Genomic DNA, 72,089 nt, shown 5'->3' on the forward strand with positions numbered 1-72,089 from the left:
TTGCCATGGTTACCGATTGGAGCCCCAGCGATTAAACTGGGACTCCGATCGGAACTCTCCGCTGCCACCAATGATCGTAGGGGGGGGGGGGAGAGGGGAGGCCGCACACTGTGCCACCAATGAAAATAATACAATAGAGGGAGGGAGGGGGGGCCGCACACTGTGCCACCAATGAAAATAATACAATAGAGGGAGGGGGGCCGCACACTGTGCCACCAATGAAAATAATACAATAGAGGGAGGGAGGGGGGCCGGGGGGGCCGCACACTGTGCCACCAATGAAATTAATACAATAGAGGGAGGGGGGTCTGCCCCCTGCTGCCTGGCAGCCCCTGATCTCTTACAGGGGACTATGATACGCACAATTAACCCCCCTCAGGTGCAGCACCTGAGGGGTTAATTGTGTGGATCACAGCCCCCTGTCAGAGATCGGGTGCTGCCAGGCAGCAGGGGGCAGTCATGTACACAGTTCTTAGTATATTCTAACTTGAAGCGTCCCCATCACCATGGGAACGCCTCTGTGTTAGAATATACTGTCGGATCTGAGTTTCACGATCTAACTCATATCCGACAGTATATTCTAACATAGAGGTGTTCCCATGGTGATGGGGACGCTTCAAGTTAAAATATACCATCGGATTGGAGAAAACTTCGATCCGATAATATATTAACTCCTGACTTTAGATTGAAAGTCAATGGGGGACGGATCCGTTTGCAATTGCACCATATTGTGTCAACGTCAAACGGATCCGTCCACATTGACTTACAATGCAAGTCAGGACGGATCCGTTTGGCTGCGCACGGCCAGGCGGACACCAAAACGACTTTTTTTTCCATGTCCGTGGATCCTCCAAAAATCAAGGAAGACCCACGGACGAAAAAACGGTCACGGATCACCACCAAAACCCCGTTTTGCGGACCATGAAAAAATACTGTCGTGTGCATGAGGCCTAATTCTGCACTTAGGGAACTGTTCTCTTATGAAGGTAGCTATATCTTAAAAGGATTATCCTTTTTTTTCCCCCCACAGTGCCCAAACGTACAAGAAGAAGTGACTTAGGCCTCATGCACACGACCGTATGTATTTTGCGGCCGACAAAAATGTCTGTGTGCATTCCCTATTTTACAGAACAGCTGGCCCCTAATAGAAGAGTACTATCCTTGTCTGTAATGCGGACAATAATAGGACATGTTCTATTTTTTTGCGGAACTGAAATACAGACATACGGAAAAGGAATGCACACGGAGTAACTTCCGTTTTTTTTGAGGACCCATTGAAATGAATGGTTCCGTATACGGTCCGCAAAAATAAACGGAACGGACACGGAAAGAAAATACGTTCGTGTGCATGAGGCCTTATGATGATGTATATTCCCTTACTGTGCTCCCCAATCTAACTCCGTTGCAGGCACTTCCGGGATACTAGCCCTATGTATGGGGGTTGCGCCTGCGCAGTCAGGCAGCCTTGGGCGCTGTGAGTTGTCTGTGCCTGAGGCTTCCTGACTGCGCAGGCACAACCCCCATACATTGTAGGTTGAAACTGGGATAGGATCCCGGAAGCGCACGTAACGGAATTAGCCAAGGGAGCGCAGTAAGGGACCATACATCATCGTAAGTCACCTCTTGTAAGTCTGGGCACTGTGGTTATGTGGAGATTAAAAAAAAAAAAAAAAAGATAATTTACGTACATTTTTAATAATATATTTTTGTTATTTTTATTTGTATCTCCCATCAATAAAAAAAAATTCTGAGGGATTAGTGGTCCTTTGAAGGCCCTGGGAGAAGCCTGCACGATGTCAAATAAGGGCGGGCTCGTCATCGGCAACAGCAAGGCGTGAGCGTGGGTGATGAGAGGTCTGCAATGCGCTCGTTTGGCATAAATCCCTTCCTGGGAGGTGCAGGCTGCACTCTATTTACTTCTTTAATCTGCATTGTATGGTCTGGCTAAAGAAATAGAAGCCCTGATCTGGTTTTCTGGAGACATATCAGTGCCTGGAACCTGGGTGACCTATTTCTACATTGTTCCTGGGTCTTCCTGTCAACAGGAGAGAAATTTCACAGGGAATCCTATCTTGTGCACAACGAGGCAGCTTCAAAGGACGCTGAATAGCGGATTAAGCGATTAATTAAATCGTCCCAATGACAAGTCAGTGAAAGTCAACCCACCATTTTGGGACGTGTAGGAGTTTTTGGAGAGAGGGGGCTACCGAAACAGACTGCATAAAGAACAAAAAGATAAAATAAAAAAAAAGAAGGCTGTGCGGCTCGAGCCTTCCGGGGCGCGGCGGAGAAACCGATCGGGGAAAGCGTTGGATTCCCAGACGAGAAGCTGTGAGCGCCTCCCTCAGCAGGTTGGACCTTTTTGGCGAGCTGAAGAGGATGGGACCTTTAATCTGTCCCATTTAACAGACAAATTCCACTACAGTACAATGATAGCTGAAAAAGAACACACTTGCCACAAGAAGCCTAACGTCTTGGAAGATCGTCATTTCTAGGCCGGCAGACTGGCGAGTAACAAAACCGTATCTGCTCGACCGGTCAAAGGCCCACAGGGTAGTAGGACTGTACTGCCAATTCTCTGGGTAATTAAAGGATTAAAAAAGAAAAAAAAAAAAAAAAACACACCACTATAACCGTGTCATTGGTTTCAAGTAAAAATGATGGAGTGGTTTAATCAGCGGTGGACTGGTGCCCCTCTCGCCCTCGTTCTGCCCAGTACTGGAGATATGTACTATCAAAGAGGTCTTTACAAGAGATGATTGCATTAAGCTTGGCACAGATGAGAAAAGAGCCTGCCATTTTCCGATGCAGGGAGTAGGTCTCTTCAGGTGGAGGTGTAAGTCTGTGTTTTAGCATGACCGGGATCAGGTCGTGGATCCTTTTGGTTGTGTTTTGGGTCCCAAAATTGAACGGCTCTTCAGAGGCAAAAGCCTCTCCTAGAATCATCACAGCATCTATGTGAGCCTCTTCAAAAACCTGAGCAAAAAACAAAAACACCCATTAATAAAAAAAAATAACTGCCTAGTGTAAAACATAGCAAAGCAGAACTCCCCAATAATATAATGTCATAGGCCAAGCCAACCACCAGTGGTCCCCATGTTTATACCCTACGATGCCAGGAAAGAACACTTACCAAAAAGAGCTAAAAGGTCTGGCATTGGATTTGCTGAACCAAAACCCATACAACAGTCCATAAAGCAGTGGTGGCAAAATCATAGATCGTGATTACCAGTGGATTTCCGAGTTGGGATGAGCAGATCTTGATGTTAGGTCCAGCAGGTTGTTCCACAGAAGTGGGACATCTGCCTCCATGTAGAGATGTTTCAGACACCTTTCCAAGAAAAGATAATGATAACCTATCCTCAGCTGCTTTAGGGGCTCAAGCGCACACGATTGTATGTATTTTGCGGTCTGCAAAAACAGATCCGCAAAAAAATACGGATGACATCCATATCCGATCAGCTGAATGTTAGTTTGGCTGACTGCTACTCCTCAAATTAATGCTCAGCTCGGCCAAGTGTGCATGTGTTCACAATGCGAAAAGCAAGAAATAAACTGTTGACAGACACTTCTGGCGGCAGCACATCTCCTGTGGGAACCAAAGATCGGGCATGCTAAAATCCAACTACCTGATCCTTTTTTACCCCGATATCTGTCACGTCAGAACACCCCCATACACATTAGACAGTCGTCTGGTAAAAGCCCCTCTGAATTTGGCAGGTTCAGCCTGCTTGTATCTAATATTTGACACCTTTAGGATGAAGCAGTATTACGTATGTTACAACCACGTCTGCCCTCACAGGAATCCAGGTCGGTGTGTAAGGTGGGGGGGTCCGCACTGGAACAATACTCTGGTCCCAGCCAGAAAAGTGAGGTATTCTGAAGCGCAGACATTGCCAAAAAGAAAAGATGGAAAATGCTGCTATAAAGGAAGCGATTAAGCTGTAAAAAAGCTGCATTGGTTTGGCTGAAGTGTTCTTAGCGGCTTCCTGCACCGTAGGCACGACCGTGGAGATGGTCTGCACGGCTTCACGCCATCTGGAAAACCAGATCTCCAAAAAATTTTTAAAAAAAATAAATATAGAAAAAACATCAGAGGCTGTAACCTATAAGAACTAGATGGGTAGATTGCACGTCAACTGGTAAAGCCTCATGCACACGACCGTTGTGTGTTTTGCGGTCCGCAAATTGCGGATCCGCAAAACACGGATGAAGATAAATCTTCTATCTTCATTCAGCAGGACCTGTGCTGACGTCACCGCGTGGTGAGCGCGATTACGTCATCAAAAAGGTCCTTTTGCAGGTCCTGAAAGAAGAAGAAAGAAGACTATGCCGGCTGCGCGAACAACAGGATGAGGGGAGTTAATTTTTTATTTATTTATTAACCCCTAAAGCCACATTTTAGTAAGCATTCTGTATTAGGAATGCTATTATTTTCCTTTATAACCATGTTATAAGGGAAAATAATAAAATCTACAGATACAGAACACCTAACCCAAACCCGAACTTCAGTTAAGAAGTCCAGGTTTGGGTCTGGGTACCACATTCAGTTTTTTTATCACGCGCGTGCAAAACACATTGCACCCGCACGATAAAAACTGAACACAATGCAAATCGCAGTCAAAACTGACTGAAATTGCGTGCGCACTTGCGCGGGTTTCCTGCAATGCACACGCGACGCATCCGGAGAAAATCTTGGCGTTTCCAACTTTGACCAAACCAGGTGTATTCTTTTCACTACAGAAAAAGTATAGAATAGCTTTACCGTGTATTCAGACTGATGCGTTTTAGGAAAAACTTATAAAAAGAAGAGGAGTTCTACAGGAAGAAGATCTCAAACAGCTCCAAATATCTCAGCGTCCTGAGAAAATACTACGGCCACTTGTGGTTTCTGTAAGGAGCAGGTCGTTACCAGTGATGTCTGGGGCTCAATATCTCCCCATATGAGCAGCCCGATTCTGTTAATTGTCACACGGGGCTGTCAAACTGGATCACAAAAGGGCCACTTCTCCTAAGTAGAGTAGTTATTCTATCTGGCACCTGGATTGTTTGGAGAAAGCCCTCCACAACGCTTCCCATAATCCTCTACTTCTAATAAAGCTTTAAATGGCACTTGTCAGGAGGATCAAGCCTATTAAAATCAGACATGCTGCTTGGGAGAGTTGATCCAGCTGACTAAAAGGATACCTGTTTTGTGAAAATCAGTTGTGGAACTCCGGAGGAAAAATAAATAAATCTTTAGGCAAATGAGAGCTTCAGTGCACTGAGGGTGGGGCCTAGCACCTTGATGCACCTAAACCTTCCAGCACTGTCCATGCCCCTTTATATACCGAAGCCCTCATCTGCATAAAGAAATAAAAGACTTTCGTTCTCAGGAACGCTGCAAAAGATTTTCACAAGACAGTCATCATTTTAATCAGCAGGATCAACCCTACCAGGTAAGCGTGTCTGTTTTGATCGGATTGATTCTACTGAGAGGTGCTCTTTAACTTTTGCACTCCCTGCCTTCCCAGAGCCATAACTTTTTTATTTGTCTGTTCACATAGCTATATGAAGGCTTGTTTTCTGCGGGACAAGTTGTACTTTCCAACGCCACCATTCAATATTGCATATGATGTAGTGGAAAGCGGGAAAAAGATTCCAAATGGAGTAATATTGGCAAAAAAAAAAAAAGCTATACCACCACAGTTTTTCAGTTTTTTTTTTATTTACGACGTTCAATGTACACTGCTCAAAAAAATTAAAGGGAACACTTAAACAACACAATGTAACTCCAAGTCAATCACACTTCTGTGAAATCAAACTGTCCACTTAGGAAGCAACACTGAGTGACAATCAATTTCACATGCTGTTGTGCAAATGGGATAGACAACAGGTGGAAATTATAGGCAATTAGCAAGACACCCCCAATAAAGGAGTGGTTCTGCAGGTGGTGACCACAGACCACTTCTCAGTTCCTATGCTTCCTGGCTGATGTTTTGGTCACTTTTGAATGCTGGCGGTGCTTTCACTCTAGTGGTAGCAGGTGACGGAGTCTACAACACACACAAGTGGCTCAGGTAGTGCAGCTTATCCAGGATGGCACATCAATGCGAGCTGTGGCAAGAAGGTTTGCTGTGTCTGTCAGCGTAGTGTCCAGAGCATGGAGGCGCTACCAGGAGACAGGCCAGTACATCAGGAGATGTGGAGGAGGCCGTAGGAGGGCAACAACCCAGCAGCAGGACCGCTACCTCCGCCTTTGTGCAAGGAGGAACAGGAGGAGCACTGCCAGAGCCCTGCAAAATGACCTCCAGCAGGCCACAAATGTGCATGTGTCTGCTCAAACGGTCAGAAACAGACTCCATGAGGGTGATATGAGGGCCCGAAGTCCACAGGTGGGGGTTGTGCTTACAGCCCAACACCGTGCAGGACGTTTGGCATTTGCCAGAGAACACCAAGACTGGCAAATTCGCCACTGGCGCCCTGTGCTCTTCACAGATGAAAGCAGGTTCACACTGAGCACATGTGACAGACGTGACAGAGTCTGGAGACGCCGTGGAGAGCGTTCTGCTGCCTGCAACATCCTCCAGCATGACTGGTTTGGCATTGGGTCAGTAATGGTGTGGGGTGGCATTTCTTTGGAGGGCCACACAGCCATCCATGTGCTCGCCAGAGGTAGCCTGACTGCCATTAGGTACCGAGATGACCGAGATGAGATCCTCAGACACCTTGTGAGACCATATGCTGGTGCGGTTGGCCCTGGGTTCCTCCTAATGCAAGACAATGCTAGACCTCATGTGGCTGGAGTGTGTCAGCAGTTCCTGCAAGACGAAGGCATTGATGCTATGGACTGGCCCGCCCGTTCCCCAGACCTGAATCCAATTGAGCACATCTGGGACATCATGTCTCGCTCTATCCACCAACGTCATGTTGCACCACAGCCTGTCCAGGAGTTGGCAGATGCTTTAGTCCAGGTCTGGGAGGAGATCCCTCAGGAGACCGTCCGCCATCTCATCAGGAGCATGCACAGGCGTTGTAGGGAGGTCATACAGGCACGTGGAGGCCACACACACTACTGAGCCTCATTTTGACTTGTTTTAAGGACATTACATCAAAGTTGGATCAACCTGTAGTGTGTTTTTCCACTTTAATTTTGAGTGTGACTCCAAATCCAGACCTCCATGGGTTGAAAAATGTGATTTCCATTCTTTTATTTTTGTGTGATTTTGTTGTCAGCACATTCAACTATGTAAAGAACAAAGTATTTCAGAAGAATATTGAATTAATTCAGATCTAGGATGTGTTATTTTTGTGTTCCCTTTATTTTTTTGAGCAGTGTACGATAAAACTGACCGGTTACTTTTATTCTACAGGCCAGTACGAATCCGGCGATGCCTTATATGTATAGTTTTTCTTGCGTTTTGATGTCACCTTTTGAACCCAATAACTTGTTTGTATTTATGTGTACAGAGCTGTCCAGGGGCTCATTTTTTTGCGAGGCAATCTGAACTTTTCATGGATACCATTCTGGGGTGTGTATGACTTTTTGATCACTTTTTATTAAATTTTTTGTAGAAAATGAAGTGACCAAAAACAGCGAATTGGCTATTTGGATGCTTTTTACCGTTTCGCTGTTTGCCGTATTGGGAATATATTTTTATACTATGGGTATTTTCGCACATCGCAACACCCATGATGTGTATTTTTTTGTTTTTTTTAGTCCTTTTATTTTTATTTTGTGAAAAGGGGGGGGATTTTAATTATGTTTTTTTTTTTTTTAAAGCATTTTTTTACACTTTTTTTTATAGTTCCTATAGGGAACTAAAACATGCAATCATTAGATTGCTATTCTCATAGACTCCAATGCACTAGCATTGGAGTCTATGAGGAAATTGCTTGTTTCCTATGGAGCCCTATTACAGGCAAGGGCTTCATAGGAAATACTCATTCACAAAGACAGGGGCTGCTGCACACAAGCTCCGGCTCCTTGATCGCCACACGAGGGAGCCGGAGCACCACCGGAAGTGCGCACTTCGGTTTTCAGTGCGCTAAGATGCGGTGGTCAGGGGTTAAATGTCCGTGATCGGCATTACTGCCGGTAGCGGACATGAGCAGCGGGTGTCTGCTATAAGAAGCAGGCAGCCACCCGCGGCTATGGCGGCTGGAGCGCTCAGGAGCGGGCGCCATCTTTAAAGACCCGGCCAGCGCCGTACTACGGTATTACAGTGCTGTGGTGAAGGGGTTAAAGAGATTTTTTTCAGACTCTACAGAGAGGCCAGACCCGCAGCAGTGGTCATACTTACTTGGTCCCAGACGCTGGGTTCTAGATCCATCTCTCCAAGGCCGGTTCTCCAGCTCCTAGGTGTACTTGCATCAACACCCTGTTGAGGCGACACACGTGGCTGCTGCAGCCAGAGGCTGGCCGCTTTGGTGACCTGCTCCCCTTGCATCACATGACAATTTGTCATGAAGCGAGGGCGGCAGGTTACCGCTGCAGCGACCACGTGCCTCGCATCAACACCCTGGGAGATGCAGCTAAGGCTACTTTCGTCACAGTCATGAAAAAAAACTGATCTGTCACTGAAAACAATGTAAGTCAATGTTGACGGAGCCTAAAAAAACGGATCCATCACCCATTGACTTTGAATGTATTTAGTGACGGATCAGTTATTTTCAGTTTTGAATTCACACAACCGTCTCCTAACGGAACGGATGCATCCTGATGTGCAAAATCAAAATGGATCCGTTTCATTCCGGTATTGAGATCCTCTGCCGGATCACAATACCGGAATTAACAACGCAAGTGTGAAAGTAGTTCAAGTTTGATCACTACCGCAGGCCCGGCCATGCTGAGGAGTCTGAAAAAAAAAGTTGCACAACCCCTTTAAGGTCCGAGCTGCAATCCCCTCCTTCGTTTTTTTGAAAAGGAGTAGGGGACGGCAGCTGATAAAACGTACTCCCTATAATACATAAGCAGGAATAAATCTGGAGGCTCGGCAGGGATGTGATATCTGAAGACTGAGCTTTCCGAGGCTGAATAGACGGAACAGATTGGACGGGAATGATACGCTGATGATCTGCACCATTTGTCAGGATGACGACGCTCGGCTCTGTATCTGCTGTGCTATAATCTGCAATGTACCAGGTCATCACTTTAAAGAGATGTTCCAGCCGCTTCTGCCCATCAAATCCCCAAAACTCACAATGGTCCTCGAGAACGAGACTGGATCTAATGAAAAGATAACACAGCAATGTCCTGTACGTTGTCTGAACGCTCTCCTGTGTGGACGGCGTGTACCGAGCCGCACGGACATCAACCGCTGGGACTGAATGTACAACCGCCATACACAGTGTCACAGGCCCTGGACAATACTTCTGGCCATTCAGCACGGGAGCCTAGCTGTCCCTCAGCTGCTACCTTACCTTAAAGGGGTTGGACACGTTCTGATGTTTGTAAGAGGACTATATGGCACTTACTAATATAGGCTTTGATATTCTGCGCCATTCTCTATATTTCATAAGGTATGCCGCCCCCCGCCCCCGAAGAGTGGTCACAATACAACAATTTTGAGTTCGATTTTGATACCAAGAAAAGTATTGCAATATTCGATATCAATTAGATACCATGCAAAAAAATTAAATTTTATATATATATATATATATATATATATATATACCAAGGAAAAAAGGCGGCACTGGTACAAAATCAGTTGAGGTTAGGGTGCACGTCCCAAGGGGAATAGTAGTAGTGTACTAGAAGTGTAGAGCCGAAACGTTGCACCACCTGGGTGAATAAAGGTTCACTTTCTTTCTTTTACCTCTTGGAGTGCCGCCCGTTTTTCTGGACCTATATATATATATATATATATATATATATATAAAAAAATACCCACCCATTAACCATATGTTGCTGGCATGTTTACCAAAGTATCCATTGTCTATTATGTGAGGAGGTCCTTAATGGGGTCACTTACTAATAATGCGAGGCACATAGCAGTCTAAACTGAAAATACCACATTAATATTAACCCCATCAAGCACCTCGCCACATAATGGACAACATGGGGTTAATGCGTAAGGTACATGATGGCGTTACTTACTATTAACGTGAGGCACATCATTAAGTCGGACCTCCATGAGCCTCATAGTAATAGTAAATAACCCCATCATGTGTCTCGCATTAACCCCATGTTGCCCATTATGTGAGGAGGCACAGGAATGAATTACTTACTATGAAAAGGGGTTGCTCCCATGAAAAATATTCTACGGTGTTCGAACCAGCACCTGGATCTGAATACCCGGGTAATTTGCATGTCATTAAAAATTTAGTGTAGCCATTTATCAAAATGCGCCTGTATAGCGCCACCTGCTGTTTGTCGTTCTTCTTATTTCTTTGTCCTGCTCACCGAGGTGGTCGCACATGCTCAGTTTCATCCTTCAGCTGCCTCCTGAGCCAGGAAGAGAGCTGCAGCAGACAGGCCATGCCCCATGAGTTACAGTACAAAGGACACACCTTCTGAGCTCCCAACTTGATATAAGTCAAGCAGAGCAATTGGAGCAGTGAATGTGGAGATCTCTGGATCCATGTGAGGTCCAGGGCTGGTTCTGGCTTTGTATGAAAGGGATTATCATGTCCTATATGATGTCTAGACTCCATGAAGCACATACCCGTCACCTGCTTGTACATAAAAAACTGAGAAATTCTCCTGCAGGAAGACCTCCTGGATAGTGTTGGGCGAACTTCTGTTTTAAGTTCGGCTTCCGGTTAGCGGAGAATCCCGATATGGATTCCGAATTCCGTTGTGGTCCGTGGTAGCGGAATCAATAATGCCCAATTATTGATTCCGCTACCACGGACCACAACAGAATTCGGAATCCATATCGGGATTCTCCGCTAACCGGAAGCCGAACTTTAGACGCCGAACTTAAAACAGAAGTTCGCTCAACACTACTCCTGGATGCTCGTAGGTCCTTTATCCCACCAGCATCCAGCACCGCGAGGAGTATGGACGCCTCCTGTTATGTTTTGTGCTGTCCACACCGAGGTCCATAAAATGGCTGCTGATGGAGGGTTGTGTGACTAGGCCAATCACCCAGTCTCCTCCATTCATATACACTGCACCTGCCATCGGTACTGTTGGGAGTCTAGTGAAGGTTAGAGGCTCAATCACATGACCACAGCTGTTTCTACGGATACTGACCGTATGCTGTATCGCCTTTTGCAGAGCAGAATGTCCTGCCCTCTATAGAACGGTCCTATCCTGGTCCATAAAACAGCCAAAAATAGGACATGTAAATATAATTTTTTTTTTGCAGGACCGCGGAACGGCCGTCGGAATATCAGATCACCAGCATGCCATTGTGCAGCTGGAGTTTACGGTCCTAAACCTGCCCATAGCAAACTCAATGGTCCCTACAAGAGAAAGTAAATGAAATCCAAACCCACTGAGAAAAGAGTCCAGGACTGTTCTCCAGCAGCATCAGGCACATGCACACTGTGCTGATGAGGCAGCGGGTGGAATACCACGCTCTACTGTGCATGTGCTCAATGGGCAGTACATGAGCACTGAAGAGAGATAGAGCACCTTCAGCTACAGCCGCACACAGCGCATGCGCCTAATGCCGCTGGAGAAGAGTCCAGGACTTTTCTCCCTCCCCCAATGGCTTTGCTATAGGCCGATTTGGGACCCTAAAACCCAACTGCATCACTGGCTGCAGAAGTAACCCGATCCCCTTTCTTCATGTGACCATTTATCACGATGTGAGGGGAGCCGGTCACCACCACGGTCAGCAATTGGCTTCTGGTACATTACAGGTCTCGCCAAGTGGTGAACAACCCCTTTTACGTTTGCTTCACATTACCTTTTCCAATTAACCCTTTCAGGACAAAGACAATTTTGATGCCAACATTTTTGTTTTTTTCTCCCCATCAAAAGGGCATGTTTTTTTTTGCAGGACGATTTTTTATTTCATTCTGCAGGACAGTACGGTTCCTGCGATACCAAATTTATATAGCTGAACTAGTTTAAAGGGGTTATCAAACCCCCCATAATGCGCCCCAAATACACATACGGGTTAAACTTACAGTGCTCCCCGACACCTACGTCGCTCCTGATGCCCGCATGGACGCCACTGGGGGGGAGGCAGCAGCCAATAGCAGGACGCGACGGTGACCAGCCTCCCTATTATCCGCGTGACAGGGAGATGCAGCGGCGGCCATCAGGAGTGACGAGTGTGCCGGGGTAAGTATAACCAGTATGAGTGACCCGGGCATTTTGGGGGGTATTATAGGGGTTGGATAAACCCTTTAACTACTTTGAAAAAATTACCTTTCCATCGAAGGAGCTGTACAAGGGAATGTTCTACAGGGTGAGCTGCAGTTTCTATTGGTGCCATTCTGGGCTGTAGTGTGCATGACTTTTTAACAATTTTTAATTCCACAAGGGTGAGGGAGGTGATGGTATAGTAGGAATTCTAACACGGCAGGACCGAGGGGGATTCAGTAGGCACAAGACAACTGCTGGGCATGCCACAACTGTGCTAGTGGGGGAAGGGGTCGATCGTGAGACAGTGGAAGAACCTCCTCTTTTATTCCTCCTGGAAACCATGAATAAAATGTCACCTGGGTGTGACAATTCCCCTTGTCTATGTGACCTGTGCCTAAATATTTTTACCCTGTCCAATGAGTACTGACAGTGAGACTGTGTAGTGACATGCCCTATTAAAGGGGTTGTGTCATCTGAGACATCAGTGGCATATTACCAGAATATGTCACCAATGTCCGATGGGTGCAGGTCCGACCCGTCTCTAAATTGGGGTCCCCAAAGTGAATAAGAACGCACCACACATGCACAGCGTGCGTCCCATTCCCTTCTAACACAGAGCTCCGACGTCCTGTAGAAGTGAATGGAGGGCACACTGCGCATGCACAGCCCCCGCTCTATCACTCCTATGGGAACGCAGGGCCAGCTCTTAGCTATTTTCGCAACTCCCATAAAAGTGAATGGAGGGTGGCCAAGCTTCCATGGTGCTCTCGTTCACTTTGGGGGGCCCCGTTCTAGAAACAGGTGTGCACCTATATGACATTGGTGGCATATATCTTAGCCGTATGCCACCAATGTCTCAGATGAAACAATCCCTTTAATAGAAATAGTAACTCCTAGTTGTCCGTACGTTTCCAGTAGGAATAAAAGACTAACAGAGTTCTAAAAAAAAAACTAAAATGCTCAAAATAGATATTTCGTGAACAAGAACAGACATGTCAGAAGAGATGACAGGCAGGTATAGTTAACATAGTCCCTAGACGAACAATACCCATTAGATAGATTTGTCTCTTTACACAGTGTCATCTGTAAGTACTTCTCAAATCAATGTCATTTCACCAAGATATGCCCATCTCGTCTCATCTCATTTATATTCCAGTAAGTGAAGCTTTCAGCGTCTCAGATAATTAACAGCAAGAAGCACAATAGGTATAAAAGATGTAATGAGAACAGTCAGACACCTAGACAATGAGCGGTTCTGTCTGCCTGGTCATTACTGCGAAAAGCCATCATTGTGCATCACTGTCTATTCCCGGAACCAGGAGGGTTCGACAGCGCGAGTCCAGCTCTGCTACAATAGGAAAACTACAGGCAGCATAGTGTTAACCAATGCCCAATACACCCCAGAGGGTCGATACAGGATGAGCTGCATAGTCTGGCATCTTCCCGGGTAACCAGTGCCAGCAGACAGGTTCCTATGGGTAAATCCCTTCCCCTGGGGAGATCTTGGAGTCGTTGTGATGTTTGACTAAAGTGGCATGAAAACAATTTGTTCTGCTCCGTTCAGAAATCATTATTACAGCGGAAAGACATAAAAGGAGACACCGTCTGAGGCAAGACGTATGGGGGTCATAGAGAACGCAGCATAATACAGGAAATATCACCAAAATATCACCTGCGGAGTATTCTCAACCGGCATCTACCCTACCCATGATGTTCTGGAGCACGCTGCTGACCAACCCCGCCTTATCTGCCAGCATGTAAAGCCATGGGAGGGCGCACAAATTGCCCAAATCGCCTGCCAGCCTCCACTATGGGGAACCGGTTGTCACTGCAATCAATCAATGCGATGTCCAAGTAACTCACAGACAATTTGGGTTAGGCTACATTCACACGACCGTATTTTTGGCTCTGCATCCGTTCCGCAATTTTGCGAAACGGGTGCGGACCCATTCATTTTTAAAAAAAAGATAGATCATGCCCTATACTCGTCCGCATTTCTATCATAGGGCCGGCTACATTCACACGGCTGGTATCAGTGTTTTGCAGATCCGCAATTTGCGGACCGCAAAACACATACGGCCGTGTGAATGTAGCCTTATCCAGAGGACAAGAAGCTTCTTAGTCGATTTCTGGTCTGGATGTCAGACGATGGGAAGGTGGACTACGTCCTCTACTAATTCTGAATTCGCTAATAGTGTATTTAAAAATGTTTTTTGCAAACCAGAAAATGCATTTCTCACGTATCCACAGAATAGGTGCTAAGCATCTAATGGGTGGCGGTACGATAGCCAAGACCGTTACTAATAATGGTGTCGCCCACTGATTGAAGCATTGGTCACGCATGCATACTATCGCTCCATTCAAGGTGTATGAGACTGACTTAAAGGGGTTGTCTCATCTCAGACAATGGGGGCATATCGCTAGTATATGCCCCCATTGCCTTATAGGTGGGGGTCCCACTGCTGCATTTTCTATGGGGCCGCTGAAAATAGCTGGCTTGGCTATTTCCGGCGGGCCCATAAAAGTGAATGGGAGCGGTGGCCGGTCATGCACGGTGTTCTCCCATTCACTTCTATGGGTAAAGTGCTTGGTGGTGGCCGGACTGGAGTCCTCCAGCCACCACATTGCGGGGCTCCGTTCCTAATATAGGTGCAGGTCCCAGCGGTGGGACCAGCACCTATAAGGCAATGGGGACATATCCTAGTGATATGCCCCCATTGTCTGAGATGAGACGACCCTTTTAAGACAGCCAAAATCCGTCTATTCCTGTCAATTCTACATACTATGAATCAAGAAGGTAGTGCGCATGTGTAACCTCCACTCCATTCACACAAAATGGCCCCACTTCATCCACAGCGTAGATTTAAAATCTGTGCCATATGTCAATTAATGCTGCAGTTTTTTTTTCTTCTTTGTTTTATTTGCAGCGTATGGATGAGGTTTCTTAAAATCTCATCCACTTTGCTAGTACCTAAAGTGCTCTCCGGCAAATTCACAACGCTTCAGTCCTGTGTGGACGTACTCCGAAAATCGGAAATAAAACAAAAGTTAAGGGACCGAGCTGCTCTCCTGAAATCCACAGAGTGGATAAGTCGGATGCCAGATCCTTCCTCCAATTCCCCTTACTTCACTGAAAAAGGAGGGACGAAACCTAGGTCAGGCGGATTCTTGGAAACCGCACTTTTAGATTTGATATGCCTCGTTTTAATTGACTCTTCTGAGTAGAATAAATTCATCTTTTAGACTGAAAGTACCTAAGGCTAGAGTACCTAAGGCTAGAGTGCTTCATTATTTTGCTCCCCGGTTGATCAGACGTGGAAAAACTGTGGAGCGGCACCGCCATGAGACACTGTAGCAGTGTTTGGCGGCATAAGGAAAGGGGAATTGGAGGAAAGATCTGACATCCGACTAATCCACTCTGTTTGTGGATTCCAGGAGAGCAGCACCGTCCCCTAACTTTGTTTTACCTGCCTTATGTGAATTGAACCCACTTTACGAAGGACTAGCAGCGCTCACAGTAAGGGTTCATTCACACTTCCGTATGTGTTTTGCGGATCCACGGAACTAGAATAGAAAATGTCTAATCTTGTCCGCAATTGCGGACAAAAATAGGACATGTTCTATTTTTTTCGGGAGCCGCGGACTGGAAGATCGGCGGCGTGCTCCGGAAATGCGGATGCGGAGAGCACATAGTTTGTTCTCCGCATCCATTTCATCCCCATACAAAATGAACGCGTCCGCGGACCCATTATTACGGATGTGTGAATGGAGCCTAAGAGATACAACCAAAGTTTCTCTCTATATCTTAAAATCTGAAAGTTGTCCAGCTGCTTCTTGCTACACATGGCCAGAGGGAACCAACGGCCTCATAAAATTTTAATTTGTAAAGTCAAAATCCCTCACCGCATTGCAGATCCCAGGTCTCACTGCTGGCAGCTCTAGTGATCAGCAAGCAAGCCGCAACATAATTTCTGATTTTTAAACAGCACTACCAGGCACTGACGGGCACCAACTAATTTACAGGACGGCTGCACTAAACCCTTAAGGTAATTGAAAAGGGTGGGCTTAAAAAAAAAAAAAACACTGTAAAAGTGGTTTTCCGTGAATTTAATATTGATGGCCTAACGTTACGATCTGGAGCGGTGGGGGTCCGACTACTGTCACCCCTGGCGATCAGCTGTTTGAAGAGGCCATGGCGCTCCTGTGAGCACCACAGCCTCTTCCTAGGCCAGTGACATCACGTTCATCGGTCACATAGCTAATTTTCAGCTCACTCCCTTTCAAGTGAATGGGCAAGGGCTGCAATACCAAGCACAGCCACTATACAATGTAAGGCACTGTGCTTGGTAAGCTATGAGGAGGCTGCAGCGCTCACAATAGTGCCACTGCATCTTCAAACAGCTGATCGACGTGGGTGTCAGATGTTGGACCCCCACCATTCAAATATTAATGACCTATCCTGAGCATAGGACATGAATATTAAGCACCCAGTAAAGTATTTTAGAGGGGTTGTCCGACTGGGATGGGACAACCATAGTGGTCGTAACCAGTGGCCAAATAAACTTGAGAAGGATCTCACCTTACATGAGAAGCAAATCAGCTGTCCGTAGTTCCATGGCACTGCCCAATTCCCAGCTGCATAAGATCCTACCAGACTGGAAGTGACTTAGTCCCATTAACCTTGCTGCCAATCACTAGCCTCAGCTGTCACATTTGCTAGAATGGCATGTAACTAGCATGAAATTCAGTCCCACCATGGAAAGGTGAGCATTTTTTTTTGTTTTTTCAAATTACCCAAAGGTTATGACTATTGGGATTGCTGGGTGGATGACTCCCCTAATGGTGCCCGATGGGGTATATGGAAAGAATACATTTTAAAAAGTAAGACTGGACGATAACAGCTTAAGTTATAGTAAAGGGAAATAAAATCCAATTTATTATACCATTTACCTTTGTTTCAAATCCGGTCACAAATTTCAGGTCTCTGGACTTTTGTAGAACTCTCGCTCGGTCACCTTCTGCTGCTGCTTTCACAACCTGTACAGGACAAAGTAAGGGATAGTCTCCAAAACATTGAGGCCCCAGCACAGGACTAGACCATCTGTAGGCATCACTGCAATGTACCGAAGATAAAGGTTCTGTGTTGATGGTGGCAAGTGACCTGCATCCTAACATTAGTGTATTGGGTACAACCGGGATAATTTTACAGTGCCTTTAAAAAGTATTCATACTCCTTGAACTTTTCTACATTTTTCACGTTACACCCACAAACTTAAATATATTTTATTGGGATTTTAGCAAGCAAAATAGCAAGTATGCATGAAGTGAAAAGAAAATGATACATGGTTTTCAAAGTTTTTAATAAATAAAAATCTAAAAAGTGTGGCATGCATTTGTATTCCGCCCCCTGTACTCTGATAACCCTAAATAAAATCCAGTGTGACCAATTTCCTTCAGAAGTCACCTAATTAGTGAAGAGTCCACCTGTGTGTAATTTATTCTCACTATAACTACAGCTGTTCTGAGAAGGCCTCAGAGGTGTTTTAGTGAACATTAGTAATCAAACAGCATCATTAAAACCAAGGAACACACTAGACAGGTCAGGGATAAAGTTGTGGAGAAGTGTAAAGCAGGGTTAGGTTATAAAAAATTTTTTCCCAAGTTCTGAACCTCTCACAGAGCACTGTTCAATTCATCACCCAAAAATGGAAAGAGTATGGCAGAACTGCAAACCTACCAGGACATGGCTGTTCACCTAAACTGACAGCCCAGGCAAGGACAGCAGTAATTAGAGAAGCAGCCAAGAGGCCCATGGTCTCTCTGGAGGAGCTGCAGAGATCCACAGCTCAGGTGGGAGAATCTGTTCACTGGACAACTATTGGTTGTGTACTCCTCAAATCTGGCCTTTATGGAAGAGTGGAAAGAAGAAAGCCATTTTTGAAAGCAAGCCATAAGAAGTCCTGTTTGCAGTTTGCCACAAGCCAGGTAGGGGACACAGCAAACGTGGAAGAAGGTGCTCTGGTCAGATGAGACCCCCATGCTGTGTGGATGCTTTTCTTCAGAAGAGACAGGGAAGCTGGTCAGAGTTGATGGGAAGATGGATGGAGATAAATACAGGGCAATCCTGGAGGAAACCTTGGTAGAGGCTGCAAAAGGCTTGAGACTCAAAGCATATTCATGTGTTAGAACGGCCCAGACCCAAATCCCATTGAGAATCGGTGGCAAGACTTGGTGTTCACAGACGCTTTCCAAGCAATATGACTGAGCTTCAGCTATTTTGCAAAGAGGAATGGGCAAAAATTTCATCCTCTGGATGTGCAAAGCTCGAAGAGACATACCCCAAAAGACATACAACTGTAATTGCAGCAAAAGGTGGTCCTACAAAGTATTGACTCGGGGAAGCTGAATACAAATGCACTCCATACTTTCCAGATTTTTATTTATTACAAATTTTGAAAACCATGTATCATTTTCTTTTTACTTCACACATACTTACTACTTTGTGTTGGTCGATCACATTACATCCACAAAGTTAAAGTGTATTTTATTGGGATTTTATGAAAAAAATGTGGAAAAGTTCAAGAGGCATGAATACTTTTTCAAGGCACTCTATATAAAATGAGGACCTGGGTGACGTCAAGGAGGACACTTCTTGCAGTTACAACCCACATTATATGGCCACATAGTGTCAAACAGCATATTTAATACCACCATATAGTGCCCAAATAATGAGTATAATGCACCAACTTGATCTCCAAAAACACTGTTAAATAAGACTGTGTGCTTTCAGTCTTTCTTGGGATCCCCATACTAGGGAGCCTCCCAAGAAACAGGGGTGCTGGGCAAATGCCCAGGCAGAAAAAAAATGGCCTTGAGAGAGATGGAACAATTAGCAACCGATATTGAATCAGCACAGAATCATCTCACCTCAATATAATCATCAGTGAAGTTTTCACTAAACCCTCGACTGGCTCCAAAGTCCAACAACATCACCTAAGGAGAAGTGGAAAGTTGAGATTATTAGTGGAAATGGATGACTGACAACTTAAAGGGGTTCTCGGGGATTTACATATTGATAACCTATCCTTAGGATAGGTTATTATTATTATTATGAGGTCCGATTTCCAGCCTTCCTGCCGATCAGCTGTTTGAGGAGCCCGTGGCACTCACCGGAGCTCCATGGCCTCCTTGCAGCTTACCAAGCACAGTGCTGTCCATTTGATAGCAGCTGTGCTTGGTACCAGAGCTCGGCCCCATTCACTTGAATAGGGCTGAGCTGCTCCTAGGCCATGCAACCGATGAACAGGATGTCACATTGCCTAGGAAAAGGCCTAAGCTCTCACGGAGCGCTGCAGCCTCTTCATACAGCTGATTGGTGGGAGTATCGGGAGTCGTACCCCAGCTGATCCGATATTGATGACCTATCCAGAGGATAGGCCATCAATATGTAAAACCTGGAAAGCCCTTTAAAGGACATGTCCTCCTTTGCAAAGATGTTTTTGTCATTGGATGTCCAATAAGAATTAGGACAATTCTGCAAACAGTCTAAAAAATTAAAACATGCCCATAGTTTGGTGTCTACAGCAGTTACATAAAGCAATGTGTCTCCATGGTAACAAAACCATGCAGTTTTTCCTGTAGTCATATTGCCGTTCATTTCTGCTTGCTAATCTAAAAAATGGATTAGGACGTGGACGGCAGATAGGAGGGAGTATGACTGCAGGATCAGACTACATAGGGTTTATTTGTAGTCTGTTACCATAGAAACACACAAAACCAGGAGATAATATAGTTAGACCTTTTTTCATTTTGGATAATCTGGAAAGTAAAGAAATAAAAAAAAAAGGTTGAAAAGGTGGACATATACATAACGCAATATAGCTCATCTGATAGCAGACAATGTGGATGTATGGAGTGCTGGGCAGTATGGAGCAGAGGATAATCCAGCATACAGAGGAATAAAACTTCAGGCTTCATTACACAGCCATATAAAAATCTACCATAAGGCCTCATGCACACGAATGTATTTTGTTTCCGTGTCAGTTACATTTTTTTTGCGGATAGGATGCAGACCATTGATTTCAATGGGTCCGCAAAAGAAACGGACAGCACAACGTGTGCTGTCCGCATCCGTATGTACGTTCCGTAGCCCCGCAAAAAAAGATAGAACATGTCCTATTCTTCTCCGTTTTGCTGACAAGGATAGGCATTGTTACAATGGATCCGCAAAAAAACAAAAAACAAACAGATGCCATACGGATGCCAAAAGGACGTCATCCGTATTTTTAGCGGATCATATGGTCGTGTGAATGTAGCCTTACTAAGGGCTGATAAGGCCCTTATTTACGCTGTGACAAGGGTTCATATAGTCCTGAAAAGCATATCTATACTTCTGATGGATTTTACATGGACATCAAACTGGCCTGAACTTTTATTTATCTGACTGAAACCTTTGCTCTGAAAATCGGCCTTTAATACGCACTTTTACAACCATCTTCTCCATCATCTATAGAGCATCCTTATTAAAACTCTGAACTGCCGTGATTCTCTCACCACCAGATTGGTTCTGGCTATTCTCACCTTGTCCAGATCTGCGTCATAGAAAAAGTTGGACCAGTTTGGGTCAGTCTGCATAAAACGGAACTGAAAGACCTCCTGCAGGCAGAGGCGCAAGATATTGTAGGATATCTGAAATACAAAGAATGCTGTGAGAGCTGAGCACTAGCCACAAAGTCAAGACTGAGGAGAACCGTACAGGTAATAAGAAACCAACAGAACATGTAGATTTAAAAATAAATGTAATCTATGAGAAAAGTGTAGGAGGAGAGGGCTTGGTTTAGTCTGGATAACTTTTGTCTACACAGTGAAAGCAGTCAATAGTGACTGCACCATCTAAGAGGTTTGGCGCTGTGTGACACCTACATAGCTCCCCTGTATAACATTTGCAGGGTGCCGATGGGTTGTCACAGCAACCCCTGGGTCTGATGAATGCCCCAGAATCTGCCATATCTTTACAACTATTAGGCCCTGCTTTAGGTGGGCCCTGCATAAAATGACATGTTCAAGACTCCCAACTGAGACTGAACAGAATCGAATGGCAAATATATTTGTTTTCGAATTCTGTTGGACCAATCCTCAATTATTATTCCTCCTAGTAAAGTATGAATAAGATAACACCTGATTATATCATTTGCATTTTCACAATAGAGCGTGTTTCTACACAGTCTGGCATTGTCTCCACTGAGGGTTTCTATTTGTTACAATAGACGGGAAAGTAGACTACAAAAATCAATTCTGCTAAAATATCTACACAAAATAAGAAGCCTGTGGGGTAACTACAGAAACGTGCAAATGGATGGATGGAAACTAGCAGAAAGTTCAGTCTTTCTTTTGAGAATCAGAATTATACAGATATCGAACCTGGTTACGGGTTTCCTGGTCCATCTCTGCACATTGATCAAGAGGAACTCCGGACACCAGCTCCATAGTTAACACTCTCTTGGTAGTGAGATCGTCAATCACCTGTGGCACCCTGAAGAAGGGCTCATCGCTCAGGAGATTCCTGTAGGTCATGGGGGGGGGGGGGACACACATAAAGAAAGCTTCAGGTAGCAGCCGACATATATTTCCACAGTTATATCTCCAGTGCCCTGCCAGTAAGTAAAAAAATAAATAAAATAGAACATGTCCTATTGTAGTCCATATTGCGGACAAGAATAGACATTTCTACAATCGCGGGACCTACGGAACAGGAAAGTGCAGTGCGCACACGGCAGGTATCCGCGTTATGCAGATCCACGGTTTGCGGACAGCAAAATGGACACGGTCATGTGCATGGGGCCCAATGTGGAGCAGTAGCTCAGTCACTGCCCATACGACATGCTTCCATGATACGCCACCAGCCTTTGTTTACATGCCAGCAGGGATGCTATGCGAACTGGCAGGTGATGGCAGCAACTACCGGCCACAGAGCGCAGTTATTGATGTCATAACTGCCGCAGCTGGTGATTGCAGCCATTGCTGCAGGCATGTAAATCACTGGGGTCATAAGAGCATTGATACTGTATTAGTTTATTGCTTTTTAGACCTCTAAACAAGCCCTTTAAAAAGTAATCTGTCAGCAGCTTTGACCATGCTAAACTGTTGACAGCACTAGACAGGGGCTGTGGAGAGCAGTACAAATATACCTTTTTATTATAAGGAGTAATGTGAATATGAATTTTTATTCAGCCAGATTCCGCTCCTGCAAAGTGCTTAACAGCCCCTCCTGTAGGGGCTTCCTGATTATCTGCAGGGGCTGTGCAGCAGCTAAATGCAGAGAGCACTTCGCAGTGAAGCTCCGCTTCCTAGGCACTTGCAGGAGATGAATCTGGCAGAATAAATGTTCATATTCTTGCTACTCACCATAATAAAAGCTCCACAAAAGTTATGTTTGTCCTGCTCTTCCCAGCTCCTATCTAGTGCTGTCCGCAGTTGCATGTCGCATGGTCAAAACAGACAGAGTCCTTTTAAGGACTTACAAACCTCAAGAACAATAGTCCTACCGGAATGTCTTGGCGCAGTTGGCTTCACGTAGATAGTCACATTCCCATGCCAGTTCTTTCTGTAGGACTTGCACACTGTTTTCAGGAAACAGACCTGTAAAGTACATTAAATGAGTCCATAAGTAAATTGTTTTATTGCATCGTAATGTGACTTGGGAACGGTCATCAATGTTTGGCTTACAGGACCCCCACCGATCTGCCAAACTAAGGGACCCAGTCATCACACGCATGCACAATTGTGTCTGGAAACAGCCAGTGTTGGGTACGGTCGTGAAGGGGTAGTCAACTTGTCTTTCTGCCGATTGCCCATAGTCATCCCTATCACATCCTCCCCCCCCCCACAATCACACATAGACGGCCATCCTAAAGACATGGTCATCTTACAGAAATCCTCTAATATGGCATATGGTAAAAGTGAACACAAGCAAATAGCTGTTCACAATTAGAATAACACGACTACTTCCGTCTAAAAACAGTGCCACGCCTGTCCACAGGTTGTGTGTGGTACTACAAATCAACCCCATCCACCTCGGTAGAGCTGTCGTGCAATACAGAAGGACACAACCCATGGACAGATGTGGTGCCGTTTATGAAAGAAAGCAGCAACGTTATTCTTAAACTAAATAACCCTCATTAAAAAGGGTGGTACAGGACCACACCTGTACTGCTGCTCAGTTCAACAGAAGTGAATCGGGCAGAGCTGCAGTACCAAACCCAACCTGTGGACAAGCGTGGCAATGTTTCTAGAGAAAGCAGCCATCATTTTCAAACCTTAATACCCCTCTAAGGAGCAGCACCGCTAGTGAACCTAAACACTGACAAAATCCATGCCTCAATACATACAGTATATTTCAGTGCCACCTTCTTTTGTTCTTAGACCTGCTTTCTTGGAAATTTTTATTACACTTTTAGCCACTTTTTTTTTATTCAGGGTTTTATAAATACATTTAACATTTGTAAAATATATAAAAAAGTAAATGCAGAAGACTACTTACCGTCTGGTAGAACTACGCTTAGCTTCAGAATTGACAGCAGATTTTCCACATCACTCTTAATACTTTGAGAAATTCCCGGATACTAGGAGAAGAAAAGAAAAAACAGGTAACATAAGATGTACAGCGTATACCCCACAGCAAACATCTACGATATAAGAAATCGGTCCGTAACTTCCCTTCAATGCCTAATAAACAAGAAAATTTTACCTAAATAGTTAAAAGGGTTTTCCCAATACATTTTTACTGATGACCCACCCTCTGGATAGGTCATCAGCATCTGATCGGTGGGGATCCGACACCAGTCTTCTCTCAGCTCACCAAGCATAGTGCTGTACATTGTAGAGCGCAGGCATCCTCAAACTGCGGCCCTCCAGCTGTTGTAAAACTACAACTCCCACAATGCCCTGCTGTAGGCTGTTCGAGCATGCTGGGAGTTGTAGTTTTGCAACAGCTGGAGGGCCGCAGTTTGAGGATGCCTGGTATAGCAGATGTGCTTGGTGTCACAGCTCAGCCCCGTTCGGTTCAATGGGGCTAAGCAGCTCCTAGGCCGAGTGACCGATGAATGTGACATTACATGCTGCGAAAAGCCCACAGTGCTACTGCGAGCGTCGTGCCTTCTCAAACAGCAGATTGGTGGGGGTCCCAGGTGTCTGACCTCCACCGATCAGATATTAATGAGTTATCCAGCGTATGTCCTCAGTAAAAAGATCTCAGAGGGCATTTTCACATGGAGCATGTGCGGTTCGGAAAATGCACTCTGCGTTACTGCCGTATATCCAGACTGACTTGACCCAAATTCACTGCATCATAATAATCTATGATGCTGCCATTTTCTGCTCAACCTTGGATCTACTCTCTCGTGCTCAAATGATGCTGTAATTCAGGGCAGTAGTCTTGCGGTTGGACTGGAACGCACAGCATCATAGGTCACTCACCTGGATCTTCATAGCGACTTCACGGCCGTCCAGCAGCCTGGCAAGATGCACCTGGCCTATAGAGGCGGCTGCAAAAGGTTTATCTTCAAAATAGGACAGCTTCTCCCTCCAACCAGCGCCCAGCTCCTCCTCAAGCACTTTCTGTGGACGAATAATAAGTCTGTTCACCACCTCATGTATGACTTATCAAGTCCACCGCAAGATAATGGCAGACACAAGTAAAGCTGGTCATACACATTAGACCAGGGATCAGCAAACGCCGGCACTTCAGCTGTAGTGCAACTACGACTCCCAGCATGCACACTTGCTTAGCTGTTTTCAGAACTCCCATAGAAGTGAATTGAGCATGCTGGGAGTTGTAGTTTCACCACATCTGAAGTGCTGAAGGTTGCAGACCCCTGCATTAGGCTAATGTAAGATGAATCTGTCCATTTCAGCAGGACTGGATCACCATCTGATGCATATGGGGGTTCCAGAATCTGCCGACTGCGGATGTTGGGGAGCTGGCAGCAGCGTACTCGAGCAGAGTATGCATGTGTATGGGGTGGGCTGCTGGCTGAAACACACAGGGATGCTCACCGTCGTCTGCCAGGAAGGCATAAAATCTGCGCTCTGTCTCACCCTCTCAAAGATCTTCTGCAGTTGCGGACTAAGGAAGCTATTATCTGTAAGAAGACAAAACGATATCAATACTATAGAATTTCTAATTAACTAAATGAATAATTTAGGGATGAATCTTTCATATATTAAAAATTTAAAAGTCACAAAATGGTTATAAACTTTCCATAGATAAAGCTGTCTAGTCATGGGAAAGAAGAAGCAACATCTTATTTCTAATGTAACCAGCAGTGTAAACAATGGGGGCCGTCTTGTTGCCACCATTCATCACCATGTATGCATACGACTAAAGTTTCTCCTCTAATCTGGCCCAGATTTACCGCATGACCATACAGTCCATTTTTGCAAGATTGCCCTTTGAACCATTTGGCAAAAAATACAGGAGTAAAGATGGCCATGTACCTTCAATAGCCGTCAGCCATGCGCTTGTTCATCCGACAGCCATCTCTCCCGACTCCCCCATGGGGAGAGGAATAAAATCTGCTGCCAGGCACCAGGGGCAACAAAGAACTGGGCATTGGACTTAAAAGTGCCCGATCCTTTTTACACTTGGCATACTCAGGGGCATACCATTCAGATTGTTGGCACGTTGGATCCTCAATAGCCTTTAACACCTTTAAGCCTGATTTAGATGATGGTAATTTTCTCTACGCCGCTTGGACTGCATGCTCCTAACACGCAGACTCATTACATGGTGCAATCCGCGTCTGCATGGAAAACTCTTGGGCGCCTTCCCTTTGAGACTCAGTCATTCAAATGAATGGGTCCAGATTAAAAATGAACACCTCCTGATGCTATAGGTTAAATAGTTAGTTCTAACACAGGCTAAGACCGAGCCCTCGGTAGCAAGGATGTAACGCCCTTGGCGTCGACAGGATTATTGGGGATAGAAGCCAAGTTTGGCAGTTTCCAGAGATCCAAATCTCTTAATACAGAATTAAAGGCGGTAATCTCGTTTTAAGCCTTTATGGCACATCCACGCATGCCTAATTGTTGTGAGCTCGATTTATCAGGAGAATGAATGTCCAGTCTGCGGCCACTGCAATCTCCATAGGGTTTAGTGGAGAAGGCTCCTCTTGCACTTGGCCCTCGTTATGGAAAGAGCCAAGCACTGCCTGCCGAGAATATGCCAGAAATGCTTAAAAAGTTACTGTACTTTCGCACAATTTCATTTCATTTAATAGAGAATGGTGCAACTAGCAAATTTCTAAATCCTTTCATTTAAAAAGGAGACTTTTGTATTACTTACCAGTAAAGTCTCTTTCTCGCTCTTCCTTGGGGGACACAGGAAACCATGGGTATAGCTCTGCTCCCTAGGAGGCGTGACACTAAGTGAAAGCTGTAAGCCCCTCCTCCATCAGCTATACCCTTCAGCCTGGAGAAGAGACTGCCAGTTGCGTGTCCAAGTAGTGAAAGATAACCACCAACCGGAAAAAAGAACCGTCAAGCCCCAACGGGGGCAACCAAGCCGGAACCACAACTGTAAACCCAAATGAAGGGCGGGTGCTGTGTCCCCCAAGGAAGAGCGAGAAAGAGACTTTACTGGTAAGTAATACAAAAGTCTCCTTTTCTCGCCCATATTCCTTGGGGGACACAGGAAACCATGGGACGTTCCAGAGCAGTCCCAGAAGGGAGGGACCAGAACAAACTAGACCAACACCGGAGGCATCAATCAAGTGCCGCCTGCAACACCAGACGGCCTAAAGCAGCGTCAGCCGACGCATGAGTATGCACCCTGTAGAACTTGGTGAAGGTGTGCAAGGAGGACCAAGTGGCCGCCTTGCAAATCTGCTCCGTAGAAGCCCGATTTCTCTGAGCCCAGGAAGCCCCGACCGCTCTAGTGGAATGAGCGGTAACACCGAGGGGCGGAACCTTGCCCTTGGCGAGAATAGCCTCAGTAACAGCCATCTTGACAAAACGGGCGATAGCAACTTTGGATGCCGCCAACCCTCTGCGCGACCCCTCCGGAACCACAAAGAGCGAGTCAGTACGCCTGAAAGAGCTGGTTACCTCCAGGTAAACCTTGAGCGCCCTGACAACGTCCAGGCGATGAAGTTCCCTCTCCCTAGGGTGGGAAGGGGAAGGACACAAAGAGGGGAGAACGATGTCCTCGTTCAGATGAAAGGCGGAGACCACCTTAGGAAGGAAGGAAGGGACCGGACGAAGAACTACCTTGTCCTGGTGGAACACTAGGAAAGGTTCCAGACAGGAGAGTGCAGCCAATTCGGACACCCTCCGAAGAGAGGTGACGGCTACAAGGAAAATAACCTTGCAGGACAGAAGTCGCAAGGAAACCGTCCGCAGAGGCTCGAAAGGAGAAGCCTGGAGCGCTGAGAGAACCAGGTTCAGGTCCCAGGGCGGTACCGGAGGCCGGTACGGGGGAACCGCGTGAGCCACGCCCTGAAGGAAGGTCTTGACAGGACCAAGGGGGGCCAGTGGGCGCTGAAACAAAATGGACAGCGCAGACACCTGACCCTTCAAAGAACTAAGACCCAGACCTTGGGCAAGTCCGCTCTGCAGGAAGGACAAAACGGTGGGGAGAGAAAAGCGGAGCGGAGGAATCCCCAGATCGGCACAGAACCCCAAATAGGTCCTCCAGGTCCTATAATAGATCCTAGAAGAGGACGGCTTACGGGCGCGGATCATGGTGCGGACGACGTCCGCAGAAAAACCCCTACGTGTCAGGACGGTGGTCTCAACAACCACGCCGTCAAACGTAGGGACCTTAAACGCGGGTGGAAGATCGGTCCCTGAGAGAGAAGATCTTCCCTGGCGGGCAGCGGCCAGGGCGCGTCTGCCAGGAGCAGCATGAGGTCGGCATACCAAGACCGGCGGGGCCAGTCCGGAGCGACCAGAATTACCGAGACGCCTTCCGCCGCGATCTTCCGAAGGACCTTGGGCAGGAGTGGGATGGGAGGGAATATGTATGGACGCGCGAAGCCTCGCCAAGGAAGAACGAGGGCGTCGGCTCCGCAAGCTCCCGGATCCCTGGCCCTGGACAGATAGGCGGGGACCTTGTGATTGAACTTGGAGGCCATGAGGTCCACGTCCGGTATGCCCCAACGAAGGCAAATGGCCTCGAATACCTCCGGGTGAAGAGACCACTCGCCGGGGTCGACAGTGGTGCGACTGAGGAAGTCCGCCGCCCAATTGTCCACCCCTGGAATAAAAATTGCCGATAGGGCCGGGACGTGGGCTTCCGCCCAACGGAGAATGCTGGAGACCTCCCTCATTGCAGCAGCGCTGCGAGTGCCCCCCTGGTGGTTTATGTACGCCACAGCCGTGGCGTTGTCCGATTGTACACGAACTGGATGACCCTTCAACAGATGAGTCCAGTGTCGTAGAGACAAAAGGGCCGCTCTCAGCTCCAGGACATTGATCGAGAGTTTGGACTCCAACGGAGACCAAATGCCCTGGACGGATCGGGGAGGAAACACGCCTCCCCAGCCCAAGAGACTGGCATCGGTTGTAACCACCAACCAGTTGAGTGGCAGAAAAGACCTGCCCAGAAGAGGGGACTGTAACCACCAGCGGAGAGATGACCTCACCGGAGGCGATAGATGGAAGGGATGATCCAGAGACTGCGGCGATTTGTCCCAGGAGGAGAGGATCGCCCGCTGGAGAGGGCGGGAGTGAAACTGCGCAAACGGGATCGCCTCGAAGCAGGCAACCATCTGCCCCAAGACCCGCATGCAGAAGCGGAAGGACGGTCGACGGTGGAGAAGGAGACCCCGAACCGCCCCACGGAGGATCAGACGTTTTTCCGAGGGAAGACGTACTTCCGCCGCTCCCGTGTCTAAAAGCATTCCCAGGAAGACCAGTTGTCTGGAGGGGGGAAGGGAGGACTTGGGGAAGTTGATGACCCAACCGAACCTCGTCAGAGTCTCTAGAGTGAGATCCACGCTGGCAACCGCTTGAGAAAGGGACGGAGCCTTGATGAGGATATCGTCCAAGTACGGTAGCAGAAAAACACCCCTGGAACGGAGTAAGGCCAAAACCGGGGCCAGGACCTTGGTGAACACCCGGGGGGCTGTTGCCAGCCCAAAGGGAAGGGCGACAAACTGGAAGTGGAGGTCCCCCACGGCGAATCGGAGGAAGCGATGGTGACACCGGGCTACCGGAACATGGAGGTAGGCATCCTGTATATCGATGGAAGACATGAAATCTCCCTGCTCCAGGGAAGCCACCGCGGAACGGAGGGACTCCATCCGAAACCGTCGAAGGAGGAGAAAACGGTTGAGCTTTTTGAGGTCCAAAATGGGCCGCATGGAACCTCCCTTCTTGGGAACTACAAAGAGGTTCGAGTAGACCCCTTGGAACCTTTCCTCTAGAGGAACGGGGGTAATCACCCCCCTGTCCAGTAAGGCTTGAACGGCCGCGGAGAACGCAACCGCGCGTTTCGGGTCCCGTGGCGGGCGGGAGCGAAAGAACCGATCTGGAGGGAAGGATGCAAATTCGATTTTGTATCCGGAGCACACAATTTCGAGGGCCCAGGCGTCGGAGACGTGAGCCAACCAGACGTCCCTGAAAAGGAGGAGCCGGCCCCCCACCCGGGTGGGTGGGGGCGCGCCTTCAGGCAGAGGATTGCTTTGCTGCGGGTGTGCGGGCAGCCTGCGGCTTGCGCCAGGAGGGCTGCGCCCGAAAAAACGGCTTCCTATGTTTGTCCTGGGGAGGAGCCGAAGCGGCAGCTGTGGTGGGAGCCCCAGAGGCCCTGCGGGAGGACCGAAAACGAGACGCACCAGGGCGTCCGCGGGGGGCGCCCCTGGCTTGGGGTTGAGGAAGATGGGTGCTTTTACCACCCGTGGCCTCCGAAATAAGTTCGTCTAGGCGGACCCCGAAAAGGCGGGAACCCGCAAACGGTAGCCCCGCCAAGGAACGTTTGGAGGCAGCGTCCGCTTTCCAAACCTTCAGCCAGAGCTCCCTCCTGACGGAAACTGCCAGGGCGGAGGAGCGTGCAATAAGGGCTCCCGCATCAAGGGAGGCCTCACAAACAAAATTCCCGGCCCGAACAATAAGCTGGGCCAAGGAACGCAGGTCCTGGATAGGGACGTCCGAGTCCAACTCCTGTTCCAGCTGCGCACCCCAAGCAGAAATTGCTTTCCCTGCCCAAGCAGAGGCAAAAACCGGTCTGAGAGCAGAACCGGAGGCAGCAAAAATGCCCTTAGAAAGGGTCTCCATGCGACGGTCCTCCGCTGACTGAAGAGAGGACCCGTCGGGAACAGGGATGGCCGTGTTCTTTGACAGCCGGGCCACAGGGGGGTCCACCTTGGGTGGGGAAGACCATGTGGCCACGACATCTGCTGGAAAAGGATAGCAAATGTCCAGCTTCTTGGGGTTGACAAAACGGGCGTCCGGGCGAGCCCAAGCCTTAGACACCACAGAGGAGAAATCAGAGTGGATTGGAAAGACTTTTGAGACCTGCCTGGGTCTGATAAATGAGACGCTAGCTGCGTCCGAGCTAGGGGGATCATCCTGCACCTTAAAGGTGTCACGAATATCAGAGATGAGTTGACCCATCGCTGAGGCTAGCTTGGACGGCAGGGCCGAGTCCATTTCCAAATCTGAAACCGCCAATTCACCTTCAGAGAGCGAATCCTTTGGAGAGGAGAGGCTCGTCTGGGTGCGCACGCGTGGCGGGGAGAGGGAGGCATCCGAGGAGGAGGCTCGCTCTACTCTAATACGCTTCTGAGAGTGCCTAGCTCGGGAGGGGTCACTAAAAGAGAGTGAACCCGCTGCAGCGGCAGAAGCGGTGGACCCGGAGGGCGCGACAGTAAGAGTGGCGTCCTGCGGGGTAGGCGGCCTGTCTATTAGGCGGCCCACGACATGAGTGAGGCTTTCCACGGCCTGGGACAGGGATCTAGCCCAGTCAGGCAGGTCAGAGGCAGCAGGGAGCGACACAGCGGGCGACTGAGGCTGCGGTGGAGCCCGGCATGCAGTACAGTGCGGATCAGACTGCCCCCGGGGAAAGGGTTCCCTACAAGCAGTACAGGCATGGTACCAAGGCTTGGCGGCTGCAGAAGGGTCTGACATGGTGGAACAAAGATGTTGCACTTAAAGTGGGAGACCCCAAGGAAAGAAACGGGGATAACACCCAAGCGACAGTACTGTGGCACGGAGGGGGTTAAAAGTCCTACCAGACCCGGATGATGCAAGCGGCAGCGGTAAGGGGAACAGACTGAGGAGGCTGTGGAGGAGAGGCAGCAGCACCGGCTTCGGATCGCACTGCAGAGAGGATTCCACGCAGCACTGTGCGATGAACCCGGAAGTAGCGGAGCGCATGTAGGAAGCTCCGCCCCCTCTCTGCCGCTCTGAAGCAGAGCCGCGCGCGCGCGGCAAAATGATTTTAACCCCCAAGGATCATGAAGTGCCGGCCTGAAATGGCGCCGTTCACGCCAAGAAAGCGGCCCCCTCCGCGCCTGGATGTGGCAGACGGCTTGCTTTTTTCCTGCAGCCGTCCCCTGAAGGTAGCGTCCCTGCCAAGGACCTGCCCAGATAAACTCCCCTGCCCGATAACGGTCCCGATATATGCCCGGGGGGGGGGGGGGGAGGGGTGGCGCACGATGTAGCAGTGGCCATGTAGTAACAGTGGCCATGGGAGCCCAGGAGGCCTGTAGCAGCGGTGGGAGGGAGGAAGGGGAGGCTGGAGCAGCCTGTCTCACCATACGCTGTCTTCACCCTCAATCCATCCAGCGGGGTCGCCCCTTCAGCTCCTGGCACCGCAGTGGCAGGAAGCCGGGGGAGGGACTTGGCGTGCGGGCGACCCTGAGCTGGCGGGACGCAGGGGAGCGAGGCTGCCCTGGTCCACCTTGTCTTCTGTGGGGGAGGCGGCAGTGCGGAATTACCGGCACTGGCGCAACTCAACCCCGGGAGAAACAGAGGGGTCTAATGCGCCTCTGTTGTCCCTGTAAGTAGAAAAAACCGAATTAAAAACAACAAATAACGCAAAAATAAAAAATCATAGGAAAACAACCCTGCATAAGCAGGGGGTGTCTTGCCTCCTTGGACACTAAGCAAAAACTGGCAGTCTCTTCTCCAGGCTGAAGGGTATAGCTGATGGAGGAGGGGCTTACAGCTTTCACTTAGTGTCACGCCTCCTAGGGAGCAGAGCTATACCCATGGTTTCCTGTGTCCCCCAAGGAATATGGGCGAGAAATATCTGCCTACAGCTACCTGAAAAAAAGATGTAAAAAGTCATGGCCACTAGGAGGTCTCACTTCCACCTTAGGCTACTTTCACACTCACGTTTGGTGCGGATCAGTCATGGATCTGCACAGACAGAACCGTTCAGATAATACAACCGCATGCATCCGTTCAGAACGGATCAGTTTGTATTATCTTTAACAAAGCGGGATCCGTCTTGAACACCATTGAAAGTCAATGGGGGACGGATCAGATTTCTATCGTGCCATATTGTGTCAAACGGATCTGTCCTGACACACAATGTAAGTCAATGGGGACGGATCCGTTTGGCTCAGTTTCGTCAGACGGACACAAAAACACTGCAGGCAGCGTTTTGGTGTCGGCCTCCAAAGCGGAATGGAGACTGATCGGAGGCAAACTGGTGCATTCTGAGCTGATCTTTTTCCATTCAGGATGCATTAGGGCAAAACTGATCCATTTTAGACCGCTTGTGAGAGCCCTGAACGGATCTCACAAATGGAAAGCCAAAACGCCAGTGTGAAAGTAGCCTAAATTGCAGTCCTGACATTAGGGAAGCCGACACAGCTAGCCGAGAACCTGGGACTGATAAAAGTACTGCTTCTGAGCATCTCAGGAACCTCCTGCTTTTCTGTAAGGACCCCATTACACCTACAGATTCCGCAGGCGATTGTCGGGAAGGAAGTGTTCCTTCCCGACAAGCACTTGCTCGCTACCTCTGCTATTACATGAAGCGGTTTCCTCCTCAGTATGGGGAGGAGCGATCACTGATGCCATCTCTCGTCCCGATACTGGAGCACTGTTTGTCGACAGCAGAGTGCTGATTACACGGCACGATCTCCCGCTGGCAAACGATTCTTTTTAAACATGGTGAAAGACTCTGATTACCCGATAAACGAGTGTTTGCTCGTTCTTTTAGTAATCGGAGGCAGTATTACACTGCCAGATGATTGCTAATGAGCTTGTTAGCGATGATCTTAGCGATCATATGTAGGTGTAATAGAACCTTAAGTGTGATCCATCCCTCCTCATCTGTCCTGTGAGCTCCGGAGCTGAAAACAAACAATGGGAAGTAAGGTCACTGTATACTGGGAGAAGGGAGACACCCACTGTTTCTGAGAGAAATGCATCTAGTTGTGCAGCTGAAACAGGGTATGACGCGGCTGAAAGAGACTTTAGAGAAGCCTAAACATTATGCAACCTTTTTTTGAAAACTCAGGTATGCGTTAAGATAACGCCCATTTAAATGCTAATAAGCCCCTACCTGCTGCTGCCAATACAGGGAGCTCACTACATACAGACAGTTTACACTGAATATTCAGTAAGAAATCTGTCTTCAGAAGTCTCCCCTTTGGGGTGCCTGCAGCAACTGTGAACTTCATGCTTCTATAAGAGCACTCGATACATGAAACAGAACCTTACTAGAACCAGCATTACAGTTCTGGACTGCATACCATATTATGAAGACGCTTCTGTGCAGGAGGGATTACAGAAACCCTCACATAGTCACCTTGAATACTCAGCATCTGCCCCAACTTCAGTGCAGCCCCCCGCACTTTGCACAATGTGTCGACGATTCTCTCGGCATTGGCTTCGCTCATGAAAGAGTTTGCTTCCAGGACAGTCATTTCTGGAAAAATTATAGAAAAACAAATATGATATTAGACGTATTAGGCTACTTTAACACTAGCGTTTTTGCTGGATCCGGCATGGTCCAGCAAAAACTCTTCCGTTACCGATAATACAACCGTCTGCATCCGTTATGAACGGATCCGGTTGTATTATCTTTAAACATTTCTTTAACATTGCCAAAACAGATCCGTCATGAACTCCATTGAACGTCAATGGAGGACGGATCCGTTTTGTATTGTGGCAGATAAAACGGATCCGTCCCTATTAACTTGCATTGGGGGTAATGCCGGATCCGTTTTTTCCCAGGACGGCAAGCAAACTACAACATGTTGCGGTCTGCTCTCTGGTATGGGAACGAAACGAAACTAAACGGAAAAGAATGTATTTTGGAGCATTCTGTTCAGTTTTGTCCCCATTGACAATGAATGGGGACAAAACTGAAGCGTTTTTTTCCGGGATTGAGCCCCTAGGATGGATCTCAATACCGGAAAACTAAAACGCTAGTGTAAAAAAAAAAAACTCACAAATCTAATATAGACTTGACATTGGACATGACAATGAAAAAAAAAAGTCTCCAACAGTCTTTTATGGCCTTTAAAGGGCATGTGAACGTGAGAGGAGGGTTCACTTAAAGGGGCTGCCCATTTTTATTTTATTTGCCCCACCTCCCGTCCCCTGCCAGCTGTACATGTGAAGAAATCCCTACTCCTCTGCTCCCCGCCACTTCGATCCAGTTTCTGGATTGTCTTCACTGGTCTTCCAGTTCCCGTGTGTCAAGTTCCACACAAACAGGGTCATGTGCCCGCTGCACCCAGCAGAGATGTGCCGCTCGGGGACACATTACCACTGAGGCCAGTCATTGACTGCTGTGGTACAAGTCCCCCCATCTGTGCAGAAGTCGACAGATGGAAACCGGAAGGCCAGTGATAAGAGCCAGAGAGCCAGAACAGGCCCTATTAGGACTCATTGCCCACAGTACTTGTGCGGTGGTTTGGTAATCTGTATTTAGTGTTGCTTTAATAGAAATCAGTTTTCCATGCACCGACTTCCTGGGGAGCCTTCTGAGCGACATACACGGCAGCCAATCAGAGGAAGCAGAGCTACAGGAGTAGGGAGAAAGCAAGGAGTCTAAACCAATCATGGGGCAGTAGGCGTGTCTCAGACTAGCTAAGACCTCTTGTACAGTCGTGGCCAAAAGTTTTGAAAATTACATAAATATTGGAAATTGGAAAAGTTGCTGCTTAAGTTTTTATAATAGCAATTTGCATATACTCCAGAATGTTATGAAGAGTGATCAGATGAATTGCATAGTCCTTCTTTGCCATGAAAATTAACTTAAATGGAGTCTGTCACCTAATCTGAGCCTTATAGACCGCCCAGATCAGGTTATAGACTCCTGTGCCCTCATTACAAAGGTACCATTATTTGTGCTGTCCCTCGCCGAGATCTTCCAAAAAAGACTTTTAAAAACGTATGCTAATGAGGTTTGGCAAGTGCCTAGGGGCGGCGTTACTGCAGCAAGTGCCCAGGCCCCTCGGCAATATGCCCAGAAAACCACACCTATTTCACCCCTCTGGCCCGCCCTCCTTTTCTATTATTACCTCCTCCTCTCCCTCACAAATCTCGCGGCTGCTAGAGGAAAGACGCTGCTGCACCGACCCGCCCCTTCTTTGGCTTCACTGCAGTCCTCTGCAGCGGCTGGTTACTTCCGCCCGCTGGATTTCGAGCTACGGACCGGCTCATGCGCAGTCCAACTCCCTGTTCCTCTGCCCATAATGGGCACAGCAGTGCGCAGGTGCGGGACAAGGGTGGAGCGGCGCAGGAGCGAGATTTGTGAGGGAGAGGAGGAGGTAATAATAGGAAAGGAGGGCGGGCCAGAGGGGTGAAATAGGTGTGGTTTTCTGGGCACATCGCCGAGGGGTCTGGGCACTTGCTGCAGTAATGCCGCCCCTGGGCACTTGCCGAAGGGCCAACACTGCAAATACTGACTCTTTGCATAAATGTCATGTAATTGTCGATAAAAGCCTTTGAAACGTATGAAGTGCGTGTAATTATACTTCACTACATCACAGAAACAACTGAAACAAAGATCTAAAAGCAGTTTAGCAGCAAACTTTGTGAAAACTAATATTTGTGTCATTCTCAAAACTTTTGGCCCCGACTGTAGGCACTGGAGCTAAAATGTAGTCACGGATCACAATGGAACAAGTTAAAAAGCAGCCATGGTCTTAGAAAAATAAATAGCAGGCAATTATTCCGCGGAGGTGGCAACTTACATATAATTTTATACAATCACTACTGGACAGCTGCTTTAAAGAGGCCGCCCCTTAAAGGACATTTACTGCCTATCCACAGGACTCAGCTGTTTCTGTCAGCCCCATAGACAATGAATGAAGCAGAACAGATCCTGCTTGACCGCTGCTCCGTCATGCAGTGAGGAGGAACGGAGGGTTTAGGACCCTCGCCCTAGTGATCTGTGGGGTTTCCAGAGGTAGGACCACCAGCCATCGGACATTTGACAAAAGTCCTTTGTGGGACAACCCCTGACTATGTCCAGTCTCTGTGTAGACTGGGTTGGGTTCATTGGTGCTAGCAGCCACTCAGGATTCGCAGCACCGTGGCTCATCTCAGACAGGTTATTGTGTGGTGGAGGATAGGGAAAGAGGGGAACAGACTGCCGAGGAGGGGCGTAACTACCATAGCGGCAACTGCTATGGGGCCCAGGGCAAGAGGGGGCCCAGTCTTAGTTGGGATCATCTCCTCTTCTACTGGAGGTGAACTTGGTCAGGACTCTAACCTCTAAAGGAACAAATGAAGCAGTGGAAAAATGGCCCAAGGGTCATTGAAAGGGGTTTTAGGGAGAAACCCTTCTGTCCTGTGTGGGGGGCCTGGTTTGATCCTTGCTATGGCGCCCTTACTTCTCTATGTATGCCACTGCTGCTGAGGACAGTGACTGGCTGCAGAAGTCACATGCCGTGGCACTTAGAAAGTGGGTCAGAAACAGGCGAGTATATGTTAATTATTTTTAATGGCATTAACTTTGACAACCCCTTTAAAATTTACTTTCATGAAAAGTAATCTGATGCGGCATGTCTTTGTAATACAGCAAAACCTCTATCCGCTGGCCATAAAGCCACAGAAATAACTAGAAATGTATCTGACGGAAGCCTTTCTGCTCTACGACAGATCGCTTTGGCTCAAAGGTAAGATTTTTCACGGGTGTTAGGTTTACTCGATTTAAAGGGGCTTCATAAAGTGTTATATATACTGTGGAACATTCAGGACCCCGAATGCTGAATGGCTGCAGAAGGGACTAATAGTTTATATACATTTATTGACCAGTCGAGGGTGTGAGGACAGAGCCAGCTATACACATATACAGTGACGTCACTTGTACCAGCTGCTTGACATTTAGCCATCCTGTAGACCCACAGCAGCGAGTTGTGCTCAGAGTAGCAGATTTTATTTAGATCTGAAGAATGGAGCTCCATGTTCTGTCTTAAATGCTATGGACACCTTCGGGGTAATTAAATTTTTTTTGTTCCAATTGCATTTTACTCAATTTGGGCTAAAAATATTGGGGCACATTTATTAAGACTGGCGTTTTAGATTCTGGTCTTAAAAAGCCCCTGAGCTGGCAGAGGCGCTGACTAGAGTTGAACGAACTTGTGTTTTAAGTTCGGATTCTAAAGTTCGGGTTGTCGAAGAATCCCGTTATGGATTCCGCTACCACGGACCATAACGGAATTTAGAATCCATAACGGGATTCTTCGATAATCCGAACTTTAGACTCCGAACTTAAAACACAAGTTCGTTCAACACTAGTGCTGACCTCTACATAACTTCGGCGTATCCACCGCCGATTCGAAATGTAAGTCAGCTTCCTTGCTGTCTTACATTCAGACCACTTTCTACGCTAAACCAGAAAATGATGAATGAGACGGCCCCTTCCACGCCACAACCTCTTGTTTTAGGACTGGAGTGAGCGGGGAAGAAGTCGAAGATTCTGCCGCAACATGGCATGCGACAAAATCTTCACAAAAGTGGCGTATATCTGTTCGTAAATGGCCCCCAATGTTTTCAATTTGTCTTTATTAAAAAATATTCAGCCATTTCTGAGAAACAGGGGTTAAAAAGCAGTCTGTCACTTTTTTTTTCTTTGAATCCTGTGATGGCTCTCTTATGTTTGTTTTTCTGATCTCATAGCTCAACTCCTATGAAACTGATAAGAATATGGCTTAAATAAGGGCTTATGAGGTTAAGAGATCAGAGCTACACATGAGCCTTCAGATGATGGGATTCATAAATAACAGAACAGACTGATTTTGAACCCTTGTATCTCATAAATGGTTGAACATTTTTAATAAAGACCAACTGAAAAAATAGTTCTTAAATCGTCCTAAAATAAGTAGAATGCAATCATTTAACCACCTCCGGACCGCCTAACGCAGATTCGCGTTCCGGAGGTGGCAGCGCTGCGCACAGTCACGCATATACGCGTCATCTCGCGAGACGCGAGATTTCGCTCCAAGCCGGCCCGCGCATGCGCATCGCGGGCCGGCAAAAGTTAAAGAACAAGTTCGTCACCAGCCTGCCAGCAACGATCATTGGCTGGCAGGCTGGCGATTTTTAAAAAATCCAATCACAAGCCATATAACAGATCATATTAGTAAATATGATCTGTTATATGGCTTCTCTGCTCCTGTGCTGGTCCTTTTCGTCGGTTGGATCCAGCACAGGAGCAGACTGAACTGTGAGTAGCACCAACACTACACCTTAGCCCCAGATCACCCCCCTGCACCCCAATTAACCCTTTGATCACCCCTTTGATCGCCCCTGTCAATCACCAGTGAAAGGAAAAAAAGTGATCAGTGTAAACTGTCACTTTTTTTTTTTCACTAGTATTGGCTGTTAGGTTTTAGGGATAGTTTAGGCCCCTTGGTTAGGTAGTTAGCGTCAGTTAGCGCCCACCCCACCGCACCGCAGTCACTTTTATTCGCTGAATAGCGTATCGCTAATCAGCATTTGTACTTTTATAGTATCTGTAAGTGATCAAAACTGATCACGGTCAGATCTATAATAGTATTAGTGTCACTTTAGTTCGCCCTCCACCCAAAACGCAGTGTTTGCCCGATCAGGCCTGATCGGTCGCCCACACGTGCGTTCACCCACGCCCGCCCCACCGCAGTGACAAAAAATATATATTTTTTGATCACTGCACATTCATTTTACACGCACTGCGGCGATAAAAAAATCTGTTTTGATATTTTTTATCAACCGCAGCGGCCTCCGGTACTTCGCTAGCCTCCCCTTTGTAAGACAGGCTTGCTTTTTTTCTTGGGTAGTCTCAGGGAATACCCCTAAATTTAGTAGTCCAAAATGTCAAACAGGGGGTATTCTTCTGAAGAGGCCTACAGGATTCTGACCCAGTCGGATGAGGAGTGGGAACCCTCATCTGATGAATCTAGCGGGTCAGAATATGAACCTGTGGAAAGCAGTGGCTCTCTGACCCAAAGTTCGGACGAGGAGGTGGAGGTCCCTGGCAGCACCAGGCGTACCCGGCCCCATGTCGCTAGACCACAGGTTATGCAGGATCCGCTTCAAGAGCAGCAGAGTGGGGCTGTCGCTGCCGGATCACGTGGTGAGGCATACACCAGCAGCGCAGCCCTCCCTGGACCTAGTACCAGCACTGCCGTACAACATGGTGACGTGGCGAGCACCAGAAGGGCAGTTGAAGCTGGTACGGTGGCACGTGCACTAGTTACCCCGTCGCAGCCACCGCAAAGACAGGCCCGTAGAGCCCCTAGAATCCCTGAGGTGCTGGCAAACCCTGATTGGCAGTCACCAACTTCAGCCGCACCTGTAGTTCCCCCTTTCACCGCCCAGTCTGGAGTTCGGGTTGAGACGGCTCAAATCGGTTCGGCCCTGGGATTTTTTGAGCTGTTCTTGACTGCGGAGCTCTTGGACTTAGTCGTGGCAGAGACCAACCAGTATGCCACACAATTTATATCCGCCAACCCGGGAAGCTTTTATGCCCAGCCTTTCCGGTGGAAACCAGTCCAAGTTTCCGAAATTAAAATTTTTTTGGGCCTTCTCCTCAACATGGGCCTGACAAAAAAGCATGAATTGCGGTCATATTGGTCCACGCACCCGATTCATCACATGCCCATGTTCTCTGCTGCTATGTCCAGGGCACGATTTGAGGCCATCCTCCGTTTCCTGCATTTTAGCGACAACACCACCTCCCGTCCCAGAGGCCACCCAGCTTTTGACCGGCTCCACAAAATTCGGCCCCTCATAGACCATTTCAACCAGAAATTTGCAGATTTGTATACCCCCGAGCAAAACATCTGCGTAGACGAGTCCCTAATACATTTTACCGGGCGCCTTGGCTTCAAACAGTACATCCCAAGCAAGCGTGCCCGGTATGGGGTCAAATTGTATAAGCTCTGTGAAAGGGCCACAGGCTATACCCACAAATTTCGTGTCTATGAGGGAAAAGATCAGACCCTGGAGCCGGTCGGTTGCCCTGACTACCTGGGGAGCAGTGGGAAGACAGTCTGGGACTTGGTGTCACCCTTATTCGGCAAGGGGTACCATCTTTATGTGGACAATTTTTACACAAGTGTGGCCCTCTTTAGGCATTTGTTTCTAGAACGGATTTGCGCCTGTGGCACCGCGCGAACTAGTCGCGTGGGCTTCCCCCAACGGCTTGTAACCACCCGTCTTGCAAGGGGGGAGAGGGCTGCCTTGTGTAACGAAGAACTGCTCGCGGTGAAATGGAGAGACAAGCGTGACGTTTACATGCTCTCCTCCATTCACGCAGACACGACAATCCAAATTGAGCGAGCAACCCGTGTCATTGAAAAGCCCCTCTGTGTCCACGACTATAATGCGCTCATGGGAGGGGTGGACTTCAATGACCAGATGTTGTCTCCGTATTTAGTTTCCCGCAGAACCAGACGCTGGTATAAGAAGGTGTCTGTATATTTAATTCAATTGGCGCTGTACAATAGTTTTGTTCTCTACAGTAAGGCTGGGAGAACACGATCTTTCCTCAAATTCCAGGAAGAGATCATCGAGAACCTCCTTTACCCAGGAGGTTCCGTGGCCCCATCCCCCAGTGTAGTTAGCCGTCTACACGAGCGACATTTCCCCAGTGTCGTTCCTGGTACCTCAACCCAACCGTCACCCCGAAAAAGATGTCGTGTCTGTAGCAGGAGTGGAATAAGGCGTGACACCCGCTATTTCTGTCCTGACTGTGCTGACCACCCTGCCCTATGCTATGGAGAGTGTTTCCGGAAGTACCACACACAGGTACACCTAGCATAGGGATCACATCTCACCAGGACAGGCACACAGGGCTATTAGGGCCCTTTTACTCTTAGCTGCTGCAAACCTCTCCTTTCACCTGGGATAAAGTGCATAACGTACTTCGCCACATCTTTGGGCGATTTGCGCTTTGCCCATTGTCCCATGGGGAAGGAGAGGTTTGTTCTATAAAGGTAAAAAAAACTAAACAAAAAAAAAATTACCGGTAAGTAAAAAAGTTTAAAAAAGTTAATATGTTCTGTTCTAAAGTTAATAAAGTTATTGCTTTGCGGCCTGGTTTTTTCTTTTTTGTTTTGTTTTTTTTACCTTCCAGGTGGACCAACCGATTGACTAGCTGCAGCACTGATGTGCATTCGGACAGAAGCATTGTGCTGCTGTCAGATTACACGCAAGTCGGTGTATGCGGCGCTGCAAGACGAGATTTCTCCTCTGCAGTAAAAGATATGTTTGCCGAGGCATATGAGCTGAGGAGGTGGCGGTGTTCATATACTTTGGCAAACACTTTGTATATATATAAAAAAAAAAAATCCCGGCAATGATTTATTCATCCACATCGATTGATGTGAATGGAGAAATCTGGTTTGCCAGGGCATACGAGCTGAAGTGGGTATGGATGTTGGGCGGAGCTCCTATGTCCTGGCAGACGCCTTTCCCCTCCTTTTTCTTTTTTTGGCAGAGATTTTTTCATCCACATTGATCGATGCGAATGAAGAAATCTGTGCCGTTCATTTTTTTCTTTCAGCCCAGAGGCTGAACGGAAAAAAAAAATCTCATTACCCGTATGCTCAATATAAGGAGAATAGCAGAAACTCCTAATGCGGGGCATACATGTAATGATTGCGGAGACCCTCAAATGCCAGGGCAGTACAAACACCCCACAAATAACACCATTTTGGAAAGAAGACACCCCAAGGTATTCGCTGAGGGGCATATTGAGTCCATGAAAGATTGAAATTTTTGTCCCAAGTTAGCGGAAAGGGAGACTTTGTGAGAACTAAATCCAAAAAATCAATTTCCGCTAACTTGTGCCAAAATTTTTTTTTTTCAATGAACTCGCCATGCCCCTCATTGAATACCTTGGGGTGTCTTCTTTCCAAAATGGGGTCACATGTGGGGTATTTATACTGCCCTGGCATTTTAGGGGCCCCAAAGCGTGAGAAGAAGTCTGGTATCCAAATGTCTAAAAATGCCCTCCTAAAAGGAATTTGGGCCCCTTTGCCCACCTAGGCTGCAAAAAAGTGTCACACATGTGGTATCTCCGTATTCAGCAGAAGTTGGGGAATATGTTTTGGGGTGTCATTTTACATATACCCATGCTGGGTGAGATAAATATCTTGGTCAAATGCCAACTTTGTATAAAAAAAATGGGAAAAGTTGTCTTTTGCCAAGATATTTCTCTCACCCAGCATGGGTATATGTAAAATGACACCACAAAACACATTCCCCACCTTCTCCTGAGTACGGAGATACCAGATGTGTGACACTTTTTTGCAGCCTAGCTGGGCAAAGGGGCCCACATTCCAAAGAGCACCTTTCAGATTTCACAGGTCATTTACCTACTTACCAGACATTAGGGCCCCTGGAAAATGCCAGGGCAGTATAACTGCCCCACAAGTGACCCCATTTTGGAAAGAAGACACCCCAAGGTATTCCGTGAGGGGCATGGCAAGTTCCTAGAATTTTTTATTTTTTGTCACAAGTTAGTGGACAATGATGATTTTTTTTTTTTTTTTTTCATACAAAGTCTCCTATTCCACTAACTTGTGACAAAAAAAAAAAATTTCCATGAACTCACTATGCCCATCAGCGAATACCTTGGGGTCTCTTCTTTCCAAAATGGGGTCACTTGTGGGGTAGTTATACTGCCCTGGCATTCTAGGGGCCCAAATGTGTGGTAAGGAGTTTGAAATCAAATTCAGTAAAAAATGACCTGTGAAATCCGAAAGGTGCTCTTTGGAATATGGGCCCCTTTGCCCACCTAGGCTGCAAAAAAGTGTCACACATCTGGTATCTCCGTACTCAGGAGAAGGTGGGGAATGTGTTTTGGGGTGTCATTTTACATATACCCATGCTGGGTGAGAGAAATATCTTGGCAAAAGACAACTTTTCCCATTTTTTTATACAAAGTTGTCATTTGACCAAGATATTTATCTCACCCAGCATGGGTATATGTAAAAAGACACCCCAAAACACATTCCTCAACTTCTCCTGAGTACGGGGATACCAGATGTGTGACACTTTTTTGCAGCCTAGGTGGGCAAAGGGGCCCATATTCCAAAGAGCACCTTTCGGATTTCACTCGTCATTTTTTACAGAATTTGATTTCAAACTCCTTACCACACATTTGGGCCCCTAGAATGCCAGGGCAGTATAACTACCCCACAAGTGACCCCATTTTGGAAAGAAGAGACCCCAAGGTATTCGCTGATGGGCATAGTGAGTTCATGGAAGTTTTTATTTTTTGTCACAAGTTAGTGGAATATGAGACTTTGTATGAAAAAAAAAAAAAAAAATCATCATTTTCCACTAACTTGTGACAAAAAATAAAAAATTCTAGGAACTCGCCATGCCCCTCACGGAATAGCTTGGGGTGTCTTCTTTCCAAAATGGGGTCACTTGTGGGGTAGTTATACTGCCCTGGCATTCTAGGGGCCCAAATGTGTGGTAAGGAGTTTGAAATCAAATTCTGTAAAAAATGATGAGTGAAATCCGAAAGGTGCTCTTTGGAATATGGGCCCCTTTGCCCACCTAGGCTGCAAAAAAGTGTCACACATCTGGTATCTCCGTACTCAGGAGAAGGTGGGGAATGTGTTTTGGGGTGTCATTTTATATATACCCATGCTGGGTGAGAGAAATATCTTGGCAAAAGACAACTTTTCCCATTTTTTTATACAAAGTTGTCATTTGACCAAGATATTTATCTCACCCAGCATGGGTATATGTAAAAAGACACCCCAAAACACATTCCTCAACTTCTCCTGAGTACGGGGATACCAGATGTGTGACACTTTTTTGCAGCCTAGGTGGGCAAAGGGGCCCATATTCCAAAGAGCACCTTTCGGATTTCACAGGTCATTTTTTACTGAATTTGATTTCAAACTCCTTACCACACATTTGGGCCCCTAGAATGCCAGGGCAGTATAACTACCCCACAAGTGACCCCATTTTGGAAAGAAGAGACCCCAAGGTATTTCGTGATGGGCATAGTGAGTTCATAGAACTTTTTATTTTTTGTCACAAGTTAGTGGAATATGAGACTTTGTAAGAAAAAAAAAAAAAAAAAAAAAATCATCATTTTCCGCTAACTTGTGACAAAAAAAAAAAAGTTCTATGAACTCACTATGCCCATCAGCGAATACCTTAGGGTGTGTACTTTCAGAAATGGGGTCATTTGTGGGGTGTTTGTACTGTCTGGGCATTGTAGAACCTCAGGAAACATGACAGGTGCTCAGAAAGTCAGAGCTGCTTCAAAAAGCGGAAATTCACATTTTTGTACCATAGTTTGTAAACGCTATAACTTTTACCCAAACCATTTTTTTTTACCCAAACATTTTTTTTTTTATCAAAGACATGTAGAACTATAAATTTAGAGCAAAATTTCTATATGGATGTCGTTTTTTTTGCAAAATTTTACAACTGAAAGTGAAAAATGTCATTTTTTTGCAAAAAAATCGTTAAATTTCGATTAATAACAAAAAAAGTAAAAATGTCAGCAGCAATGAAATACCACCAAATGAAAGCTCTATTAGTGAGAAGAAAAGGAGGTAAAATTCATTTGGGTGGTAAGTTGCATGACCGAGCAATAAACGGTGAAAGTAGTGTAGATCAGAAGTGTAAAAAGTGGCCTGGTCTTTCAGGGTGTTTAAGCACTGGGGGCTGAGGTGGTTAAAATACCCCAGAAAGTGTACATAGCCTTTAAAGGTAAAAATATTGGGGGGCAATTAATAAAGGGCTGCACATCATAACTGTAGCATAAAGAGCTACCAATTTCGCATCTTTTTCTGCCAACTCAAAGCTTGTGTAAATGTGTGTTTAGGGCACAAGCATGGGCCAAAAAAATGTGCCAAATATATATATATATATATATATCACGCCTTTCACAAAATAGGCACATCTTACTCTAGCAAGCTTCACATGAAGACCATGTATGAAAAAATTCCTGCCTTTATGTATTAAAAAAAAAAAAAAGCAATAAAAAATTGTCCAGTTACTTACCTCCTGACTTCTTTTCTCGGCTCAGGGACTGTTTCGCCGCTTCTGTCAGCGCACCAATGCCAAGACTAACGGCCAAGCCTGAATGAGTGGTAGGGTTCAGGAAGTCAAAAGGTTAAGAAGTCGTAAATCAAGTAAAATATGAGACCAAAGTAAAAAAATAAAATAAAAATTTACCCCCAAAATTTGCCATGCGACTGATGCGAGATGCGGGCACCTTCCTCTCTCTAGCCCTTTCACTGAGCTGTGAATAGACAAATCATAATTAATGATGATGGTGCCCACAGGACCGCAGCCTGGCATCTAGCCTCAGTGCCAAATTCAAGAAATCACAGGGGCAAGGTAGCCAATGCACCCAGAAACTTGATTTTGGCATCTAACTGGAGTTTTCTTTTGCTTGCTGCTCCCTTGTTTGCCATGTAATTATCTATAATTGATCCATTAGTGAAGCAATACTATAATAACTGGGGGTTTTGGTTTATGTTGCATTCTTTGACAGCCCATAAACAGAGACAAGGGGTGCCATTATTTAAAAATGGCATTTTATATGGTATTTTCAATTTGAGGTTCGCTGGTGTCAGGTACTCGACAAATGTACCACTTAAGGGGTTGTCTCACAGCAGCAAATGGCATTTATCATACAGACAAAGTTAATACAAGGCTCTTACTAATGTATTGTGATTGTCAATATTGCTTCCTTTGCTGGCTAGACTAATTTTTCAATCACATTATGTACTGTTCATTTCCAGGGGTTATGACCACCCAGCAATTCAGCAGCAGTGGTCGTGCTTGCACAATACAGGAAAAAGTGCTGGCCTCTCTGGGACCATGGGAGGACACATAGGCACGCATGCGCAGCTGCTCCCATCCTGGCCACCTATGATCTGTGCTGCAGTGGTGGCTGGGACAAGAGTTGCTGCGCATGCGTGCCTATGTGAGCTCCCAGTGGGGTCCCGGCCACCAGAGAGACCTGCACTTTTTCCTATAGTGTGCAAGCGCAACCACTGCTGATAGATTTCAGGGTGGTCGTAACCATGGATGGAAACAACCAATGTATAATGTGATGGAAAAATGAATCCAGCCAGCAAAGGAGGCAATATGGACAATCACAATACATTAGGAATTGCCTTGTATCAACTTTTTCTACTTGATAAATGCCATTGCCTGATGTGAGCCTACCCCTTTAACTCTAGCACTCAACTGGGCTGCCCATACACCAGAACTAAAATCTACTCCAGCTAGGAGCTGGCTTAGATTTTGGGTATAATTTATGTCAGTTTTATTTTTTGTAAATTTCAGTGCAGGAAGGGAATTGTGCAAAAATGTTTGATGTTCATGCGCCAGTTTTCTGGTGCATGGGGCTTGGTAACATCTCCCCCAAGCTGTTTAAATAGTTATTTCCTTCTAAAACCTCCCATCCCAATCAGAAGAGAAGTGGCTTTAAAAGGGGTTCTACAGTTTGTTTTAACTAATCGGCTGGGGTCCGACACCCAGGACCCCCGCCGATCAGCTGTTTGAGAAGGAAGCGGCTCTCCAGCAGCGCCGCGGCATTCTCACTGTTTACCGCTGGCCGAGTGACGTCAGGACTAGTATCAACTGGCCTGGGCGGGGCTAAGCTCTATTCAAGTGAACAGAGCTTAGCTGCGCCCAGGCCAGTGATACAAGTCGTGACGTCACTCGGCCAGCGGTAAACAGTGAGAAGGCCGCGGCGCTGCTGGAGAGCCGCTTCCTTCTCAAACAGCTGATCGGCGGGGGTCCTGGGTGTCGGACCCCCGCTGATCAGATGCTGATGACCTATCCAGAGGATAGATCATCAGTTAAAACAAACTACAGAACCCCTTTAAGGCGTTAAAGGGTTTCTACCATCAGAATTGCTGTTATGTAGCTGACTGACATTAGCGATGCGCTAATGTCAGCACTACATAACAGTGTTCTTTATACTTTTGTTCCTGCGGCCGTTCTCCAAAAAAACAATAAACTTTTACAATATGCTAATGAGCCTCTAGGTGCTATGTGGGCGTAGATTCAGCACCTAGAGGCTCCGTCTACTAACCATTTATCCCGCCCCGCTCCTCTTGATTGATGTCAGAGTTCGCAGCATCGATTACGAAATCCCGCGCCTGCACCGTCCACTTCTGTATTCGGCGCAGTGAGTGAGTGAGTGAATGATGTGCTCCTGGTGTCGGATTCCTCACTGCGCCGACTACATCACAGTGAGGAAGCCGGCACCAGGAGCGCGTCATTCACTCACTGCGCCGAATACAGAAGTGGACGGCGAAGGCGCGGGATTTCGTAATCGATGCTGCGAACTCTGACATCAATCAAGAGGAGCGGGGCGGGCTAGATGGAGGAGCGGGGTGGGATAAATGGTTAGTAGACGGAGCCTCTAGGTGCTGAATCTACGCCCACATAGCACCTAGAGGCTCATTAGCATATTGTAAAAGTTTTTTAGGAGAACGGCCGCAGGGACAAAATGTGAAAGAACACTGTTATGTAGTGCTGACATTATCACATCGCTAAGGTCAGTCAGCTACATTAAGCTGTCTCCAAGAACCTCAATATAAACCACTGTAAGCAGCCTCATCTTTTTGGTTGCCACTTACAGCCATGTCCTATAAGGAACGCAGCCACATACATGGATGAGCAGGTGAGGTGGCCACCTTTTTACTCACAGTCTTGGAAATATGTATCTCCATACATCATCTAAGTCGCATCGATGAGTCAGTAACCCCGTCCCCGAGCTGCGTCTAGAGAATCTCATCCAGCCAACCAGGACCCTGATCTGTGCTGCGGAAGGCCAAAAACCCCAAAACAGCCGTCTACATATGGGTCGCTTCTCCTTTAAGAAGAGTCCCTGTTGGGGCTTACTTTTTTTCCCATGGAGCAAAGTCATGAAAAAAAAAAAATTTGAAAAAGTCTCCGTACACCGGCTGGGTCTCTTCAAGGAGAATCAGAACCATAAATCGGGGACAAATGCAGGTCAAACAACATTTACTAATCAGGGAGTATATGTGGGGTATTGGGACCGAGCAGATTTTTAGACAGGGTGAATATGTGACGATATCTGTACGTAGACATGAGTATGAGTATAAGGGCTCATTCAGGCGGCTGTAGTGTTTTGTGGTCCGCAAACTGTGGATCTTCAAAAAAAACACGGATACCTCCCGTGTGCGTTACACATTTTGCGGACCGCATATGGCCTATGATAGAAATGCCTATTCTTGTCTGCGATTGCGGGGCCACGGAACAGAACTATGGAACACGGCGTGCTGTCCGCATCTTTTGCAGTCCCATTGAAATGAAAGGGGCCGCACTGTCGTCTGAACGAGCCCTAAGTGGCAGGTATGAACTCTGCACATCATCATTTTTAGGAGGGGTTGTGTGTCTTCAGCTCTGCTTAGCTCAGATTTTTTTAGGCACATAAATTAACTTTTAGATTTTACTTTTTGTTTAAAAAAAAAAGAAAAAAATGTTTCCCTTTGATGCAATAGCACATTGTGGCATTTTCATAGCGTGCTGGGCCTAATTTCAGAAAATGAATGGATATGGGGTTTATAATGAGCTTTTTTTTTTCACTTTGGGTTTTATTTGTGATTGTTAAAATGTGAAAATTGTCATGGAAGCAAAAGAGGTTTTTATTGTAGAAATGTTCTACGATTGCCTATAGCCGTGTAGGTTATATAGACAAATTGAACAAGACCAGACGCTTCATGTCACAATTATTTTATTTATTTTAGCCGGTCATTGGTAACAATAATGGCTCCTTCCTGTAAAGGTTTAATGAACCAATGTTCTGCATGCAAAAAACAACTCCACACACACTATGTGAATACAGCAGACGTGATGTCAACATATGTTGATCTGGATACAGATTTTATATAGATAATTGCACACTATATGTCAAGCGCCATCTCCCTGCCCCATTGAGCTTACACTCTAAACTTGATGGGCTGTACAGCCAGGACATTCATCAATGGACAGTGTAAGGGCAAGTATGACCGCACAGTGTGGCTGGACGATTTTACTGCATGCAATTTTAAGGTCTAAATGGTGCAGCTATTGGCTGCCGTGGATCGGGGTGGCTTGGCCATACCCTTATGGTCATTTGACTAAGGCCTCATGCACACGATCGTTCCGTTTTTTTGCGGTCCGCCAAAACGGCGGCTCGGATGCGGACCCAAACAACGGTCGTGTGCATGAGGTCTAAGGCTACTTTCATACTTTTGTCATAAGACAAAAACCGCAGCATGCTGTAGTTTTCCGTGCTGCAGCTAGACCTCCGTCCCGCCCACATTATAGTGAACGGGGCCGGAGTGGGCTTCCGGCGGCAGGGTGGTCTTGCGGTAGCACGATTCCATCAGGCTGTTCCCCCTCCAGAACAGCCTGCCCGAAAAAGGCTACTGCAAGTGTGAAAGCAGCTGCCTTGCATCTCGGGGGGTCATTGGTTTAATTCTGATCAGGACAACGCTTCAGGACGGGTGTCACATGTTACTCAAAATACATTTTCTCACCATTTTGCTAGCTTTGTTTCATCTTAATGTCCATAAATTTTGTGCCGACTCATTTCTTAATGTATCACAGTCGGAGCGGTTTTTCTGACACAAAGCTCCAAACCCCCTGGTGGTGGTGAGTGAATAAATGGGATCGAGCTGCAATACTAATATACGGTGCTGTGCCTGACATGGTGTAAAGAGGCTGCAGCACATGTCCGAGCGCTGCGACCCCTTCTAACCCCTGATTGGTGGGGGTGTCGGGAGTCGCACCCCCACTTACCAATCTGATATTGCTGACCTATCCTGAAGAGGTCATCGATATTTAAATCCTGTTTGCAGTCACCACTAGGCTGAGCTTATTGCATACTGCTTTTTCACTGAATTCAATAGCAAAACAGTATTTTGTAAGCTCCCCCTAGTGGTAGTTGAATGCAAGCAGATATTTAAAGGGTTTCTGTCACCTGAAAAAGGTGTATTAAACCAGCTGACATTAGCGATGTTCTAATGTCAGCTGAACATAACTATATTAGTGCCATCTCACTGCCTAAAGCCTTTATTGAGGAAAACGAACTTTTATACTATGCTAATTAGCCTCTAGGAGCGGGGGGGGGGCGTTGCACCTGCGTCTAGAGGCTCCGTTTGCCCACCTCTTTTCACGCCCTTCTTCTCTTGATTGACAGGCCCAGGGCAGCGCTGCTCTCCTCCCGCCGGCCATGTCTGCAGTGTAAATCTTCTGCCGTTCAGTATTCGGCGCAGTGAGGAAGCCAGCAGCCGCCGAATACTGAACGGCAGAAGATTTACACTGCAGACACGGCCGGCGGGAGCAGAGCAGCGCTGCCCTGGGCCTGTCAATCAAGAGAAGAAGGGTGTGAAAAGAGGTGGGCAAACGGAGCCTCTAGGAGCAGGTGCCATGCCTTGCCCCCTGCTCCTAGAGGCTAATTAGCATAGTATAAAAGCTAGTTTTTCTCATTAAAGGCTTTAAACAGTAAGATAGCACTAATATAGTTATGTTCAGCTGACATTAGCACATCGCTAATGTCAGCCGGCTTAATACCCATTTTTCAGGTGACAGAAACCTTTTAAGATCGTTCCCGGTGGGGGTTCAACACCCAAGACTCCTGCTAAGCAGCTGCTTGAGAAGCCCCCGGAACTTCTGCGAGTGCCGCAACCTTCTTGCAGCGTAGTCTAGGCCAGTGATATCACATCCATCGGCCACGTGGCCTAGGTGCTGCTCAGCTTCAAGTGAATGGGGCTGCGCTGCAATACCAAGCACAGCTGCAAGGCAATGTATGGCGCTGTGAAAAGGCTGCGGTGCCTTTTTAAACAGCTGATCGCTAGGGGTCCCGCGTGTCAAGTCAGAAAACCCTTTTAGATCTATGAATATTAATGGTATTTCTACACAAGACACGGACAAATATAAAGAGATGAAAGGAAGGCATTTTCCTAGAATCAACACTTATCTATCCATAGCACAGGTCATACCCATCAGAGACCCCCACTGATCATTACAGTGGCAGGATCCCTGCGGTCATATACGTCAGCTATGCCGACGTATAGATAGGTTATAAGTGTGGAATCTAGGAAAACCCCTATAATGAACACAGTGTATAAGGAAAAGAGAGAAGAAGTTGTAACGAGAAGACAAAACGGACAATGCGTGGATTTTGGCAACTTGACATTTGTTAAAAGTGCTCCCCCACCTTCTGTCGCTTGGGTCTGCCATGATCCTCTGCGCCACCTGGTAGTTTAGCCTCCCTCGCTCTCTGAATCTCATCGGCTGTTAACCCTCTAATGGTGCTGTACATTCTGACTTGCCCAATACCAGTCACGCTTGGACCCTTCTTTGGCCATTCCCCAGGGTTTGTCTGGGAAGACGGCGCCTCTTCAGCTGGAGGTAAATCTGACATCACGCTCCAAGAATCAGCGTCAAAGTCGGGAGACTGTGGGCGCTCTCTGGAATCCGTCTTGCTGACCTAAACAGGCAAGAGATCAATGAATTAACCAAAAAGAAGAAGATGGCAATAATGTCAGGTAGACGATAGGACTAAAACAAGTTCTTTGTAATGTCACGGAAAACCAATCTTCTTAGCAATGTGCAGGTGTGACCGTCACCTGGAGCACAGTCATGCAGGTATTACTATGCAATGTGTCAGCTATTCATTATACAACCTTTCCTGCATCAGACTTTTTGTGTCTTCATCTCCTGCTTCTGAAATGTTTTACGAGCATTCAAGACAAACAGTCAATGTACTAAACACTAACGGGACCAAAGGCTCCACATACTTTAGAATAACGGCGGTCGAACCTGATGTTTTTTGGCCGGGGCACAATCTAATGTGTATGTGGAGCTCAGTAGTCTAAGGCTAGGTCTACACGACGACATTCGTCGCGCGAAATTTTGTTGCACCAATGTCGCGCGACAATTTTTATAATGGCAGTCTATGGTGTCGCACTGCAACATGCAACATGCTGCGACTGCGATGCAACAGTCGCAGAAAATCCATCGAGATGGATTTTTCTGCGACTGTTGCGTCGCAGTCGCAGCATGTCGCATGTTGCAGTGCGACACCATAGACTGCCATTATAAAAATTGTCGCGCGACATTGGTGCAACAAAATGTTGCGAGACAAATGTTGCGCGACTTATTGTCGCGCGACAAATGTCGTCGTGTAGACCTAGCCTAAATGTCCTGCCTGGTCCTTTTGATCTGCAGGGAGATAAGCCGCCAGTAGGGTATGGAAGCAGCTTTCTCCCCTCTCCCCAACGAAAGCACATACACACTTAGCAAAGTCAAGCTGGCATGTAGGGGGCAGAAAGGGGGAGGGGGGAAACAACCTTTGGTCAAACAGCCAACAGCTAGTGAAGGTACACGGCCTCCTTAAAGAACATGTCTGTATTAGTAACTACTTACGGTATATTCCCCATGTAATAACAATTCTGGAGCCTCTATCCCTATGAAGCTATGTTGTATCATTTATTATTCCTCCTAGAAGTTACAAATTAATAACTAGCAGTTTGCAGGTCCTGATGGGTGTTACCAGTTAGGGGCATGTCCCCAGTCTGTCACTGGTTGCATTGGTTGGATCTTGTGGAGGGACTCCACCCACCCTACTGGTAATATCCATCTGGACCTTCACTGCAAACTGCTGGTAATGCACTAGACTATTAGGCTGCGTGCAGTCCATGAAACGCAGTCTGTCTGACGGCCAACCGGGACTGACTGCAGCTCATCGGAGCCGAACTCGCTGCATCATAGTGATCTATAGCGATCTCCAGCCAACCACTGGACTTATACCCCATACTTACAGCATCATACACCCCATACTCGAGTACAGGACAGTAGACCCATGGCTGTGCTGGATTACTATGATGCATCACATCAGTCGCGGTCGGTCTGGGAAAATGCAGCTGTCGGATGGACTGCATTTCATGACTTCATACAACTATACTCAAAACATGATCAATAAAATAAAATAAAATAATCCCAATAGTAACAGATTAAAAACTGTCAGCAGAAGGACTTTGGTTCCTGAATAATGGTCTAATGCATAGAAAAAATTAAAATGGTGGAAGCCGACCCCCATTTCTAATCATAAAAATATTGCTGTCATCAGTTCACATTATTACACCCCAGTGGTAAAGCAAAAAAACATTGCAGGGGGATCACCTAACACATTGTATTGCCAGCAGCCACCATACATACAAAATAATGAAATTATACCAGACCAAAGGATCCAAAAGACCAGAGCAATGGTTTTTTGCTTTACCACTGGGGTGTAATAATGTGAACTGATTACAGCAATATTTTTAGGATTAGAAATGGGGGTCGGCTTCCACCAGTTGATTGATTTTTTTAATGCATTATTAGACCATTATTCAGGAACTAAAGTCCTTTGGTGTCCATCCAGGACTGGGAATTTTGAACTATTACTATTGGGATTATTTTATTGATCATGTTTTGAATAAAGATGTACTACTTCTATAGACGGTGTCCTATTGTTTCTGATGTTAGTTATAGTGATTCCACATGATAGATAGATAGATAGATAGATAGATAGATAGATAGATAGATAGATAGATAGATAGATAGATAGATGGAATACCGATAATAGGTGTTGTTATACTTCACACAACTATGCAAAAGGAGCCCAAGGGTACGGTCACACTTGCGGCAGAGGATTCCGGCATCCTGAACTGCCTGCCGGATCCGTCAAAACGTTATGCCAACTGATGGCATTTGTCAGACAGATCAGGATCCTGATCCGTATGACAAATGCATTAAAATGCCGGATCTGTCTCTCTGGCGTCATCTGGAAAAACGGATCCGGCATTTATGTTTTTTTTTTTTTATTGCGATCTGAGCATGCGCAGACTGCAAAAACGGATCCGTTTTGCCGGAGCACTCGGATCCGGCATGAATGCATGTCAATGGGAAAAAAAGCCGGATCCGGCATTCCGGCAAGTGTTCCAGAATTTTGAACGGCGATAAAACCGCAGCGTGCTGCGGTATTATCTCTGTCCTGAAAAGGGAAAAAGACTGAACTGAAGACATCCTGAACGGATTACGGTCCATTCAGAATGCATGGGGATAAAACTGATCAGTTATTCTAGTGCGAAAGTACCCTTAGGCCTTATACACAGGACTACGTATTTTGCGGTCCACAAACCACAGATCCGAAAAAGTACGAATACTGGCTGTGTGCATGCTGCATTTTCCTAATAGAAATTCCTATTCTTGTCCACAAACAGGATAAGAATAAGACACGTTCTATGATTTATCCCTCGGAATTACCATTAGGGGACATTTCCTATAAAAATGATTTGTCCCAATCAGACGACAATTTTAATATATATATATATCTCAGCATAAGCCTTCACATTTCAGTCACCTGCATATTTGTGAATACCGTGCTCACACAGCGCTCAGCCGTTGACTGCAGAGACTTAATGCCGCTTCCTAACGTGGTGGTGGTGGTTGCCACACGCAGCTCTTCACAGCCCATCTTCACCACCGCCTGCGCCACGCGAGACGCTCCCTGCAACACCAAGACCACCTCGCTCCACATATTCGGTCTGAAATACAAGAAACAGAGGTCAGAACAAAGTCACAGACTTCTACACAACACAATCAAGTGGCAGGATTTCACGAGAACCTATAAAATGTCATAGCGAACTACTTATAGACTTTACTAGGCCGAGAAAAAATCCTCCCAGGCTGTGAGCTCTGCGCTGCGATTGGCCAGCGCTACAGCCTAGGAGAAGGAGACGCCCAGGAGAACAAGGGCAGACTCCGCCTACTATAACCAAGTTCCCGAACATACCGGAGGACATAACGGGAGAACGGAGCGGCGCCCAGGGATAATAGTAAGTGCAGTGAGATCCCTGGGCGCCGCGGTATATGTCATGATACTTAGTTCACAATGTCAGGATCGGTGAAAGGTCCTCTTTAATACAGGACAAGCATTAAAAAGTTAGGACATGGGATTTATAAAAGACCAAGATTTGTATCCGTGACCCATGTTACCGCATCTCTCTGCTTCATGAACACACATTAAAGTAGCACTGACCTGTTAGAAAGGTACATGATGTAAACTGTAGTTAAGGTAATCTTATCAGTTACTGTAGTTGTGAGTTATAACCTCCCTTCTGATCCTCAGCTGTGTCATGTGACCAGCACTCCGACTCTGCAAATAACACAGCATCTTATGTGCAGTGATGGCCAGCGAACACATGCGGGCTGCCATCTTTAGTAAGGTAGACTCACCCGTCCGGCGATGCACAGGTAAGCTGGACGGGCGAGTCTACCTTACTAAAGATGGCAGCCCGCATGTGTTCGCTGGCGAACACTGTGAACTGACCATCGCTGCTTATGTGTGGACAGGAAGTCAGTTTCTCTATGCATTTCTATAGGCGCCTCACGGTCAGTCTCATAGGAATGAATAGAGAAGTAACTGGCTTCCAGTCCTGTGTCAGTTGGAGATCAGAATGCTGGTCACATGACACAGCTGAGGATCAGAGGGGAGGTTATAACTCACAAATACAGTCACTGGTAAGACGATTACCTTCACTACCGATGGAAGCACTCGTGGAAGTGCTACTTTAATATTGAATAGGGTCCTCACTTCTGGCTCACCCCATACAGTTCTGAATATACAGATTCCCCACCTGTTTTTCTTTCCAGTTTTGCAACTTCTTTTCAGGGTAACTCTAGTTTGAAAGAGGGAAAATAAAAAAAAATCAATATAATCCGCACTGATACAGGCGGCCATAATCTGTACTGATGCAATACAGGTGACAATAAGGCCCCTTTCAGACGAGCGAGTTCCACGCTCCGGACTCGCATGGTGAGTATGCTGCAGCAACCGTCCTGACCTCCCAGCACTGCCGGGGTCGCATAGCATTATATTGATTTATGATGTTATGTAACCCTTAGAGTTTTGGAATGTATTGTATAACACTGACATAATGCTGCCAGTGTTACCCAATACATTCCAGAACTGCAAGGGTTACGTAACTTCATAAATCAGTATCATGCGCTATGCGACCCCGGCAGTGCTGGGAGGTCAGGACGGGAGCTTCCGCTGACACACGTTGCGTGAAACTCGCTCGTCTGAAAGGGGCCTAAGGGTGCCTCCACATGCAGCAGGTTTTCTTACAAAATCGACTTAAATGGGGCTTGCAGAAATCCACGTTCTTGCCTCCAAACGTCCCCATTCAGTTGAATGGAAAGGATTTTCACTAGCAGAAAATTTCTGCAGCAAAACTTGCCACGTGTGAATGCACCCTAACCTGCAGCTATACAGGGACTCGGCTATGACCCTTATTATAAGACAGGCATACAGAACACTACAGAACTACAGCAGGGGGTGTCCTGCCTGATTTGGGACATTAGGTACCATGACACATACATGAACTAGTAGAAACTAAAACCTCACTAGGTTCAGGGGGCCACGACCACCAGACGATAATAAGCAGAGCAGAGCCAAACTATTGATACATTTGCTGTCAAATACCATGCAAAAAAATAACCCACGAGAAAACTCACCTCAGTCTCTCATGCAACCACTAAGCATCCTCGACCGCCATCTTTGATTAGGGCAACACCAGCGCTAAACAAAGCTCCACCGTACCGGAGATTAGATCCTCGCACGTATTCGGGAACGGATAACCTACTCAGCCCGTGTGTCGATAATATTTCTAAAACCAGGAATTACAGCGCAAGGCACTCTCCTCTAATAGCCAATCAGAGGGGTACGTAAGATGGACCTATCACAGCTCGTGTCTCATCTGTGCGCTCCGTGGTGGTGAATGACAGAAGAGATGTGATTGGCTGTCAGCCGGTAACAGTTTGAAGGTTACGAGCAGCCGGCCGGACTGGAGGGTGGGGAGGTGGGGGTCACGTGATTCAGTGACTGACAGGCGACTGTTTCATAAGGTCGTTATAGGCAGAACGTAGGTTCTTAAAGGAGAACACACCTCAATGTGTGTTTTGGCTCTTCACTTGGCCTGGTCATAAAGTAACATGGGTAGAGCATCACAGAACCCCAAAAAAGCGTTATTATTCACTAAAATAAAATCTAAAAATAAAAATTATCCAATATCCTCCTGTGAATATATCACTGAAGCATTTCCAGACCTACCAAGTGTTCCTCTTTTGGAAGGACAGTCCTTCTGTCACTCTCTGTTCCTTAAATGTGCCTCTTTTTGGTCTGAGATCCAGATTTACATTATTATATTCAGCGGTGTGTACCTAGCCTTTCTGCTGCCTGAGACAAAAATGGAAATGGCGCTCCCCCCTCCAGCCTTAATGTTAAAGGCATACTGTGGTGCAGTTGAATATAGAGAGATAAGCGCTTCCACAATGGAAGCTCTTATTTCCCACAGCCCTGCCACTGTCCCCACTCTAGGTTTTGCCGCCTGAGGCAATTGCCTCACATGGCCTTATTGTTGGTGCACCCCTGATTATATTTATGTAACACCCCAGAGTTGTGTTACTAAACTCTTTTACCCCGCTACAGTCTCCTAAGAGCATTAACCTTGTCACCGATGTAATTTTACATTACATCCTCACAACTGTGCATTGTAAACCTTGTTAAATGTATATTTCTGTAATTTCCATGTTCACCAGCAGGTGGCAGCAATGTTCTGGCAAGGACTTAGGTTTAGGGCTCTTTCACACTTGCGTTCTTTTCTTCCGGCATAGAGTTCCGTCGTCGGGGCTCTATGCCGGAAGAATCCTGATCAGTTTTATCCTAATGCATTCTGAATGGAGAGAAATCCGTTCAGGATGCATCAGGATGTCTTCAGTTCCGGACCGGAACGTTTTTTGGCCGGAGAAAATACCGCAGCATGCTGCGCTTTTTGCTCCGGCCAAAAATCCTGAAGACTTGCCACAAGGCCGGATCCGGAATTAATGCCCATTGAAAGGCATTAATCCGGATCCGGCCTTAAGCTAAACGTCGTTTCGGCGCATTGCCGGATCCGACGTTTAGCTTTTTCTGAAAGGTTACCATGGCTGCCAAGACGCTAAAGTCCTGGCAGCCATGGTAAAGTGTAGTGGGGAGCGGGGGAGCAGTATACTTACCGTCCGTGCGGCTCCCCGGGCGCTCCAGAGTGACGTCAGGGCGCCCAACGCGCATGGGGGACGTGATCACGTCATCCATGCGCATGGGGCGCTCTGACGTCATTCTGGAGCGCCCGGGGAGCCGCACGGACTGTAAGTATACTGCTCCCCCGCTCCCCACTACTACTATGGCAACCAGGACTTTAATAGCGTCCTGGGTGCCATAGTAACACTGAACGCATTTTGAAGACGGATCCGTCTTTAAATGCTTTTAGTTCACTTGCGTTTTTCCGGATCCGGCGGGCACCTCCGGCAAATGGAGTACACGCCGGATCCGGACAACGCAAGGGTGAAAGAGCCCTTAGTTTAGTGTTTCTAATCTGGAATAGTTTATTCCGGTTTAGCTCCCCCCTCTGTGAGCAGAGTGGGCTGTGCCCACATCCTGCAGCATGGGGAGGGAAGGAAGTTAGAGTCAATGCCGCCCACCCCCTGCTAGGGGTAGGGTGTGCATGCTAGGAGCTCCCAGATATAGGGAACCAAGCCATGATCTTGTCTCGGCTGAGACAATGATCACCATCCCCAGCCTGAGCCCTGCAGCCTCGGCTGGATGAAGCAAGCAGACAAACTCCAGAATTCCAGGAAGGAAGCATACCCTGTGAAGATAACTGTGAGTAAAGTCCAGAGATCCAGGAGAAGCCATATTCCTCCTCAGCTAGTCAGTCCCCATACAGCAGAAGATCGAGAGTGCAGAAGCCAAATTCCTGCAACAGTATAGAGCTAACAAGCAGACGTCTTTTCCTGCTAGCTCCAGGTACATGAGAGAGCAGAAGATAAATCCCTGCCAACCATTGCCAATACCTGCTGGGACCTAAGACTAAAGCTGTATCTTGCTTGGCTGAAAGTTACCATCAGTAAAGACAAGTTTGAACTTTACCAAAGGTCTGGATCTCAATTACTGCTGCAAATCCCTCTATTACTCCTACTAGCACTACACTCAATTTATTGCAAGTAAGCCAGGATCCAGGAGTCCAGCCGTACCCAGGTAGGAGACACCGTTGACACCATTATCACCACCATACAGACACATTACACCACTCTGGCATTCCTAACCTGGGGCGTGAGTTATAACACCTTGGAGGGCCCTGTGACAGTACCCTGCGCACGCTGCAATTGGCGTCACGAACAAAACTATAGACTATCACCTACACCTGACCCAGCCTGTGCATACCCCAGTCCAGCTCATTGCATCTACAATATTGATCCAGAAAGTGTTTTCGTTCCTATCTGTATATTAGAGCCCCCCTTGTATTCTATTTCATAATCTGATGCAATTTGGATTTTAGAAATTTCTATACTGAGATAAGTTTTGCACTATTGTGTAAAAGAAAACGATTGAAGCGTATAGATATTCAGGAAAATGGATCTTTCACACAATGACCGTCCAACAAGTTGTGAGTTATGCATTTGTCACTTCTACCAGATTGCATTTCCCACGGCCCTCACTTGTCTCTAGGTCTCACCGCCTGAGGCAATTGCCTCACCTGGCCTCATTGGAGGTGCACCCCGATCATATTTACAGAGAGACTAAGCAGTGGAGGATTACAATAGGGACGTTCGGGTCGGCAGCCCTGGGCCCAGCACCGCTGGGGGGCCCAACGCCGACCCAAACGCCCACATACTGCGGCGGGGCACGGGAGCGCATAGCTCCCTGTCCCGTCGCCGATCACCGCCATAGGCTTCTGGCCTAGTAGGCCTGAAGCCTATGCGGTAGTGAAATCCCGGCGCAGGCGTGCGTGATGATGTCATCGCGCGCCTGTGCCAGGACGCAGCACTGTGACGTGTGCGTGCCTGCCTCATCCCGCCTTCCTCTGCGAGCAAGCGCCTGGCCCTGAACATAGGTGAGTATTTAGCTTTTCATTTTTTTATTTTTTATTTCATGTGCTTCTACTTTGGGGGACATGTGGGGGGGACACACACAGGAGGACATATTAGGGAAGAGACATCGAGTACATGGGGGGGGGATGTGGGGGCTGTGTGGGGCCAAATTATTATGGGAGGGACTACTATGTGGGGGCAAATTACTATATGGGGCAAGTGTGGGGGCAAATTACTATGTGGGGGCAGTGTGGGGGAAACTATTGTGTGCGGGCAGTGTGGGGGAAATTGCTATGTGGGGACAAATTACTATGTGGGGGAAACTATTGTGTGGGAGCAATGAGGGGGGAATTGCTATGTGGGGACAGTGTGGGGTAATTTCTATGTGGGGACAGTGTGGGGAAATTGCTATGTGGGGACAAATTACTATGTGGGGGCAAATTACTATGTGGGGGCAGTGTGAGGGAAACTATTGTGTGGGGACAGTGTGGGGAAATTGCTATGTGGGGGCAAATTACTATGTGGGGCAGTGTAGGGGCAAATTACTATGTGGGGGCAGTGTGGGGGGAAATTACTATGTGGGGGCAGTGTGCTGGAAATTACTATGTGGGGGCAGTGTGCTGGAAATTACTATGTAGGGGAAATTACTGTGTGGGGGCAAACTACTATATGGGGCAGTTTGGGGGAAATTACTATGTGGGGGCAGTGTGGGGCAAATTACTGTGTGGGGGCAAACTACTATATGGGGCAGTTTGGGGGAAATTACTGTGTGGGGGCAAATTACTATGGGGGGATTACTATGTGGGGGCAGTGTGGTGGAAATTACTATATGGGGGTGTTGCTATTGGGGAGGCACTGTAGGGGCAATTCTATTATTTTTGGGGACACTATACAGGGATTATTGCCTGGAGCACAATATAGGGTGTTATTATTACTGGGGGTCTCTAGGGGACAGTATAGCTGCTGTGGACACTATAGGAACATTTCGAATTTATCAAACTGGTGTAACGCAGAACTGACTTAGTTGCCCATAGCAGCCAATCAGATCTCACCTTTCATATTTGACAGCTCTTTTGGAAATCCAGTTCTACTTTACACCAGTTTGATAAATGACTCCAATTATGTCTATTATGGTCACTATTTTTTCAGCAGTGTAGTACCTTGGACATTGAGGAGCACCACGGGCACAGTATTGGGGGTGGCAGCAGGATGACACTGTGGGGACACCAGGATGAGGAGGTTAATGGAAAAATTTAGAAATCTAACATGTCTGTGTTACAAACTGTAGAGACGAGATGCGGCTGGAAGAATTTGCCATGGTGGTCTGGGTCAAATGGAGGAGAAGAGGAAAGAGAAGGTCTACATGACAGGAGATGTCACTGGATGTAAGAGGTATGTGGTGCTGTATTCTCCTCCATGTCTTTTTTATTATAATTATATGTATTTTAAATTTGGCGACCAAATTTTTCAGTTTAGGACCCAATTTGGGGTATTTTTTTTTAGTCTGAAGATGTCATATGGCCTAGGAAGAGACTGTGGCGCCCATGAAGCACCGCAGCCTCTTCATACAAAAAAAAAAACTAAACTAAAATGGAGGGAGGGGCCCAAGTTGGGTAGACAGCCCCGGGCCTATCATGCACTTAATCCGCCCCTGAGACTAAGGGGGCCGAAACAGTCCCTCTTCCCCATTTAAGAAGACCAGTCCTATGAAATATGCACAAGAGTTTGGGGCTACTGTTTTTAATTGGGGTCAAACCACGTGCCAGACAGCTCCTAATAAATACATGCTAACCCCCGAGGAGAACCAGCCTGAAGGGGAACAATCGGTCAAGGTCTCAGCACTAGGACCACCGCCGATCAAATCGTCTGATGTCATAGACTTTTCTGAAATGTCACCTAAATTTGTCTGGCATTTTTTTACCTGTAAACATATACTAGAGTTTTTTTTGGCCACGTGCGTTTTTTTGTGGTGATTTTTCTGGTATTTTTTGCACACAGTGGGGCAGATAAACTGAAGCTGGAGTTACAAACGCCAGTCCATCAGTTCTGAATGCGCCAAATTTATTAAGAGGCACAGGCTTCTTAAGCCCGTTTTTTCCGCGCGGTGCAATTAGTTTTGATGCGTTTTTTACTCACGTGAAAAAAAGCTGAATGTTGACAAACAACATCTAGCAACCATCAGTGAAAAACGCGTTGCACCCGGACTGCATCTGGATTACACATTGTCTATTGGGATTCCTGCCCGCTGACATGCGCACCGCCAAACCGTCAGGAGCAGTGCCGACCCTTTGGATATATATCATCAGGATCATCAATATAAGAACGTGGGGGTCCAGCACCCAACACCCCTGCTGATCAGCTGTTTGCGGAAGCCACAGGTGAGCGCTGCTACTGCCTGTCAGTTTACCAAGCACAGCACCTTCCATTGTATAGTGGTTGCACTTGGTATTGCAGCTCAGGCCAGTTCACTTGAATGGGACTGAGCTGCGCCTAGGTCATGTGACTGATGAACGTGATGTCACTGGCCATAGGAAGAGGCCTCTTTAAACAGTTGATCGGTGGGAGTGCTGGGAGTCATACCCCCGCCAGTCTGATATTGATGACCCTGTCTTAAGGATCCCATCAATACCTAAGTCTCGGAAAAACCCTTGAGTTCTGGGGTTCTTTTCACATGAGTGATTGTTTTCTTTGGTATTGTTATCTAGGCATTCAGGTGCACATTTGTAGTCGGCTCACCTCCTCTGGGTGCACAGAAAGTAGCTAGAAAGCTTCAAACATGAAGAAAGCATGACTAAGATCTTATGATGGAAATGCGTAAGGGCTCTTTCACACTTGGGTTCTTTTCTTCTGGCATAGAGTTCCGTCGTCGGGGCTCTATGCCGGAAGAATCCTGATCAGGATTATCCTAATGCATTCTGAATAGAGAGAAATCCGTTCAGGATGCATCAGGATGTCTTCAGTTCCGGAACGGAACGTTTTTTGGCCGGAGAAAATACCGCAGCATGCTGCGCTTTTTGCTCCGGCCAAAAATCCTGAACACTTGCCGCAAGGCCGGATCCGGAATTAATGCCTGTAACGGACCGTTTCAGCAGACAAGGGGTTAAAATCCGTTTAGGCGATGTGCCCCTTTCTGAGAGACAGGCCCAGCTACTGCAGAACACCCAACTCCCGAACTGGATACAAAGTAGCACTCCAAACTGGAACCTCACGAATAGCTGCTAGCAGACGAACAGGAATCAGCTTACACTCCTGGCAATCAGTCTCTATCAGCATACAGCGGATCCCCCCAATAACGAGACAAGGCTCCGTGTTGAGGGTCAAGCAGTGGTCTGAGGTGCTGGCACACTCAGCCTGGTTTTTATTACAGTTGTTGCAAATACAGGTCCGCCCACAGGGGTTTGAAATACAGCCAATCAATATGTTACAACACATACAATGTAAGTACACGCCCCTAGGGGACCAGAAGGAAGACTTGTGACATAGGACAGATATGCAGCACTGTAGGATACACAGAGACAATACATCCCCACAATGCATCATGGTTTCCTCCTCTCTGCCCTGGAGACACCCGAAGCGTAATCCAATTATCTCTCAAGACAAAGAGAAGTCACCAATACGCATGTGCAGACAATAGGACAGACATCACCCTTTAAACACACAATGGGACAATGGCACAATAGAAACACACCCAGCATTTTCCTCCCAAGCTGACAAGTTACACTTATTATAAATTGTTACAACTTTGGGAGTTTACATTGGCAATACATATAACTTACATCAATTTAAACAGTATAACTTGGGGACAAACCTATCCAAAATTCACTTGAATAGGTTCAGGGGTTTAAAAGTTAGTATATGGCCCATAATCCTGGGGCAAGAGGCCAGCAGCCAGGCCTCTCCAAAACCCAGTGGCGAGGTTGGTTTCGCCACAATGCACATTGAAAGGCATTAATCCGGATCCGGCCGTAAGCTAAACGTTGTTTCGGCGCATTGCCGGATCCGACGTTTAGCTTTTTCTGAATGGTTACCATGGCTGCCAAGACGCTAAAGTCCTGGCAGCCATGGTAAAGTGTAGTGGGGAGCGGGGGAGCAGCATACTTACCGTCCGTGCGGCTCCCCGGGCGCTCCAGAGTGACGTCAGGGCGCCCCACGCGCATGGATGACGTGATCGCATGGACACGTCATCCATGCGCATGGGGCGCTCTGACGTCATTCTGGAGCGCCCCGGGAGCCGCACGGACTGTAAGTATACTGCTCCCCCGCTCCCCACTACTACTATGGCAACCAGGACTTTAATAGTGTCCTGGGTGCCATAGTAACACTGAACGCATTTTGAAGACGGATCCGTCTTCAAATGCTTTCAGTTCACTTGCGTTTTTCCGGATCCGGCGGGCACCTCCGGCAAATGGAGTACACGCCGGATCCGGACAACGCAAGTGTGAAAGAGCCCTAAGCAAAGATATTGCAGATGTATCCATGTTGATGTTTTGAAATAAAGTATAGAAGACTTTACACCACTGACATATTCCTTTCTTCATGTTATTTAGGCATTGTATGGAAGCTTTGTATGGCACTGTGCAGTGCCTTGTGGTATTATTGAGAGAAGCAGAGACCAGGGGGCGCTCCCCTCGTGTGATACCTAAATGCTGGACCCCTTAAAGGGAACCTGTCATCAACTTTATGCTAACCTCACTGAGGGCAGCCTAAAATAGTGACAGAAATACTGATCTCAGCGGTGTGTCACTCATGAGCCAAAAGTAAGTGGTTGCCGAGAACCAGCATCATAATCATTGCAGCCCAGGCCTTGAAAAGAGTCAAATCTACCTGAGAAGAGTCCTGGTTATTCATAATCTCCTGCTCTCCCCTCCCATCTGCTGATGATTGTCAGTTCTCTCCTAAAGAGAAAGAGAGAAAACTAGGTAGAAGACTGTCAGCCATCAGCAGGTGGGCAGGAGAGCAGGAATTCATGAATAACCAGGACTCTTCTCAGGTGGCCGGGACTCTTTTCCAGGCCCAGTCTGCAATGATTGTGATGTTGGTTCTCGGCAACCACTTACTATTAACTTATAAATGACAGACCGCTGCAATCATCTCACCTGTCTCTACTTTAGGATGCTGTTAGTATGGGCAGCATAAAGTTGATGACAGGTTCCCTTTAAGTGGTGAGCACTTTACCAAAGCGTGTTGTACACTTCTGAGCACAACACTGGGTAAAATCCAAAGCCCTCTAGTGTGGAGAGAAACCAGGCTGCTGCCCTTCTCCCACCGGGTACATCTGATGGGCACCTGGCCTGAGGTCAAGCGCGCCCCGCCCCCTTTCCCTCCCCTTAGCGTTTGATTGATAGGATGTCCAATTTCTTCACTGCCGGTACTTGAATGTAGTCTCGCGCATGCTCACGTGTGCAAGTGCCTGAGCATTGAGCTTTTGAAAACAACCTCACAGTGAAGTGGAACAGTGCACAGGTGCAGTCGTCGGGCGCACGGCGAGGGGTCCTTTAAAGTACATGTTTTTCGTGACGCCAGTTGCAGTGAAGCAACAAGGGCACAGGGACCCTTTTTTTTTCAATCAAATCGTTTTTTATTATTCAAATAAAGTTGGTATATCACAATACAATTTGCATCACAATTTTCCTGGTGTTTTCTCCCCTCCACATCTCAAATACACACAATTATAAAAACATTATCATATGTCCATATATTTGTTACATCTTCTACAGTCATTGTACATAATGAATATACCAAGATAAAGAAAAATCATTTACAGAGTCATTTGACTGTTATAACCCCAACAACACCCACCCCCCCTCCCCCAACTGCCAACCCCCCCCCCCCAGATCAGAGCATGAATTTCCAAGACCTTTTATATTACAACATGAGTGTGAGACAACCATTCATTCCACAACTTTTCAAACTTCAAAGGACATCCCCTCCTAACAAACACTCCCTTCTCTAATGTTAACATATCATGCACCTTTCTCACAAATTCATCCACAGTTGGCGGACTCCCCTGGATCCACCTAAAGGCAATCAATTTCCTGGCTACATACAGTAGTCTCCCAACTGCCACCTTGACCGCCTCTCCCCCACCAAACAGGGACCCTTTTAGTGATGTAGTAGATGGTACCCAGGTGTAGGAATGCCAGAGTGGTGTAGGGTGGCCTAAATGTCCCTTAATGTTGGTGCACATGTCACGGTGCTCCTACCTGGATACACTGGACCCCAGAAAAATAGGGGGAATAATGGAGGGATTGAAGAAATAACTTGAGTCCAGACCTTGTGATGAAGTTGATAACAGATTTACTTTCATTAAACGTTTATCCAAACAGTTTCAGGCTTTGTCTTGATTCCAGCAGACTTTGGCATTAACTGTGGCAGGCAAACTCCTCTCTGCTACGTCTGTTACTCTGGCTGTGCTGTGCTGACAGGATAGCTGTATAATTTGGCTTTCTCTGGGCGCTGCAACTTCCTTCTTGTAGTCTGACTCTGAATTCTGCTATACCAGGGAGTCTCCCTCTCCTTGCTCCTGAGGCCCTAAGCTTCTGCCTCCATATCCAGCTGAGCTGAAGGTTCTCTAGCTAGCCTACGCAAGGCCACTCCAACAGGGACGTGCACCTGCTGCACACCCTTCCCCTGTCTAGGGAAGACCTAAACTGGGACTAACTGGTCCCCACCCTTCTTGTAGCAAGTGGGCCCTGCCCACCACACCACAGAGGTAACTCTGCCATTTATGCTGCCACCTGCTGTTAAACCAGGCACATTGCATGATAACATAAACATTTGCAAAACAGGAAATGCCCATTATATAGGATCTGGAATAAATACACAGATGACATGAGGTTAACCAATAAAGACAGTAGCGGGGTGCAGAAGTGGTAATGCACCTCTGGGGCGTTACACAGGCGCCGGCATTGCAGGGACACAGCGCACCGCGACTACTTTCAAGCATCCAATAGTAAGGGAAATCCTATCACCTTTATAATCATGCTACAGGCTGCAATAAGGTACTGCTGGCGGTTTAATATGCATTTTTGTCACGGATGGTGTACAGGAAACAAGACAATACCATATAAACAATGTCTCTCTGAATCCACAACTAAGGAACAAAGGGAGACCCCTGCAATAGACCTGCCGCTCTCCCTCACTGCTCAGCCTATGCGAACACCCCAAAGGTGGATGGCCGCATATCCACGTTCCTCGGCTATCTATTACCTGAAGACCCTACAATAGTGAAGGGACACGACCACCGGCTCCCTACACTGACACGGAGGGAGTCAGGGTCACCTGGATCCAGAAAAGACAAAATCATAAATACATAAACAGCACTTATCTTGCAGACGACTGAGGACTGAGGACTGGGAAATGGGAACTGGGAACAGCATGCACACACACTCCAGGAAGTTGTATCAGCCGCACACTACTGCATTATGGGGAGGAACTTAAAGGGTAGCAATCAGTCCAAGTGCATGACAGCTGAGATAGACTAACGAGATGAGAAACTAAACCAAAACAAAGAAATTCAAGGAGGAGGATCTGAGAAGCTCCTGTGAGCGCTTCTCAGCTGTCTGGCTGTGACAGTACCCCTCCCTCTAGGAGTGGACTCCGGACACTCAGAGCCCACCTTCTCAGGATGGGACCTATGGAAAGCCCTGATGAGACGAGAGGCCTTAATGTCCGTCACTGGGACCCACATCCTCTCCTCAGGACCATAACCCTCCCAATGAACGAGGTACTGGAGGGAACCGCGGACAAGACGAGAATCCACAATCCTAGAGACCTGAAATTCAAGATTTCCATCAACCATAATCGGAGGAGGAGGCAAAGGCGAGGGTACAATAGGTTGATCATAAGGTTTCAATAAGGACTTATGAAAAACATTATGGATCTTCCAAGTCTGAGGAAGATCAAGACGGTAGGCAACAGGATTGATGACAGACAGGATCTTGTAAGGCCCAATAAACCTAGGACCCAACTTCCAGGAGGGAACCTTCAATTTGATATTCTTGGTAGACAACCACACCAGATCACCAACATTCAGGTCCGGACCAGGCACACGTCTCTTATCCGCCACACGCTTATATCTCTCACTCATGCTCTTTAGATTATCCTGAATCTTTTGCCAAATAGATGACAAAGACGAGGAGAATCTGTCCTCATCAGGCAAACCAGAAGAGCCCTCTCCCGAGAAAGTCCCAAACTGCGGATGGAACCCATATGCACCAAAAAATGGTGACTTATCAGAGGACTCCTGACGACGGTTATTTAAAGCAAACTCAGCAAGGGACAAAAAAGAACACCAATCCTCCTGATTCTCCGCCACAAAACAGCGCAGATATGTCTCCAGATTCTGATTGACGCGCTCTGTCTGGCCATTCGACTGCGGATGGAAAGCAGAAGAGAATGACAACCGAACCTCCAAACGAGAACAGAAAGCCTTCCAGAATCTGGAAACAAACTGCGTGCCCCTATCAGAGACTATGTCTGAAGGAATCCCATGCAATTTGACAATGTGGTCAATAAATGCCTGCGCCAGCGTCTTAGCATTGGGCAAACCAGGAAAAGGGATAAAATGCACCATTTTGCTAAAACGGTCCACCACCACCAGAATCACAGACTTCCCCGAGGAACGAGGCAAGTCCGTTATGAAGTCCATGGACAGATGTGTCCAAGGACGGGAAGGAATGGGTAAAGGAAGGAGAGGACCTGATGGCCGTGAATGAGGGACCTTGGCAAGGGCGCAAGTCTCGCAAGCTGCCACAAAACCCTCAACCGACTTACGAAGCGCAGGCCACCAGAATCTCCGAGCGATGAGATCCAGTGTGGCTCTTGCCCCCGGGTGCCCAGCAAGGACCGTGTTGTGGTGTTCTTTAAAAATCTTGTGTCTCAAAGCGAGAGGCACAAACAACCTCCCAGGAGGACAAAGATCAGGAGCTTCTGACTGGGCTGCCTGCACCTCTGCCTCCAATTCAGGAAAAAGAGCAGAGACCACCACACCTTCAGCCAAAATGGGACCCGGGTCTTCAAAATTCCCACCTCCCGGAAAACAACGTGACAGGGCACCTGCCTTCACATTCTTAACCCCAGGGCGGAACGTAACAACAAAATTAAACCTTGAAAAGAACAAAGACCATCTGGCCTGTCTCGGGTTCAGACGCTTGGCTGACTCCAAGTAGGCCAGATTTTTATGGTCAGTAAACACGGTAATAGGGTGTCTGGCTTCCTCTAGCCAATGGCGCCATTCCTCAAAAGCCAACTTGATGGCCAACAATTCCCTATCTCCCACATCATAATTTCTCTCTGCGGAGGAGAGTTTCTTTGAGAAAAAGGCACACGGTTGCCATTTGGCAGGAGAGGAACCCTGAGACAAGACCGCACCCACCCCTACCTCAGAAGCATCAACCTCAACTATGAAGGGTAACGAAATATCAGGTTGTAATAGGATGGGAGCGGAAGCAAAACTCTCCTTGATATTAGAAAAGGCCTTACGCGCCTCTACCGACCAGGAAGAAAAATCTACCCCCTTTCTGGTCATATCAGTGAGTGGTTTAACAACAGAGGAATAATTCAAAATAAATTTCCTGTAATAATTGGCAAAGCCCAAAAAACGCATCAGCGCCTTTTGATTCTTAGGAAGCTCCCACTCAAGCACAGCGCGGACCTTCTCGGGGTCCATGCGAAAACCAGAAGCGGAGACAAGAAACCCCAGAAATTGGATTTCTGGAACCGCAAACACACATTTTTCCAGTTTCGCGTATAATTTATTCTCCCGCAGGATGAGCAAGACCTGACGTAAGTGTTCCTTATGAGTCTTGAAATCAGGAGAAAAAATCAAAATGTCATCCAAATACACTAATACAAATTTTCCCATTAAATGATAAAAAATGCTGTTGACGAAATGCTGAAAAACGGCTGGGGCATTCATCAAACCAAAAGGCATAACCAAATTCTCAAAATGGCCCTCAGGGGTATTGAAAGCCGTCTTCCATTCGTCTCCTTCTCTGACCCTAACCAGGTTGTATGCCCCTCTTAGGTCTAATTTGGAAAAGACTTTAGCCCCAACAACCTGGTTAAACAGGTCCGGGATCAGAGGAAGCGGATAAGGATCACGAATAGTGATACTGTTCAGCTCCCTGAAATCCAGACAAGGTCTTAAAGAACCATCTTTTTTCTTAACAAAGAAAAAACCAGCGGCAACAGGTGACTTCGAGGGTCGTATGTGTCCTTTTCTCAGACTCTCAGAGATATAAGCCCGCATAGCGACCCTCTCAGGTTGGGAGAGATTGTATAAACGAGATTTAGGCAGCTTGGCGCCTGGGATGAGATTAATAGGGCAATCATACTCCCTGTGCGGAGGTAAACCCTGAACTCCACTCTCAGAGAAGACATCCAAAAATTCAGAGAGGAAAGGTGGTACAGTCTTAGTAGAAACCTCAGAAACAGATGTTATGAGGCAATTCTCTCTGCAAAAGTTACTCCAACCATTTATTTGCCTCGCTTGCCAATCAATGGTGGGGTTATGTTTAGTGAGCCAGGGTAGCCCCAACACTAGAGGAGTAGGCAAACCGCTAAGGACGAAACATGACACATCCTCAACATGAGCATCACTCACAATTAAACGGATATTGTGAACTATGCCCTTTAATGATTTCTGAGAAAGTGGAGCTGAATCAATAGCAAAAACAGGAATATCCTTTCCCAAAGTGCATACCTGGAAACCATGAGTTATTGCAAATTGATTATCAATGAGGTTGACAGCTGCTCCACTATCCACAAAAATCTCACAAAAAATGTTCTTGCTCTCTAGCGCCACCCTAGCAGGCAGGACAAAACGGGAACTACAAGCAAACGGAAAACCTTCAATTTCCGCCTCAACCCTGCCAATAGTAACAGACGGAACATTTTTAAAAGATTTTTTTCTTTTTGTCTCTTTATTACTCCCAGAAAACTGCCTGAATCTCCTAGAGGGACAAACATTTGCCAGATGATTTATACCTCCACAACAAAAACAAACCCTCCCCTGCGGGCTGAATCTTCTATTGTCAGAGGCAATCAACCCCAGCTGCATGGACTCCTGCTCAGAAGGGGCTGACAGCGACTGAGACCCCTGTGCACAGAATGAGACCGCTGCACTGTCCCGGGACTGAGTATGACAGGAAGGAGAGATCTTTCCTCTCTCTCTAAGACGCCTGTCAATACGAACAGCCTGAGACATAGCAGAATCCAAGGAGGTAGGTCTTTCATGAAAGGCAAATGCATCTTTCAATCCCTCTGAAAGACCATAGCAAAATTGACTTCGGAGTGCAGCATCATTCCAACCCGTATCTGCTGCCCATCTCCGAAATTCTGAACAGTATATCTCTGCGGATTGTTTACCCTCGCATAACAGACGTAGTCTAGACTCAGCCAGAGCAATACGATCCGGATCATCATATATCTGACCCAGGGCTAAAAAGAATTCATCCACTGAACGAAGGGGCCGTGCCCCCTCCGG

The 72,089-nt window shown here is 47.0% G+C and overlaps 1 protein-coding gene across 2 annotated transcripts; it reads right to left on the minus strand.

The window, feature by feature from the left end:
- Positions 1 to 2,376: 2,376 nt before the first annotated feature.
- Positions 2,377 to 57,406, minus strand: COQ8B (coenzyme Q8B). 2 transcript variants are annotated; one of them, XM_040406176.1, is made up of 16 exons: positions 57,209 to 57,406; positions 56,329 to 56,370; positions 55,053 to 55,236; positions 51,864 to 52,136; positions 45,848 to 45,914; positions 45,674 to 45,751; positions 34,005 to 34,124; positions 25,298 to 25,383; positions 24,719 to 24,859; positions 23,784 to 23,865; positions 22,789 to 22,882; positions 21,665 to 21,806; positions 20,825 to 20,932; positions 19,172 to 19,237; positions 17,195 to 17,281; positions 2,377 to 2,976 (listed from the first exon to the last, which is right to left on the minus strand). In XM_040406176.1, exons 3-16 carry the CDS (start codon positions 55,227 to 55,229, stop codon positions 2,671 to 2,673), a joined length of 1,827 nt encoding a protein of 608 aa, XP_040262110.1. In that variant the 5' UTR covers positions 55,230 to 55,236; positions 56,329 to 56,370; positions 57,209 to 57,406; the 3' UTR covers positions 2,377 to 2,670. The 2 variants fall into 2 exon arrangements, with proteins under 2 accessions (XP_040262110.1, XP_040262111.1); XM_040406177.1 differs by lacking the exon at positions 56,329 to 56,370.
- Positions 57,407 to 72,089: the final 14,683 nt, after the last annotated feature.

This window comes from Bufo bufo, chromosome 8 (genome assembly GCF_905171765.1).
Source record: "Bufo bufo chromosome 8, aBufBuf1.1, whole genome shotgun sequence".
NCBI lineage: Eukaryota > Metazoa > Chordata > Amphibia > Anura > Bufonidae > Bufo > Bufo bufo.

Excerpts from the sequence above, each read along its gene's own strand:
- COQ8B (XM_040406177.1), bottom strand. The coding sequence starts at position 55,229 with ATGTGGAGCGAGGTGGTCTTGGTGTTGCAGGGAGCGTCTCGCGTGGCG. Across the intron at positions 45,752-45,847 it reads TCGCATGGCAAATTTTGGGG|GCTTGGCCGTTAGTCTTGGC; the intron begins GTAAATTTTTAT and ends CCACTCATTCAG. Across the intron at positions 19,238-20,824 it reads ATGACGCAGATCTGGACAAG|GTGATGTTGTTGGACTTTGG; the intron begins GTGAGAATAGCC and ends ACTTCTCCTTAG.